Genomic DNA, 61438 nt, shown 5'->3' on the forward strand with positions numbered 1-61438 from the left:
TTTTGCATTTAAAAATACACACAGGAGAGAAACCTTATCTGTGCAAACAGTGTGGCAAAAGCTTCATCCAGAAGGATGATTTGAACAGACATACAAGGGTACACACAGGAGAGAAACCTTCTCTGTGCAAACAAGGATGTGGGAAAAGCTTCATCCAGAAGCACGACTTGACCATCCATACAAGGATACACACAGGAGAGAATCCCTATCAGTGCAAACAATGTGGCAAAATGTTTAACCAGAAGGGACACTTGACCATTCATTCAAGGATACATACAGGGGAGAGACCATATCAGTGCAAAAACTGTGGCAAAGCCTTCAACCAGAAGATAGAATTGACATTGCATATGAGAGCTCATACAGGAGAGAGACCATATATCTGTCCTGTATGCAAGAAAGGTTACATCACATTAAGCTATTTAAGACGTCTTAAGCTATTTAAGAAATCTTACCAGTGCAAAGAATGTTACAAATGCTTTGGTTATAAACATCGTCTAACATCACATATGAACACTCATACTAAAGGGCATAAATTATATTACTACACTGAGTGCAATAATAGCCTGAAATGAAAACAACCAATTAACATTTTGTCATTGCGAATTTCTTAATACGTCCAACTTCTGAATAATTATGTTCTGTTTTCTGGCAATTGACAACAGAACAAATTGAATAATGTGTGTTGAGGGGAAATCACCAGTCAGCATCAGATTGGTAAACTGAATCTAGCGCTCAGTTTCAGGGACCTACCCTCCAGGACACTGCTGGCTTCAGGAAGTCCTCACCACTGTATCTAGCACATAGCACACGCTTGGATTTCTAAACAACAGGAGTTCCTATTCAATTGTTTAACAATGACATACAGGATATCTTCTATCTGTACTGATGGTTGCATGTTAGCATATTGAAGTAGCCTATTACATTTTTGTTGACAATCTATATAATGCAGCAAATCATTTGTTTTAATAAAGTTTTTTTTTTCAATGGATGTCATAGTGAAACCTTATTTTTCTCTGTTGAACATGATTTTTGTGCTGGTTCATATCAGGAAGGTTTTAATACATCCTCAATTCCCTGCTTCTTACCCCAACCCTATCCTGAACCATTAGGCAGATGGGAAACTATCTGAGCCCATATTCATAAAGGTCAGATCACCACTGTAATTTAAAATGCAAAACTGATCCTAGATCAGCATTCCTACTCTAAGACACTCTGTGAATAGAACCCTGTGTTACTGGTTTGGGTCAACATTCACCTCCTCACAGTTGGTGTCTCCTGGGACATGATGATTTAAAGGTGCACCACAGACAGTACAGTATGAAGATGGGCATAAACTGCCCAAATAGAAATCCCTGATCACACTTCTAGGCGACGTTGGCTAGCTAAGCTCATGTGCAGAAACACGTCATCGGGTCGTCTCGTGCTGAATTACACATGCTGGCCGTCAAATAAAGGCACTCCTTCCATATAAAGTTGTTTTTGATGAAAATGAAAACGTGTCAGTTTGTCACAAGGAGAAACACTTTAGGTGACAGACAGTGACACATGCAATACTGCCTTGTACACTCTTGCCCGCATCTAGCTTATCTAAGGTGTAATTATTAGTCCAACAGTTGCAAACGAGAGTTTCTATTGGACAAATTCAGGTATGTTTATTTCTGTTTCATTCCATCTGCATCCGTTTTTCCATCTGCAAACGTTTTTCAACAGAATTGTCAGAATAAATACACCCCATGTCACGCTGAAACACAGTTCACTTTCATAGCAGCCACATTATATACCTTCTCGCATCTATGTGCTCTCCTTCTCTCACCTTTTCCCTTCGCTTGTGGATTTCAATGCACAACACATCCGCTGTATGTGACCAGGTGAAAAAACCTCTCCAAGCCAAACCATATCATAACCCGCTACACACAGCCTACATCGTTGTCACTATATTAGCTAAAGTAACATCATAGTCAATGTAGCTAATAGAAATAACAGGTTAGTAAACTCGCTACAATCATGCAGTAATGTTGCAGTGTACAGTCAGTAAACTGTTTAGCACTTACACCGGTGGGGCCCAGTGGTAATAAATGAGTCAAACCAAAAGCTTACCTTGACTTGGAAGAGCTCCAGTGTTGTGTTGGATAGTCATAGCCAGCTAGCTAACATAACATCCCTATGTTTGAGTAGGCATTTTCTAGCTAAGCAAGTGAAACAAAGGAAATGACAGTCTCCCTCTTGCTTCTCCTTCATTTTGGAAGAAATGTAATTGTTAAAAACTGTTCAACTATTGTCTTTCTCTCTCTTTGACTGAACTACTCACCACATATTATGCACTGCAGTGCTAGCTAGCTGTAGCTTATACTTTCAGTACTAGATTAATTATCTGATCCTTTGATTGGGTGGACAACATGTCAGTTCATCCTGCAAGAGCTCTGATAGGTTGGTGGACGTCCTCCGGAAGTTGTCATAATTACTGTATAAGTCTATGGAAGGGGGTGAGAACCATGAGCCTCCTCGGTTTTGTATTGAAGTCAATGTACCCAGAGGAGGACGGGAGCTAGCTGTCCTCCGGCTACACCATGGTGATACCATACAGAGTGCTGTTGAGGCTACTGTAGACCTTCAATGCAAAAGTGTCTTTTAATACATTATTTGGTGATGTGAATATATTTAGTATAGTTTCATCTAAAAAGGATCACTTTTTAATGTTTTACTATTTAAATTTGTATAAAATTCACTGAGGATGATGGTCCTCCCCTTCCTCCTCTGAGGAGCCTCCACTGGTCCATTGTTGTCCAAAGGTTGCTTCCAGCCGCTAAACTAGGTGTCCCGTCCTTCCAGGTTGTTGGCCAGAGGTAGGACTATATAGGTTTAAATAGTGGAATAGGGTGGTGGGGTTGTAATGAGTGTAGGGTTAGATGGTGCCGTATTTTACCCTTTTCATGTAAAGTATAAAGGATTTATACCCCAGTCTAGTTGGTGGCGGTAATGCAACATTTATTGGATGCCAACCGCCGTTAAACCTCATCGAAGAAGAAGAAGACGAAGAACGCTAAGCAGAATCCGAGAGGTTTCAACCAACATTTATTTGATAAAGCGAAAAGCTACTTTCATAACCATTGCTAATATGTCAAAACTACAGATGTTGAATGTGTTTGTCACTGAGCGTTTGTCGGCGGCTGCTGTGGAGATATTCGGAGCCGTGGAGAAGACCGTAGCAGAGTATCAGGAAGAAATCTGCCGTTCAGCGGAGGAGAACGAGCGTTTACGCAAACTGTTGGATTTGGTTAGCAAACCAGAGATAAAGTTACACAGAGCAGGTTCGTACAACATCCTGTTGTTGTAACGAGATTTGACTAATAGACTAGATTCATGTTTATTTTCGAATTTTTTATTTAATCATGGAGTCATTCGTGTGCAGGGTTGCCAGGTCTAGCTAACATTTATAGACAATGACTACTCAAAACCTGCCACAAGGCCTGAAAACTAGCCCCGATGGGGGGGGGGGGTAGCAGTAAAAAAGGATTTGCCACGTTTATCCAATAAACCCTTTTTCCATAACGTTATCGAGCGAATTAAGAAGGAATATTCACGTCACGACATAAGAATCCAAATTCGTTTTCCATGAAAATAATCATTATTCTGAGCTAACGTGATGTAATCGAGGAATTTTATCATGTCGCAAGAGGAAAGATAAATCGCCCTTATTAAACTCGCCAGATCATTTTCCATCAACGGATGTCGATTTAACTCGTTTGACTGCTATGATTGTAAATCAATCCCATTTGCTCATGTGTATAACTTTAGATAAATCCGACAGAAGAGTTTGAGTGATGAAAGTTGGACAGAGGATCACAATCTCTGCTGCAAGACACACTTGGACGAACTTCAGGCTATTTTCTGGCAGTTGTGTCCTTACGTACCAGCAGGGTTGGGTAGGTTACTTTCTAAATGTAATCCATTAGTTACTAGTTACCTTTCCCAAATGTAATCCGTAATTTAACTTTTGGATTATCCAAACTCAGTAACGCAATATGATTTAATTCCGTCATGTTCCCCTTAAGAGGCATTATAAGAAGACAAAAATGTTTGTTTACTTTATTTAACCTTTATTTAACTGTTGAGCCACATCTATTGCAGAATAAAACCATGTTAAAGTTTACATAGCTGGCCATATATGGATGTTACATTTGACTTTATAGGGTTGGTTATGTCGGCTTCTTCTAACCATTCACTTTCTACTACATATAAAAATACGATTAAATTATGTCTTTACATTAAAAACCAAAGTCTTTCAGAATTCAGTCATTCCAATAAATGCTATACACCTTGATCTTCAAGAATAGGACTTGGAAATATGGAAGGATATATTAGCCAAATTGTTTTACCTGAGTTTGACCCCAAAATTAAGGATTTATTAGCCAGCACTGTAATGAGTGTTTATGATTTTGTTGTCATAGAGGACTGATTGGGCTCATTGATTCGAGTGGGAAAATAAATGCAGCGCTCTTGGAATGGCATGTTTTGAGCACTAATGAAAAAATCAATTTGCTATAGGCCTATTGTTTACCTTTTTGTTGGTGACACGTTGATATCTTGATAATATGCAGCTATTTAAAGGGCAAATCCACAGATGAAACAAAAATAAAATGGTCGCCCCACCTCTGATTTGGTAAAAAGCTGAGGGATGGGCCTGGAGAAATTTAACCACTCTCAGATTTACAGTGTTTGTTTACATTTACAATATTTTAGAAACATTGGAGTAAAACAAGCTTATATTTTGGGTTCTCATGGAATGTGACAGTTGAACTAAGCTCATGAGGCATTTATAAGTTATATTCTTCAAGAATCAATGGATGTGTTATATACAGGACCAGTCAAAAACTTGACACACCTACTCATTCAAGGATTTTTATTTTTACTATTTTCTACATTGTAGAATAATAGTGAAGACATCAAAACTATGAAATAACATATGGAATCATGTAGTAACCAAAAAGGTGTTAAACAAATGAAAATATATTTTAATATTTTAGATTCTTCAAAGTAGCCACCCTTGCCTTGATGACAGCTTTGCATACGCTTAGCATTCTCTCAACCAGCTTCACCTGGAATGCTTTTCCAACAGTCTTGAAGGAGTTCCCACATATGCTAAGCACTTGTTGACTGCCTTTCCTTCACTCTGCGGTCCAACTCATCCCAAACCATCTCAATTGGGTTGAGGTCTGGTGATTGTGGAGGCCAGGTCATCTGATGCATCTGATGGTTACAACATGATTCCATATGTGTTATTTGATAGTTTTGATGTCTTCACTATAATTCTACAATTTAGAAAATAGTAAAAATAAAGAAAAGCCCTGGAATGAGGAGGTGTGTCCAAACTTTTGACTGGTACTGTATATATAATTTATAAATAAAAAAATGGAAGTAGCAACTACAGTTTGCCACTTTTAAGTCTATCAAAAGTGTGCAAGTTTGAGCATGTGTCCAGTAGTCCTATGGATTATTATTATTTTTATCAGCATGAATTTGACTGAGCAATAAAAGCCCCACTTGCATTCCATAGGCTGGGATTCGCACTATGCAGCTGTTGCAAGAGCACATTTTTGACTGGCTGTCCACTGGTTTCAAAAACAATGATTGATAGGCAGCTTAAATGTATTGAATTCAACCATTATTGGGTTCATATACACATTTAGAGTTGTGAAAAGCCACAACAACCACGATCCATAAGGCGCAGGTATCTAAAATTAGAGAGCAGCAGTGTGATTCACATCAATGTGGTATGTAGATATCAATAATAAGTGATATCTGTATGCAGTAGACTACACCACTGCTGTCATCCCAACCCCTTGTGCCAGACTACAAACCATTATAAAAGGCCTATTTGCGATATTGGATTGTCATTTCAATAGGCATAGGCTACTGACCAACATCTGGGTTTATGATTGTAATTAAACTTTGGCATGGTTTGGTTAGCTAGATGCAGGTAGCCTATAGCCCCTGATAGGCAAGATGTAAAGTGAACGATTTAGCAGCTTGCTTAGTTCAAATTGACAGACTCATTTATTCAACATATAGTAAGGCGATTTTGGGGTAAGAAGTGCTTGTTGCCCAATAGCCTGCTGGAATAGGCTACTAAGGATGGAGTCGTAATTTCAATCACTGAATAACATATGAATATGGATATGAAGTAATATGCTTGTCAACAACAGCCAGTGTTTATTTTATTTTTTTACCTGTAGCCTATTCTGACTGACTGTTAAGTCAATGTAATGCATTCTATAACAAAAGCTGATCCGCAATTGCGATAGAGCTGTGAGATCACAATTGATAACTTCCAATTGAATTAACTAAACATAAACATTTTTTATTGTGGACTTTTCCCGGAGAGGGAGTTCCATAACGGCCATTTCAAATGTCCACTCGCGCAGCGCTAGAAACTCAAGAACTGCTGCTCTGTCACACCTCCTTCCGGCCCTCCCTAACACTCATTCAGCAACAGCCTCTCTCACTGCATCATAGTCAGCAGCAACCGGTCACAGTAAAATATATATATATACATATTTTTTTATTTTTTTAAGAAATGCGATGGTGGCCGCAGTGCAGGCCAAAAACCTGCAACCCGCGAACAATTCACCAGTAAAATCGTTTTCCAAGTAGCCCAAATGTCGGGGAAAACCACGGGCATGGCAACCCTGCTCATGTGACACGTTGTGATATGTTAAAAGGAAGAGGCTGTACGAACACGCCTGGTTCACAAATTGATGACGTATGTTTCGCAGTTGAGATTCGAGTGGAGACCAATGGATTCGGTTCAGTCAGTCATCCTGGCGAGTTGTCAACAGCAGCATTGCGCTAGTTTAAAGGTGTAAAAGACAGTGAGGTTTATTTCGATGGGCGAGGGAGAAATAACTTGTGGTATTGGTCACCATCTGGATATCATCCTGATATGCCAATTAGCTAACGTATCGACAAACTCGATCCATTGGAATACTGCGTTACTTGATCTTATTTTAAAGAGCGCTCCGTTAGCCACGCCCCCAGGACATTGCTCGGCATGTTGCAGTGGGACACGTTTTAATAGGAAGAAACGCCTGTCAATTTAAAATGGGTCCGCCGTGGTTCTGTGTAGCCGTGTTATGCTTACATATCTGAGACCAGTGTATTGCAGGTAATTTCGTCTGATTTAAGTCAAATATATTTGAGTTTGTAACAGGGAAACAACGCTGAGTCCTATACAGTTTGAGGTTTTACTTATTAAAACGTGTCCCAGTCCAGTTTGCCTATCTCTGCCCTCTGGGCCGTGGTTTATGAAGGGCTCCTTGAAATAAGCTCACCTAACTGGATCCGTTGGAATACGGCTTTATCTCACTACACCGTTGTGGATGAACAGTGCAAAGTTACTGTAATTCCCACTGGGCAGAAGTTGCTTCACCGAACATTTGTATCACATGTCGCTGGCGGTAGCTACTTGGTCAATTTGTTCCAGCCCACTTGATTATATTTCAAGTAGGATAGCAACCTGCATGATAAATAATGTGTAATTTTGGTAGTCACCATGATGGAGTCTACTGCTCAACAGGGAGAGTTGCACCGCAACCCGGCAACAACAAAACGGGGCACAGTCTGTCCTTCAATCTTGATTGCCGAGCACTGCTGTCCTGCAGTAGGGAGAGGGAGGTAGCTAGATAGTCTAGCCAATATCAGGCCAGAGTGACAGCTAAAGCACATTTATTGTAGTGATTTTCACCGAAAATGTACAACTGTGGCAACGTCTACATAAAACAAATCAACAATGGAATGAAGTCCCAACTTCGGCAAACAAGTTTACAATTCTCGACAGGTTACGTGGGTACAGTAAGGATGTTGTTTGGTGACCCGTTACAAAATAGAACTAGCTAGCTGAGGAGGGCTGATTAGGACGACTGACTGAACCGAATCCGTTCATCCCTATTCAACTCTCTGCACGACAAACGTCATCAATTTTGGGCACCAGGCTTGTCCGTATAGCCTCTCCCATGCTAAAGAGCTTCGTCTCTTCCTCGGTCGTCACTAGATAACACAGCCACAAGTCTAAAATCCCTCCTATTTCTAAAATGTCTCTTCATAAAATGTGATTTTAAACTTAACCACACTGATTAGGCTTTATGCCTAATCTTAAGAAAAATATCAAAAAGCACATTTTAGCCAATTTTGACTTTGTGGCTGTGGAAACCCTTCCTTTCTGGCTATCCTCGGAACGAAACTCTGGTTCACCAACATTGCTTTGTATAAATCACGTGCTGGGGGAGCGGTTCTAAGGACATTCCTGACCCGTAAACGACTAATCAAAATCTGAAACTGACCCTTACCTTAACCCAAACCATTAACCTTAACATTGAACTTAAACTAATTTTAAACTCATTCTGAAATAAAATACATTTTTGCAGATCAGGAGTGCAGGAGTCAGGAGACTTTTCTGTGCTGTTTAGTATAGACTAGTCAACGAAATCGTCTTATTTTTGAGCACAGAGAGGGCTTCCAAACAACATTTCTGATACTTTATTAAAGCTGGAATATGCCATTTTCTGGCCAACTGACCAAATTCACATATAAATGTAGTTATAGATCTGTCATTCTCATTGAAAGCAAGTCTAAGAAGTGGTATATCTGTTCTATATGTGCTATGCACATTAATGATCTGCTTCCCATTCTTAAGTTTAGTTTTTTACACAAGCTTCAAACAACTGAAAATACAATATTTTTGGTTATGGAAAATATATTTCACAGCAGTTTAGATGGTACAATGATTTGCTACACTATACTTGCTTGTTTTGTCATTTAACTGAAATAAGGAAAACTATTAGAAATTTAGCAACCAAGAAATGACTGAGCGATTTCTGCATAGTGCACCTGTTTAAGATAGATTTTTTTCCCTCCAGACTTCCAGTTACTGCCTCCTGCCATTCACTCTGAGCAGCAGAACTGTAAGCAGGAGTGGAGCCCCAGTCTGGGGCAGGAGGACCCAGAACCCACACAGATTAAAGAGGAACAACAGGAGCACAGACTCAGTCAGGAGGACTCACCTCAGCACTCACATCTTTACCAAAACCAAACTGTGGATGATGGAGAGAGGGGTATTCTACCTATCATCATAACTGAAGAGATCAAAACAGAACCTGATGGAGAGGGCTACAGAGTAGCAGAACCAACCAGTGATCTGCCCCTTTCAGTTCATCCAGACTGCTCTGCTGCAGTGGAGAAACCATATCGGTGTCAACAATGTGACAAAAGCTTCACACGTAAGGGACACTTGACCATCCATTCAAAGATACACACAGGAGAGAAATCTTATCTGTGCAAACAATGTGACAAAAGCTTCATCCAGAAAGGTGACTTGGACAGACATACAAGGGTACACACAGGAGATAATCCATACCAGTGCAAACAATGTGGCAAAATGTTTAACCAGAAAGGAAGCTTGACCATCCATTCAAGGATACATACGGGGGAGAAACCTTATCAGTGCAAAGACTGTGACAAATCCTTCAACCAGAAGATGGAATTGATATTGCATATGAGAGTTCACACAGGGGAGAGACCATATAATTGTCCTGTATGCAAGAAAAGTTACATGGCATTAAGCTATTTAAGACTTCATCAGCGTGTTCACACAGGGGAGAAACCTTACCAGTGCAAAGAATGTGGCAAATGCTTTGGTTATAAAGGAAGCTTGAAGTCTCATATGAGCACTCACACAAAAACTTCAGCCTGAAGTGAGAACAACAAATGATTACTCACTTGAATTTCTTGTTACATCCAACTTGTAAATAATTTGTTAAGTTCTATTTTCTGGCATTTGACAACAAAACAAATGTAGTTATGTGAGAGGAGTGATAAAACATCAGTCAGTATCAGATTCGTAAGCTCATTTTTGCTCTCACTTTTTTTTGGATACCTACTGGCTAGGACAATGAGGGAATTTGACCATGCTGGCCCGGCTGAAAAGTGATTGCATCCTTTTTGAAACCAGGCTGCCTCACAGGCATGAGCCATTCCTCCCTCACCGCTTTTGCCTGGTCATATGACAGGCCATAGTCCGGTGCACCGCGGTTCAGCCTAATCAAACTCCTGCACTGCTGGCTTCAGGAAGTCGTCACAGCTGTGTCTAACAGAGCACACACTTGGATTCCTAAACAACAGGAGTTCATATTCAATTGTTTAACAATGACATACAGGATATTTGGGCCACTATCTTCTATCTGTACTTTTGTCTGCATGTTAGAATATTGAAGTAGCCTATTATGTCTTTGTTGACTATATAATGCAGCAAATATTTTGTATGTTTCATTTTTTTAAATTAAAAAATGGGGGGGTAGATCTGCTTTAATATTGCAGACAGATTGTGGCTTTCAATGTCATTGTCTGCATCATTTCCAATCCCCCATAAATGTTTTTGTGTTTTTTATATATATATTTTTTTTAATATATTTAATTTTATTATGTTCCTCTAACCCTACCATCCCTCCCCTAATTGTAGTAAACTAATGAACAACAACACTTAGGCTTCTACTTCCATCTTATATATACACTATATACATTTTACAGACACAGTATATTTTACAATAGTTATCTTTTGTTTGTTTTTAGTCCCTTCCTTCAGCTACCCTCAACCCCTCCCATATATCTCTGAACACCATCCAATGTTGATTTCTATTTGCCATATGTTTTCCAACTGTGCTGTTTCACATACGTTCTGAAACTCTACACATTTTACGGACACTGTTTATTTTTAGTCCCACCCTTCAACTCCACTCAACCCCTCCCATATATCTCTGAACATCATCCAGTTTTGATTTCTATTTGCCAGACCAAAGGACAGATTTCCACCTGTTTAATGTCCATTGCTCGTGTTACTTGTTCCAAGCAAGTCTCTTCTTCTTATTGGTGTCCTTTAGTAGTGGTTTCTTTGCAGAAATTCGACCATGAAGGCCTGATTCACGCAGTCTCCTCTGAACAGTTGATGTTGAGATGTGTCTGTTGCTTGAACTCTGAAGCATTTATTTGGGCTGCAATTTCTGAGGCTGGTAAACTCTAATGAACTTATCCTCCGCAGCAGAGTTAACTCTGGGTCTTCCTTTCCTGTGGCGGTCCTCATGAGAGCCAGTTTCATCATAGTGCTTGATGGTTTTTGTGACTGCACTTGAAACTTTAAAAGTTCTTGACATTTTCCGCATTGACTGACCTTCATTTCTTAAAGTAATGGACTGTCGTTTCTCTTTGCTTATTTGAGCTGTTCTTGCCATAATATGGATTTGGTATTTTACCAAATAGGGCTATCTTCTGTATACCACCCCCTACCTTGTCACAACACAACTGATTGTCTCAAACGCATTAAGAAGGAAGGAAATTCCACAAATGATCTAGGCACACCTGTTCATTGAAATGCATTCCAGGTGACTCCCTCATGAAGCTGGTTGAGAGAATGCCAAGATTGTGGAGGGGTGTCATCAAGGCAAAGGATGGCTACTTTGAAGAATCTCAAATATATTTTGATTTGTTTTACACTTTTTTGGTTACTACATGATTCCATATGTGTTATTTCATAGTTTGTCTTCACTATTATTCTACAATGTAGAAAATAATAAAAAAGGTGTGTCCAAATGTTTGACTGGTACTGTATATAACTGGTATATATAACATTCTATTGGTTGCAAGAATTTTGTATAATTAAAAATGAAAAACACTGTTTTGAATCCGCCATCATTTAGTATATCTGTTCATGTGCCATGGAATCAGTACATCAAAAATCTCTTCCCAACTATTTTGCAATCTATATGGCACAGCTGTCAATTTTTTTGTCCTTAACTGAAACTGGTATACTTTATCACAATTTTCTTTAACCAATTATGGTCTTTAATGCCGACAGACAAGTTCCTTTCTTCCTCCCCCTTCCACTTGCCTCTTCCATTTTTGTGGTAATGCTGCAATTAGTTGGTTGTAATTTTGGGTAGAGCAGACATTTCCATATATTTGTGTTGGCTGCATGTGTGACAACTCCACCAGTCCTGTCTATGATATCATTTACAAAGATTCTACAGTTGTAATTTTAAAAAATCTTTTTAATCTTTTTTTTTTTAACCAATTAGTATATTTGAGTTGAACTGTTATTTATTGTAAGATTTGTTCTGTCTTTTCTGGTGGATTAAACTGAAATTGCAACCAACTTTCTACAGCTTGTTTTAAAAGTAGAGATATTTTGGAGAATTACATTTTAAATAACCGAAAGTGAGAGGTTGAAATCTGAATAAAAGGGAAAAGGCCATTCTTGAACATGGGGTGAGACATTCTTACTAATCTGCTAGAGAACCAGTACGGATTTAAGTATAACTTTGTATGAAGCCTTTAGTGAGAGGTCTAATGCTTTAATATTGAATCATTTCTGCCCTCCGAGTTCATATTCATTATATAAATAGGCCCGTTTAATTTTGTCTGGTTTATCGTTCCAAATAAAATTGAATATTTTTTGCTCATATAATTGAAACAAGTCACTAGGTGTAGGCAAGGCCATACGTAAACTGGGACATGACTAAAGAGTTAATCACGGGACTTTTCCACAAATAGACAGGTATTTTCCTTTCCATGGTAGCAAGATCTTATCTATTTTTACTAACTTTCTATTAAAATGTATTGTAGTGAGAATTTCTTTCTTTCGGGATATGAAAACAGAGTATGTTCTCCAACCCTAACCACTCAGACCCTGCCCAAATGGTCATGCACCATTGCAATCGTCGCTCTCTCTATCCCACTCCAGATGACATCCTGCGACTTGTGAGGTCTGGCCACCTGAATCTGTCCGCTTGACACCATCTTCAGACCATCTCTGGAGACCTCCCATTCCTCACTTCCCTCATCAACTCATCCCTGACCACTGGCTGAGTCCCTTCTAACTGCAAAATGGTTTGAGTTGCTGACCTCCTCAAGAAACCAACACTCAACTCATCTGACGTCAAAAACTATAGACCTGTATCGCTTCTTTCTTTTCTTTCCATAACACTTGAGCGTGCGGTCTCTGATCAACTTTCTTGTTATCTCTCTCAGAATGATCTTTTTGACCCTAACCAGTCAGGCTTCAAGACGGGTCACTTAACCGAGACTGTGCTTCTCTGTCATGGAGGCTCTCCGCACTGCCAAAGCTGACTTTCTCTCCACTGCCTTCGACACAGTGAACCATCAGATCCTCCTCCCCACCCTCTCAGGGCTGGGTGTCTCAGGCGTCGCACACCCTTGGATTGCATCCTACCTGGCAGGCCGCTCTTACCAGGTGAGGTGGAGAGGATCTGTGTCTGCACCACGTACTCTCACTACTGGTGTCCACCAGGGCTCAGTTCTAGGCCCTCTCCTCTTCTCTCTATTGTTGTGGAAATTCTAACCAGAAAGAAAGACAGAGACTCCTCAAAACAACTTATTTTATTTTAAGATTTGCAATAATGGAGCAGGTGCAACAGTCAAGAGCCCAACAAACAACAGTTGGTTCTCAGCCTTTATAGGAAAATACAACCTCTTGTCTATGTGGCATTTTAGCAGGTGTGTGAGATCATGGTGGGAGCATAGTGTACAAACAAGTGATAATGCCAGTTTTGTTACTGCTTTCTGCTGATAGAATTGTCGCTGCTGCTCAAGCTAGCCTCTGTTCTCTTCATATCTCCACACAGCTGTGCCCTTGAAAGATGGGAAAAGAACAGGATGGACCAAAAAAACGGGTCACTCAGACGGCCCTTTTGTCTTTGGCCACGTGACTAAGTTACTCAGAAACAAGAGAGGAAAAACACTGGCTTCTTCTTACATGATAGAAATGGACAGTAGAAATGTACAGGTTTAAGGCGTATACAAATGATGTGCATAACAGAGTTTGTAATTTTGTCACTCTACACCAAATCGCTCGGTTCCATCATATCCTCACATGGTCTCTCCTATCAAAGCTATGCGGCTGACACTCAACTACTTTTCTCCTTACCCCCTTCTGACACCCAGCTGGCGACATGCATCTCTGCGTGCCTGGCAGATATCTCAACATGGATCTCGGCCCACCACCTCAAGCTCAACAAGATGAAACGTCTCTTCCTCCCGGAAGGCCTGCCCGATCAAAGACCTCTCCATCACAGTTGACAACTCCACAGTGTCACCCTCCCAGAGTGTAAAGAACCTTGGCGTGACCCTGGACAACACCCTGCTGTTCTCTGCAAACACCGAAGTAGTCACAGTCTCCTGCAGGTTCATGCTCTTCAACATCCGTAGAATACGACCCTACCTCACACAGGAAGCGGTGCAGGTCCTAATCCAGGAACTCGTCCTCTCCAGTCTGGACTACTATCACTTGCTACTGGCTGGGCTCCCCACTCATGCCATCAAACCCCTGAAATGATCCAGAACACTGCAGCCCCCCTGGTTTTCAACCTTCCCAAGTTCTCTCATGTCACCCCGCACCTCCTCACACTCCCCTGGCTTCCAATCGAAGTTCCCATCCACTACAAGACCATGGTGCTTACCTACGGAACAACAAGAGGAACTTCCCTTACCTACATTCAGGCTATGCTCAAACCCTACACCCCAACCCGAGCACTCTGTTCTGGCACCTCAGGTCTCTTGGCCCTTCCACCCCTACGGGAGGGCAGCTCCCACTCAGCCCAAGTTCTTCTCTGTCCTGGCACCCCAATGGCTTCTCCCTGAAGCTAGGACAGCAGAGTCCCTGCCCATCTTCCAAAAACATCTGAAAACTTTCAAACAGTATCTTAAATAATCCTCCTCCTCACCTCAAGGTTTTTGGTGTCCATTACAGGAAAGCCCCACACAAACCTCTACCATAGATTTTTTAACTAACCTGTTCTTGGCGATAATTTCTTAGTTCTCGATTCCATTTGTAGGTGGTTCTACAAAAACAAGAAAACTCAGAAAGATATTAAATCCATGTTTTGTACCCTGCTCCAGAGTTCCTCTGTGGAGATGGGAAAATCTTCAGGAAGAACAACCATCTCTGCCGCACTCCACCAATCATGCCTTTATGTAGCCGAACAGAAGCCACTCCTCTGTAAAAGACACATGACAGCCCGCTTGGAGTTTGCCAAAAGGCACCTAAAGGACTCGGACCATGAGAAACAAGATTCTCTGGTCTGACGAAACCAATATTGAACTCTTTGGCCTGAATGCCAAGCGTCACGTCTGTAGGAAACCTGGCACCATCCCTAAGGTGAAGAATGGTGGTGACAGCATCATGCTGTGGGGATGTTTTTCAGCGATGATCTGCAGAGAAGAATTGGAGAAACTCCCTAAATACAGGTGTGCTAAGCTTCAGACCCAAGATAACTCAGGGCTGTAATCGCTGCCAAAGGTGCTTCAGCAAAGTACTGAATAATGGGTCTGAATAGTTATGTAAATGTGATATTTCAAAAATATTTACAAACCTGTTTTTGCTTTGTCATTATGGGCTATTGTGTATATATTGAGGGGGGACTATTTAATCCATTTTAGAATAAGGCTGTAACGTAACAAAATGTGGAACAAGTCAAGGGGTCTGAATACTTTCCGTATTCCGTACAAGTTTTGCTCAGAGCAGCCAACTAAAGTAATGTAGTCAACGTAAGTTCAATCACAAAGGCTGGTCTGAGTGCATTTCCTGTTTCATTCAGTAGTACAGCACAATTCACAGTTGCATTTCATCATGGGCACAGTGGGAATTTATATCTGTGATGTTTAAAGGATGTCTGCTGAGATGAAGGAATTATCTGGAAAAATTACTATTTGCCAGAATAGGTGAAGTATTGCAATGAGCTATACAACTACTTCTGATTCTAATTCTCAATAGAGAGGTCACAACATTCATTATGCTATTATATGCTCGTTTTTTTTTACTTGTAAGGAGGGTAAAGTGCATTGTACACGTAACTACAGTTGGTGGTTATCTATACAGAAGAAAATCTAAATGCAACATGTAAAGTGTTGGTCCCATGTTTCATGAGCTGAAATTAAAGATCATTGAAAGGTTATTTCCCTCAAATGTTGTGCACAAATTTGTTTACATCCCTGTTCGTGAGCATTTCTCCTTTCCCAAGATAATCCATCCACCTGACAGGTGTAGCATATAAAGAAGCTGATTAAACAGCATGATCATTACACAGGTGCACCTTGTGCTGGGGAAAATAAAAGGCCACTAAAATGTGCAGTTTGTCACACAATGCCACAGATGTCTTAAGTTGAGAGAGCGTGCAATTGGCATGTTGACTACAGGAATGTCCACCAGAGCTGTTGCCAGAGAATTCAATGTTAATTTCTCTACCATAAGCCAACTCCAACGTCTATTTAGAGAATTTGGCAGTACATGCAACCAGCCTCACAATCGCAGAACATGTGAAACCACTCCAGCCAAGGACATCCACATCCAGCTTCTTCACCTGTGGGATCATCTGAGACCCGCCACCCCTACATTATTCATTTCATATGTATACGTATATACTGTACTCTATATCATCTACTGCATCTTTATGTAATACATGTATCACTAGCCACTTTAAACTATGCCACTTTGTTTACATACTCATCTCATATGTATATACTGTACTCGATACCATCTACTGCATCTTGCCTATGCCGCTCTGTACCATCACTCATTCATATATCTTTATGTACATATTCTTTATCCCTTCACACTTGTGTGTATAAGGTAGTAGTTTTGGAATTGTTAGTTAGATTACTCGTTGGTTATTACTGCATTGTCGGAACTAGAAGCACAAGCATTTCGCTACACTCACATTAAGATCTGCTAACCATGTGTATGTGACAAATACATTTGATTTGATGAACCTGAGGAGTATTTCTGTCTGTAATAAAGCCCTTTTGTGGGGAAAAACTCATTCTGATTTGCTGGGCCTGGTGATGCCAAGAGTGTGGAAAGCTGTCATCAAGGCACAGTGTGGCTACTTTGAATAATTTCAAATATAAAATATATTTTCATTTGTTTAAAACTTTTTTGGTTACTACATGATTCCATGTCTTCACTATTATTCTACAATGTAGAAAATAGTAAAAATAAAGAAAAACCCTTGAATGAGTAGGTGTGTCCAAACTTTTGACTGGTACTATATATATATATATATATATATATATATATATATATATATTCACTCCACAAAATGAAACACTAATTAGCTACTAATGTGGCTTTCATAAAGAACTACAATTCCCTTTGTCCAGGTAATGGGTTGGATCCTATAACTGTTTTTCCATTAAATGCTCCAAAACAGCAGGTGGCGCTAATGTACTGCAGTATTTTTTTTCTACCGACCAGCTTTTGTGAAAGGAGAACACTATCAATTTTTATTTTTTTTAAATAGAAATTGTTGTTCAAAGGTCACTAAACAGATTCTTAGAGAAAGGTTTCAGCCAATATTCCTTTGATAAAACGAACAGCTACACTTTCATAACCATTTCCAATATGTCGAAACTACAGTTGAATGTTTTCGTCACCGAGCGTTTATCCGCGGCTGCTGTGGAGATATTCGGGGTCGTAGAGAAGATTATTACGGAGTATCAGGAAGAAATCTGCCGTTCAGCAGAGGAGATCGAGCGTCTACGGAGGCTGTTGGACATGGCTACCATACCAGAGAGAATCTCACACGTAGCAGGTTTGTAATGAAATACAGTTGTACGAGATTTTATTTGTAGACCAATAGACAAGATTAATGTGGCACATTGTGATATGCCAAAGGGGAGGTGAAGGGTGTAGCTTCATCCCAATATGGCGACTAGATTAAGGGCGAGTATAATGAAGTGGGTACGTCAAAAGCGCTCTGCTATGGGTTAGGTTGTTATTGGTGCTTTTTATTTTTCTTCGTGTTCTTACCATGCTGCTCAACTACTTTACATGGAGCTACTGTACCGCAAGAGTTTGGATTTCTGTTTTCAAGCTAGAGGATGAGTCTGAGCATTGGTGGAAAAAGTACTAAATTATCATGCATGAGTAAAAGTAAATATACCATAATAGAAAAGGACTCAGATAAAAGTGAAAATCCTAGTAAAATATATTGAGTAAAAGTAAAAGTATTTGATTTTAAATATACTAAACACTAGAACCACTGGGCCTCGAGGGACCTCCTTTTATGCAAATGAGCAGTCACTGACTGCAAAATTCTAACAGTGTAATTAATACATTTCATATGCTATCACTGAAATAATCATTTGATTGTGTTCATGGTGGTGTTTGGTAACATTGGAAAATATGTGTTCCCTGATTCCAAGTAACAAAATAGCATTTTCATTAGTTGATGTAGGCTATATGTAAAAACACAAATTCCACTGTTAAATCAATGTTATTTGTGGAGTGCCTTTGTTACAACTATGAAACATAAACTATATGGTATGCATTGGAACATGGTAACAGCTTATTTATTTTTTACAAAATACTAGGGCTGAGTGATATGGTCAAAATATCCTATCACAGTATTTTTCTAAATGTTGACAGTATTTGACGGTACTTTATGTTTTTGACTAATAAAAGTTAGACATTTGCTTTATGAGTAGTGCTTGACCCTGGGGTGGCAACACATCCATTCTAACTTATTTCAATGGGTCTTACTCATTCTAATTGTTTTCTACTGTTCAATTAAACTTCAACTCAAAATAATTTCCTGCACTCATTTGAGATTATTTCCACACTGTCACGTAGGGCTGCACGATATGGGCAAAAAAAAGTGAGGTATCCTAGTGGTTTGAGCGTTGGATTAGTAACAAATGTTGCAAGATCGAATCCCAGAGTTGACAAAGTAAAAAAAATCTGTTGTTCTGCCCCTGAACAAGGCAGTTAACCCACTGTTCCTAGGCCGTCATTGAAAATAAGAATTTGTTCTTAACTGACTTGCCTAGTTAAATAAATGCCAAATAAAAATAATAAACTTGCGATTTAGATCAACACTTGGGTGAACTGTTGGAATCATGGAAAAAGGATTATTCTAATTCTATAGCTAGAAGATAATAGTGGACACTTTGAATACAATGTTTGACATGACACAAACAAAAATACCAGGGAGGAGTTAGTGGCAGGGTAGGAACCAAAGTGATGGTCAGTGTTTCCTTGGGTACCCTATAATCTCTCTCTTAGCTACTTCATGTAGCTAACATATTTAAGCTTTGCCTATTCCTCTTTGATTTAGAAGATACTGTTGCACAAACAACATGCTGGTTTAGGCCTACACCATCACTGGTATCAGGCTGTATAGCTAGTTAAGTTTGCTCCGACTCAGTACATTTATTAGCTAACTAGCCAGCCAGATAACTAGCGATTGGCAGCTAACACAACTTAGCCACAACGTGCTAAGAAAAGACAAACTAGCAGTTTGTAGATGTAAGAAACACAAACTAATTGTGTAATTATAGAACGTTTGTGGATTTATATTAAGAAGAAAAGTTGAAACAGCATCGTAGTTATCAACAATGTTGCATGTGCTGCATTGAACATGCAGACTGAATGCAAGTGTCCAGTGGTCGAGCAACAACAAATGCACTCCTTGAGTGAAAGGGGGTGGGGCTAGATCTGTGTGGAAACCGGCATGAGAGAGCGGTGACTAAAGTAGGGGAGTAAACTATAAAAGTGGACATTACACACAGCGTATCACATTTAACAAACCAAACATTCAAATACCGTTCTAGAAGGTAAAGTAAAAACCCAAACCGGTCCGTGCATCAGTACCGGTATATAGTAATAAACGGTATACCGCCCAGCCCTACCACTGTCCAGTAAACAACTAACCAAAATCTAACACTGACCCTTACCTTAACCAAATTTGAATTAATTCTGAAATTAAATATTTTTGTAGGTCAGGAGTGTCAGTATAGCCTTTTCCGTGCTGTAGTGTAGACTAGTCAACAAAAATAGTTTTATTTGAGTGCAGAGAGGTCTTCCAAACAAAATTACAGGCATTGTATTAAGAAGACAATATTGACTGAATGTTTTTTTTACCTCCAGACTTCCAGGTACTGTCTCCTGCCGTTCCCCCTGAGCAGCAGGAGTGGAGCCCCAGTCTAGAGCAGGAGGACCCAGAACCCACACACATTAAAGAGGAACAACAGGAGCACAGACTCAGTCAGGAGGACCCACCTCAGCCCTCACATCTTTACCAAAACCAAACTGTGGATGATGGAGAGAGGAGCGCTCTACCTATCATCATAACTGAAGAGATCAAAACAGAACCTGATGGAGAGGACTACAGAGTAGCAGAACCAACCAGTGATCAGCCCCTTTCAGTTCATCCAGACTGCTCTGCTGCAGTGGAGAAGCCATATCAGTGTAAACAATGTGGCAACAGCTTCACACGTAAGGGACACTTGACCATTCATTCAAGGACACACACAGGAGAGAACCCCTATCAGTGCAAACAATGTGGCAAAAGGTTTAACCAGAAGAGCAACTTGACCATCCATACAAGGGTACACACAGGAGAGAATCCCTATCAGTGCAAACAATGTGGCAAAATGTTTAACCAGAAGGGACACTTGACCGTTCATTCAAGGATACATACAGGGGAGAGACCATATCAGTGTAAAGACTGTGACAAAGCCTTCAACCAGAAGATAGAATTGACATTGCATATGAGAGCTCATACAGGAGAGAGACCATATATCTGTCCTGTATGCAAGAAAGGTTACATCGCATTAAGCTATTTAAGACTTCATCAGCGTGTTCACACAGGGGAGAAACCTTACCAGTGCAAATAATGTGACAAATGCTTTGGTATTAAAGGAAGCTTGAAGTCTCATATGAGCACTCACACAAAAGCTTCAGCCTGAAGTGAGAACAACAAATGATTAATCACATGTGAATTTCTTGTTACATCCAACTTGTAAATAATTATTATATTTCCTGCCACTTGACAACAAAACAAATGTAGTTATGTGTTAAAGGTTTTGTTTTTTCAATGTATGTTTTCAGGTTGGACACACCGATTTGTGTCACCTCGTTAGTCAGTATGTGTTACACCTGTGCTGGCCCTTGTGCTATTTAAGAGTGGCTGGCCCAGTGCTTCAGTTGCCTTGAAATGTGGACGTTCGGTCAACACCTTTTTAGTTGGCTCTCCCTATTTCATTTATAGAAAAATTCTCATTTGTCTTATCTTCCCTGTATTTGTTTTGCTCAAATTTTTGGTTTGCTTCCTGTCTTAAGTTTGGTGTGGGTTTTTCTTGTGTTGGCCTCTTCTTGGGCAAATTTAGTGGGTGCTCATGGTGGGTGTCATTTACGTTCCAGTTGTTGTGACTAGTCAACTTTCAGTGGATTCCCCAACGAGTGTCTTTCAGAACCCCTCGTAAAACCCTGCCTGTTTCGTTTGTCAGTGACTTTTTGTTACTTCCCCCTTCTGTTTGAGCAACGTTATGTGGTTTTGTAGCTGAGGAAAGTAACAATGTGCGTGTGGAGTGTAAAGCATCATTCAGTATCCGATTTGTAAGCTCATTTTGGTGCAAATTTTTTTGGGATGCCTATTCGCCGTTACAATGAGGGAATTTGATTATGTTGGCCCGGGTGGGCGGAGTTTGCACCAGGTGAAAAGTGATTGCACCAGTTTGAGACCATGATGCCTCACGGGCGTGAGCCAATCACATGACAGGCCATAGCCCAGTGCACCACAGTTCAGCCTAATCAAACTCCCTCACTGCTGTATCTAGCACAAAGCACACATTTGGATTTCTGAACAAGTTCTTATTCAATTGTTTAACAATAACATACAGGATATTTGGGCCACTATCTTCTATCTGTACTGACGTTAGAATATTGAAGTAGCCTATTACGTCTTTGACAATCTAAATAATGCAGCAAATAATTTGTTGTAAAAGGACTTTTCTTTTTAAATGGATGTCATTCATATTAGAGGATGTATTAAACCTGCCTATCAGCTCTATTTCCTGCCTCCTACCCCAACCCTATCCTGACCCATTAGGCAGATGGGAATGTATCTGGGCCCGTTTTCATAAAGCATTTTGGAAGAGTGCTAATCTAGGATCAGATCACTCCTGTCCATTCATTATAATTGAAAAAGCTAAACTTATCCTAGATCAGCACTCCTACTTTGAAACGCTTTGAGAACACAACCCCTGACCCTGTGTTACTGTTTAAGGGCAACATTGACCTCCTCCCAGTTGGTGCACCAAAGACATTACAGTATGAAGATGGGTAGAAACTGCTTCTCCAGTAGAAATCCCGATCACACTTGTAGGCAATGCAATGGCGACACTGGCTAGCTAAGTGAATGTCCAGAAACATCATTGGGTCTTACGGTCGCCCCCGCCCCGAACTGCACATGTGCAGGTCGTCAAATCAAAGGCACTCTTTTGTAATAAAGTTGTTTTTGACAAATGAAAACATGTCAGTTTGTTACGTTCACAAGGGTGGAGTATTAGCATTTTCAATTACTTATTACAATGACTCAAATCTAGTTTGTGACTTTTAGATTTAGAGAAAATGAAAAACAGAAAATGCTCTACAGGAATGATGGAGTCCATCCGAATCATCTTGGCTCCTGGACTCTGTCCACGCATTTCAAGGATGCGTTGAGACAATGACTTGTCGATGACCCAAGCCCAGCTCAGTTAATCCCTACCATTTTGTTGCGGATGGTTGTGAAAGAGCCTGGAATCGAACCAGGGTCTGTAGTGATGCCTCTAGCACTGAGATGCAATGCCTTAGACTGCTGTGCCACTCAGGAGCCCAGGTGGTTTAATTAGAAGGTACTAAAAGACAAGGCAAAGGCATGAAAAAAAGTGGCGTTTTGTCTGGTTGGAACCCATATTGAAACAGGTCAAAACTTGGTCCAGGTAATGTGGCTCAAAGATCTCGTATTTTAACATAAAATATTTTGTAATATACTGACTGACAACGGTTTTCCATGAAATGCTCCAATACGACAGGTGGCGCTATTGTAATGAAGTCTTTTTTCACCGACCAACTTTAGTGAAACGACAACAAGGTCGCTATCAGCCGGTACGCAGAATCAGAGAGAGAGAGGTTTCAAACAACATTTATTTGATAAAACGAACAGCTAGACTTTCATAACCATTGCCAATATGTCCAAACTACAGTTGTTGAATGTATTCGTCACCGAGCGTTTATCAGCAGCTGCTGTGGAGATATTCGTGGTCGTGGAGAAGATTATAGCGGAGTATCAGGAAGAAATCTGCCGTTCAGCTGAGGCGAATGAGCGTCTACGGAGGCTGTTGGACATGGTTAGCAAACCAGAAATAACGTTACACAGAGGTTTGTAGCGTAAGGCAGTTGTTGTAACGAGATTTGACATATAGACTAGGTGCATGTGGCACGTTGTGTTATGCCGAAGGAGATAAGCTATACGGACATGCCTTGTGCCCAAATTGATGACGTATGTCGAGTGGAGACGAATGGATTCGGTTCAGTCAGTCGTCCTGGTGAGACTAGTTGATGATGGCTAGTTGTCAACGACCGCATTTATTTCGATGGGCAAGGGAGAAATAACTTGTATTATTGGTCACAATTCTAGATATCAACGTGACCTGCCAATTAGCTAAGGTAACGAATTAAAAACTCGATCCATTGGAATACTGCGTTACAAATGCTTATTTCAAAGAGCGCTCCGTAAGCCACGTACCAGTGTTTGAAAACTAGGTATGTTGCACTGGAAAACATTTGAATATGGAAAAAAAGCCATACATTTGGGTCCGCCATGGTTCAGTGTAGCTTAGTAATGCTAAAATATTTGAGACCAGTGTGTTGCAGTTAATTTCGTCTTTAACATAAGTTAAATATCTTTGACTACTAAATGGAATATACAGTGCATTCGGAAAGCATTCAAACCCCTTCCACATTTTGTTACATTACAGCCTTATTCTAAAATGGATACAATTTAATTTTATCCCCATAAATCTACACACAATACCCCATAATGACACAGCGAAAACAGGTTATACATGTTACATTTACATAAGTATTTAGACCCTTTGGTATTAGACTCGAAATTGAGTTCAGGTGCATCCTGTTTCCATTGATCATCCTTGAGATCTTTCAACAACTTGATTGGAGTCCACCTTTGTTAAATTCAATTGATTGGACATGATTTGGAAAGGCTGTCTACCTGTCTACATAAGGTCCCACAGTTGACAGTGCATGTCAGAGCAAAAACCAAGCCATGGGGTCAAAGGAATTGTCTGTAGAGCTCTGAGACAGGATTGTGTCGAAGCACAGATCTGGGGATGGGTACCAAAACATTTCTGCAGCATTTTAAGGTCCCCTAGAACACAGTGACCTCCATCATTCTTAAATGGAAGAAGTTTTGAACCACCAAGTCTCTTCCTAGAGCTAGCCACCTGGCTAAACTGAGCAATCAGGGGAGAAGAGCCTTGGTCAGGGAGGTGACCAAGAACCCGATGATCACTCTGACAGAGCTCCAGAATTCCTCTGTGGAGATGGGAGAATCTTCCAGAAGGACAACTATTCCCTGCAGCACTCCACCAATCAGGGCTTTATGGTAGAGTGGCCAGACGGAAGCCACTCCTCGGTAAAAAGCACATGACAGCGCACTTGGAGTTTGCCAAAAGGCACCTAAAGGATTCTCTTTGGCCTGAATGCCAAGTGTTACATCTGGAGGAAACCTGGCACCATCCCTACGGTGAAGCATGGTGGTGGCAGCATCATACTGTGGGGATGTTTTTTCAGCGACAGGAAGACTAGTCAGGATTGAGGGAAGATGAACGGAGCAAAGTACAGAGAGATCCTTGATGAAAACCTGCTCCAGAGCGCTCAGGACCTCAGGCTGGGGCAAAGGTTCACCTTCCAACAGGACAACGACCCTAAGCACACAGCCAAGATAATGCAGGAATGGCTTTGGGACAAGTCTCTGAATGTCCTTGAGTGGTCTGGCCAGAGCCCGGACTTGAACATCTCTGGAGACCTGAAAATAGCTGTGCAGCGAAGCTCCCCATCCAACCTGACAGATCTTGAGAGGATCTGTAGAGAAGAATGGGAGAAACTCCCCAAATACAGGTGTGCCAAGTTTCTAGCTTCATACCCAACAAGACTCAAGGCGGTATTCGCTGCCAAAAGCGCCTCAACAAAGTACTGAGTAAAGGGTCTGAATACTTATGTAAATGTGATATTTCCTTTTTTTTTGGTCATAATGGGGTATTTTGTGTAGATTGATGAGGGGGAAAAAACAATTGAATCGATCTTAGAATAAGGATGTAACGTAACAATGTGGAAAAAGTCAAGGGGTCTGAATACTTTCTGAATGCACTGTACTGTACCAATGTTTACCACCTGAATTATTGGGATCATCTGGTTACCACCAGTGTTTGGAATACATTGAGCTCGTTGACAAAAACCGACCATGGGAGGCCTTTTCACACGGGGATGTATTTGTCAAAGGTCCCGATGAGGTTCTATTGGAAAAAGGTTGATAGCAGTGAATGTCATAATGATTTACTGTTACAGTATTTCTAAGTAGCAGACATATCAGACAGGGAAACTAAGAGCATTCAGATGTTTCTGCCTGACTGGCACTCTTTACCTGAGTTAACATGTTCTTGTGATCACAACAAAACTACTTATTTCACTGAACTTGAGATTTAAATAAATAAAACTACTTATTTCACTAAACTTGAGATTTAAATAAATAAACTACTTATTTTACTAAACTAGAGATTTAAATAAATTGTGATTCTTTAAAAAGATGGGCCTGACTGACATGGACTGTTTCCTCACCTTATTCTCCTTATGGTTATCCGTGGTTGTTGGTTACTCAGATAAAAACGGAATGAATCTGAACAATCTCACAAGTTCCTACTTTGGCAGACAAGTTTCAAATTCATCACATTAAATCATCTCAGTCAGATCACGTGAAGGGGAAGGAGTTCCCATAGTTTGTTTAGCGACCCTTTACGAAAACATAAGAGAGCTAGTTACAATGATTGACTGAACAGAATCCGTGTCTCCACTCAACTCTTGCTGCGCGACATGCATCATCAATTTTGTGCACCAGGCGTGTCCGTATAGCCTCTCCCATGCCAAAGAGCTTTGTCTCTTCCTCTGTCGTTAGTTACCACAGCCACAAAGCCATAAATTCCGCCTATTTCAAAAATGTATCTTAAAATGTTAAACCTAACCTTAACGACACCTTAAATTAAGATCAATAATTAAAATGTTCGTTTTCACAATTTAGCCAATTTTGACTTTGTGGCTGTGGTAACTAGTGGAAACCCTCTTCCTCTCTGGCTATGCACACCCTTGAACGCAACTCCTGGTTCGCCAACATTGCTTTGTTAAGTCACGTGCTGGGGTACCGGGTATAAGGCACTCCTGTCCTGTAACCAAAATCTAAAACGGACCCTTACCTTAATTCTAACCATAAACTTAATGTAATTTGAACAAATTCTGAAGTTAAATATATTTTTTGTAGGTCAAGGAGTGTCAGTATAGCCTTTTCCGTGCTGTAGTGTAGACTAGTCAACAAACTAGTTTGAGCACAGAGGTCTTCCTAACAAAATGACAGATATATTAAGTCTATATTGATTGAATATATTTTTTCCCCTCCAGACTTCCAGGTACTGTCTCCTGCCGTTCCCCCTGAGCAGCAGGAGTGGAGCCCCAGTCTAGAGCAGGAGGACCCAGAACCCACACACATTAAAGAACAACAGGAGCTCAGACTCAGTCAGGAGGACTCACCTCAGCACTCACATCTTTACCAAAACCAAACTGTGGATTATGGAGAGAGGAGCACTCTACCTATCATCATAACTGAAGAGATCAAAACAGAACCTGATGAAGAGGGCTACAGAGTAGCAGAACCAACCAGTGATCAGCCCCTTTCAGTTCATCCAGACTACTCTGCTGCAGTGGAGAAGCCATATCAGTGTAAACAATGTGGCAACAGCTTCACATGTAAGGGACACTTGACCATCCATTCAAGAACACACATAGGAGTGAAATCTTATCTGTGCAAACAATGTGGCAAAAGCTTCATCCAGAAAGGTGACTTGGACAGACATACAAGGGTACACACAGGAGATAATCCATACCAGTGCAAACAATGTGGCAAAAGGTTTAGCCAGAAGGGAAGCTTGACAGTCCATTCAAGGATACATACAGGGGAGAGACCATATCAGTGCAAAGACTGTGGCAAAGCATTCAACCAGAAGATAGAATTGACATTGCATATGAGAGCTCATACAGGAGAGAGACCATATATCTGTCCTGTATGCAAGAAAGGTTACATCGCATTAAGCTATTTAAGACGTCATCAGCGTGTTCACACAGGGGAGAAACCTTACCAGTGCAAAGAATGTTACAAATGCTTTGGGTATAAACATCGTCTAACATCACATATGAGCACTCATACTAAAGGGCATAAATGATATTACTACACTGAGTGCAATAATAGCCTGAAATTAATCTGAAATGAAAACAACAAATTAACATTTTGTCATTGTGAATTTCTTAATACGTCCAACTTGAATAATTATGTTCTGTTTTCTGGCAATTGACAACAGAACAAACTGAGTAATGTGTGTTGAGGGGAAATCACCAGTTAGCATCAGATTGGTAAACTGAATCTAGCTCTCAGTTTCAGGGACCTACCCTCCAGGACACTGCTGGCTTCAGGAAGTCCTCACAGCTGTATCTAGCAGAGAACACACTCCTGTTCTCCGTATACACAAATAACAACTGTATGCAAAAACAGTGACCTCACCTTCAAATACTTGTATGCGGATGACATGGCTCTGGTTGCTTGCCTGGATGGCAAATCCAGCTCAAGTTTCTCCCAGTTAATTGATGACCTCGTGACATGTTCTGACAATATCTTCAATGACGTCCATTTCACCAAGACTAAAGAACAATGCCTTGGTGGTAAGATGCGGAATAATGCAAGCGAACACACACTGACCATGGTGTAAAGATCCCTGATCGAGAGTGTTCTCACCTCCACCTGGTATGGGAATTGGGATCCTCTCGTTCAGGGACAGGAGTAAACTGGCAAAAGTTGTCAGTCAGGTCAGCAAAATAGTCAGCAGCAAAACAGACCACAACTGCAAGAACTGTACACACAGAACATTACAAGGAAAGCACTCCAGGTCTTCAACGACCACACCCGCCCACTGCATTATCCTTCCAAATGCTGCCGTCTGGTTGGAGATGAAAGGTGCCACTCGCACGGAAGAATGGCTGGAGAAATCCCCTCCTCAGTGGCAATTCTAAATAAGATGAACTGACATGTAAATGCTTCATGTAATGTGTATGTTTTCATCAATTTAATGTAAGCCAGAGCGCCAAAGACACTTTCCCATTCTGTGCAAACTTAATGGACCAAAACGTTTTCTAATCTCATCTTTCTAAACAACAGGAGTTCTTGTTCAATTGTTTAACAATGACATACGGGACGTTTGGGCCACTATCACATCTGTACTGACAGCTGCATGTTAGAATATTGATGTAGCCTATCACATCTGTTTTGACGTAATCCAGGAAACAAACTACTTCCAGTGTAACCCGCTAGAGTCCATTGACACATCGGTGTGTCAATCTAAGTAACATAATAAAAAAATCTGTCAGTTTAAGCTAGAGATGTTTTTTTTGTTGCATTGGATGCTTCTCAATCCGCCTATGTTGCACTTCTGCATTGGTGGCTAACGGTGGCAGAGCTAGAGCGATGTTTGTCAGACCATGTGACCTCGGTCTTCTCACAAAAATGTCTATCAGTGTAAACAATGTGGCAACAGCTTCACATGTAAGGGACACTTGACATTCCATTCAAAGATACACATACGGGAGAGACCATGTCAGTGCAAAGACTGAGAAAGCCTTCAACCAGAAGATAGAATTGACATTGCATATGAAAGTTCATACAGGAGAGAGACCATATACAGTGGGGCAAAAAAGTATTTAGTCAGCCACCAATTGTGCAAGTTCTCCCACTTAAAAAGATGAGAGGCCTGTAATTTTCATCATAGGTACACTTCAACTATGACAGACAAAATGAGAAGAAGAAAAATCCAGAAAATCACATTGTAGGATTTTTAATGAATTTATTTGCAAATTATGGTGGAAATTAAGTATTTGGTCACCTACAAACAAGCAAGATTTCTGTCTCTCACAGGCCTGTAACTTCTTCTTTAAGAGGCTCCTCTGTCCTCCACTCGTTGCCTGTATTAATGGCACCTGTTTGAACTTGTTATCAGTATAAAAGACACCTGTCCACAACCTCAAACAGTCACACTCCAAACTCCACTATGGCCAAGACCAAAGAGCTGTCAAAGGACACCAGAAACAAAATTGTAGACCTGCACCAGGCTGGGAAGTCTGAATCTACAATAGGTAAGCAGCTTGGTTTGAAGAAATCAACTGTGGGAGCAATTATTAGGAAATAGAAGACATACAAGACCACTGATAATCTCCCTCGATCTGGGGTTCCACGCAAGATCTCACCCCGTGGGGTCAAAATGATCACAAGAACGGTGTGCAAAAATCCCCAAACCACACGGGGGGACCTAGTGAATGACCTGCAGAGAGCTGGGACCAAAGTAACAAAGCCTACCATCAGTAACACACTACGCCGCCAGGGACTCAAATCCTGCAGTGCCAGACGTGTCCCCTTGCTTAAGCCAGTACATGTCCAGGCCCGTCTGAAGTTTGCTAGAGAGCATTTGGATGATCCAGAAGAAGATTGGGAGAATGTCATATGGTCAGATGAAACCAAAATATAACTTTTTGGTAAAAACTCAACTTGTCGTGTTTGGAGGACAAAGAATGCTGAGTTGCATCCAAAGAACACCATACCTACTGTGAAGCATGGGGGTGGAAACATCATGCTTTGTGGCTGTTTTTCTGCAAAGGGACCAGGACGACTGATCCGTCTAAAGGAAAGAATGAATGGGGCCATGCATCGTGAGATTTTGAGTGAAAACCTCCTTCCATCAGCAAGGGCATTGAAGATGAAACGTGGTTGGGTCTTTCAGCATGACAATGATCCCAAACACACCGCCCGGGCAACGAAGGAGTGGCTTCGTAAGAAGCATTGGCTAGGCCACTCCAGGACCTTGAAGTCTCCAGATCTCAACCCCATAGAAAATCTTTGGAGGGAGTTGAAAGTCTGTTTTGCCCAGCAACAGCCCCAAAACATCACTGCTCTAGAGGAGATCTGCATGGAGGAATGGGCCAAAATACCAGCAACAGTGTGTGAAAACCTTGTGAAGACTTACAGAAAGCATTTGACCTCTGTCATTGCCAACAAAGGGTATATAACAAAGTATTGAGATAAACTTTTATTATTGACCAAATACTTATTTTCCACCATAATTTGCAAATAAATTCATTAAAAATCCTACAATATGATTTTCTGGATTTTTTTCTTCTCATTTTGTCCGTCATAGTTGAAGTGTACCTATGAAAATACAGGCCTCATCTTTTTAAGTGGGAGAACTTGCACAATTGGTGGCTGACTAAATACTTTTTTTGCCCCACTGTATAGTAGCTGTCCTGTATGCAGGAAAAGTTACATCGCATTAAGGTACACTACATGACCAAAAGTATGTGGACACATGCTCATCGAACATCTCATTCCAAAATCATGGGCATTCATTTGGAATTGGTCCCCCCTTGCTGTTATAAAAGCCTCAACTCTTCTAGGAAGGCTTTCCACTAGATGTTGGAACATTGCTGTGGGGACTTGCTTCCATTCAGCCACAAGCATTAGTGTGGTCGGGCACTGATGTTGGGCGATTAAGCTGGCTCACAGTCGACATTCGGATTCATCCCAAAGGTGCTCGATGGGGTTGATGTCTGGGCTCTGTGCAGAACAGTCAAGTTCTTCCACACCAATCTTGACAAACCATTTATGTATGGATCTCACTTCATGCACAGGGGCATTGTCATGCTGAAACAGGAAAGGGCCCTCCCCAAACTGTTGCCACAAATTTGGAAGCACAGAATCATCTAGAATGTCATTGTATGCTGTAGCGTTAAGATTTCCCTTCACTGGAACTAAGGGACCTAGCCCGAATCATGAAATACAGCCCCAGACCATTATACCTCCACAAAACTTTACAGTTGGCACTATACATTGGGGCAGGCAGCGTTCTCCTGGCATCCGCCAAACCCAGATTTGTCCATCAGACTTCCAAATGGTGAAGTGTGATTCATCACTCCAGAGAACACATTTCCACTGGTCCAAACTCCAACGGCGGCGAGCTTTACACCACTCCAGCTGAAGCTTGGCATTGCGAATGGTGATCTTAGGCTTGTGTGCGACTGCTCGGCCATGGAAACCCATTTCATGAAGCTTTAGAGGCAGTTTGGAACTTGGTAGTGAGTGTTGCAACCGAGGACAGACTATTTGTATGCGTTACGCGCTTCAGCACTCGGCGGTCCCGTTCTGTGAGCTTGTGTGGCCTACCACTTGGCGTCCGAGTCTTTGTTGCTCCTATATGTTTCCACTTCACAATAGCAGCACTTTCAATAGACCGGGGCAGCTCTAGCAGGGCCAATTTTTTTGTTGTTGAAAGGTGGCATCCTGAGCTCTTCAGTAAGGTCATTCTACTGCCAATGTGTGTCTATGGAGATTGCATGGCTTTGTGCTCAATTTTATACATCTGTCAGCAATGGGTGTGGCTGAAACAGCCAAATCCACTCATTTGAAGGGGTGTCCACATACACTATATATACACATGAGTATCTAAGATGTCATCAGCGTGTTTCACAGGGGAGATCTCTTACCAGTGCAAATCATGTGGCAAATACTTTAGTTTGAAAGGAAACTTGAAGTCTCATATGATCACTCTCAAAAGGGTTTTTACATAAAAGCTTAACCTGAAGTCAATCTGAAGTTAAAACAATACATTCATACTTTGTCATTGTGAATTTCTTGACACATCCAACTTGTGAATACGTTTTATATGTTTTCTGGCAATTGATAACAGAACAAATTGTGTAATTTGTGGAGAAGGAAAGGCATTAGTCTATCAGATCTGTAAACTGAATCTAGCTCTGACTCAGGGACCTACCCTCCAGGACACTGCTGGCTACAGGAAGTCCTCACGGCTGTCTACAACAGAGCACACACGCCTGTTCTCCGTATAGATGACATGCTCTAGTTGCTTGCCTGGAGGGCAAATCCAGCTCAAATTTACACCCGTTCATTGACGGCCTCCGGACGTGGTTTGACGTGCTCCAAGACATCAGGTGGCGCTAATGTAATGCAGTCTTACACCGTCAGCGGTTGATGAATAGAAAACACAGCACATTGTTGTTTACAAAGGTATCTACTAAGTAGCGTAAACCCGCTAGGCTGACGCAGACAGACGTTTCAACATTTATTTGATAAAACAAACAGCTAGACTTTTATTGCCCTCGCCAATATGTCCAAACTACAGTTGCTGAATGTGTTCGTTACCGAGCGTTTGTCGGCTGCTGCTGTGGAGATATTCGGGGCCGTAGAGAAGACTATAGCAGAGTATCGGGAAGAAATCTTCCGTTCAGCAGAGGAGAACGAGCGTCTACGGAGGGAGATGGACATGATTATCAAATCAGAGATACAGTTATACAGAACAGGTCTGTAGCGAGTTAACGTTCGAGTTATAACATTTTACTTGTAGAATAATGATGAGACCATTTATGTGGCACGTTGTGCAATTCTCACCCTGACCGCAACTCTGGGGAGTAATCATTAGTGCAAACAGATGCAAAATAAGATTTTCTATTAAACAAATTCAGGTAGACCCCCCCGTTTCGTTTGCTTCCGTCTTAGAAACGTTTTGCAACAGAATTAATGAATACACCCCTGGTTTGCCAACGTTGCTTCTTTGAATCACGTGCTGTAGTGTAGACCAGGGTTGCGTTCAGTACGACAGAAAGGGGTGCAACGTTGAATTTAACGGAAGCGGAACGACTATTTGAAAAAGTTGTGATTATGGTGGCCCAGAAGGCAGTTACCATGTGGTGATGGACGACTTTTTGCGATTTCAGACTCTATTAACCTGCCCGGGTTGAACGGCTAGTCCGGGCTGGTGAGGGAGGTACGCCCTACTCAAATCGAATTGTAATCTGCGCTGCTCGGCATATTGTAAAAAATGGAGCATGGCGCATCATTCAGGAACATTCAACATCTCTTCTCCATAAAATATACAGTACCAGTCAAAAGTTTGGAGACACCTACGCATTTAAGGGTTTTTCTTTATTTTTTTACTATTTTCTACATTGTAGAATAATAGTAAAGACATCAAACTATGAAATTACACACATGGAATCATGTAGTAACCAAAAAAGTGTTAAACAAATAAAAAATATATATTTTATATTTGACATTCTTCAAAGAGGCCTCCCTTTGCCTTGATGACAGCTTTGAAGAATCTAAAATATATTTTGATTTGTTTAACACTTTTTTTGGTTACTACATGATTCCATATGTGTTATTTCATAGTATTGCACCTGGCTCACGACCAGGAGGCAGCCCGGTTCTAAAACAAATGCAGTCAACGCTCAAATCAAATCAAATCAAATTTTATTGGTCACATACACATGGTTAGCAGATGTTAATGCGAGTGTAGCGAAATGCTTGTGCTTCTAGTTCCAACAATGCAGTAATAACGAGCAAGTAATCTAACTAACAATTCAAAAAAAAACTACTGTCATACACAGTGTAAGGGGATAAAGAATATGTACATAAGGATATATGAATGAGTGATGGTACAGAGCAGCATAGGCAAGATACAGTAGATGATATCGAGTACAGTATATACATATGAGATAAGTATGTAAACCAAGTGGCATAGTTAAAGTGGCTAGTGATACATGTATTACATAAGGATGCAGTCGATGATATAGAGTACAGTATCAACGTATGCATATGAGATGAACAATGTAGGGTAAGTAACATTATATAAGGTAGCATTGTTTAAAGTGGCTAGTGATATATTTACATCATTTCCCATCGATTCCCATGATTAAAGTGGCTGGAGTAGAGTCAGTGTCATTGACAGTGTGTTGGCAGTAGCCACTCAATGTTAGTGGTGGCTGTTTAACAGTCTGATGGCCTTGAGATAGAAGCTGTTTTTCAGTCTCTCGGTCCCAGCTTTGATGCACCTGTACTGACCTCGCCTTCTGGATGGCAGCGGGGTGAACAGGCAGTGGCTCGGGTGGTTGATGTCCTTGATGATCTTTATGGCCTTCCTGTAGCATCGGGTGGTGTAGGTGTCCTGGAGGGCAGGTAGTTTGCCCCGGTGATGCGTTGTGCAGACCTCACTACCCTCTGGAGAGCCTTACGGTTGAGGGCGGTGCAGTTGCCATACCAGGCGGTGATACAGCCCGCCAGGATGCTCTCGATTGTGCATCTGTAGAAGTTTGTGAGTGCTTTTGGTGACAAGCCGAATTTCTTCAGCCTCCTGAGGTTGAAGAGGCGCTGCTGCGCCTTCCTCACGATGCTGTCTGTGTGAGTGGACCAATTCAGTTTGTCTGTGATGTGTATGCCGAGGAACTTAAAACTTGCTACCCTCTCCACTACTGTTCCATCGATGTGGATGGGGGTGTTCCCTCTGCTGTTTCCTGAAGTCCACAATCATCTCCTTAGTTTTGTTGACGTTGAGTGTGAGGTTATTTTCCTGACACCACACTCGAGGGCCCTCACCTCCTCCCTGTAGGCCGTCTCGTCGTTGTTGGTAATCAAGCCTACCACTGTTGTGTCGTCCGCAAACTTGATGATTGAGTTGGAGGCGTGCATGGCCACGCAGTCGTGGGTGAACAGGGAGTACAGGAGAGGGCTCAGAACGCACCCTTGTGGGGCCCCAGTGTTGAGGATCAGCGGGGAGGAGATGTTGTTGCCTACCCTCACCACCTGGGGGCGGCCCGTCAGGAAGTCCAGTACCCAGTTGCACAGGGCGGGGTCGAGACCCAGGGTCTCGAGCTTGATGACGAGCTTGGAGGGTACTATGGTGTTGAATGCCGAGCTGTAGTCGATGAACAGCATTCTCACATAGGTATTCCTCTTGTCCAGATGGGTTAGGGCAGTGTGCAGTGTGGTTGAGATTGCATCGTCTGTGGACCTATTTGGGCGGTAAGCAAATTGGAGTGGGTCAAGGGTGTCAGGTAGGGTGGAGATGATATGGTCCTTGACTAGTCTCTCAAAGCACTTCATGATGACGGATGTGAGTGCTACGGGCGGTAGTCGTTTAGCTCAGTTACCTTAGCTTTCTTGGGAACAGGAACAATGGTGGCCCTCTTGAAGCATGTGGGAACAGCAGACTGGTATAGGGATTGATTGAATATGTCCGTAAACACACCGGCCAGCTGGTCCGCGCATGCTCTGAGGGCGCGGCTGGGGATGCCGTCTGGGCCTGCAGCCTTGCGAGGGTTAACACGTTTAAATGTCTTACTCACTTCGGCTGCAGTGAAGGAGAGACCGCATGTTTCCGTTGCAGGCCGTGTCAGTGGCACTGTATTGTCCTCAAAGCGGGCAAAAAGTTATTTAGTCTGCCTGGGAGCAAGACATCCTGGTCCGTGACTGGGCTGGGTTTCTTCCTGTAGTCCGTGATTGACTGTAGACCCTGCCACATACCTCTTGTGTCTGAGCCGTTGAATTGAGATTCTACTTTGTCTCTGTACTGGCGCTTAGCTTGTTTGATAGCCTTGCGGAGGGAATAGCTGCACTGTTTGTATTCAGTCATGTTACCAGACACCTTGCCCTGATTAAAAGCAGTGGTTCGTGCCTTCAGTTTCACACGAATGCTGCCATCAATCCACGGTTTCTGGTTAGGGAATGTTTTAATCGTTGCTATGGGAACGACATCTTCAACGCACGTTCTAATGAACTCGCACACCGTATCAGCGTATTCGTCAATGTTGTTGTCTGACGCAATACGAAACATCTCCCAGTCCACGTGATGGAAGCAGTCTTGGAGTGTGGAGTCAGCTTGGTCGGACCAGCGTTGGACAGACCTCAGCGTGGGAGCTTCTTGTTTTAGTTTCTGTCTGTAGGCAGGGATCAACAAAATGGAGTCGTGGTCAGCTTTTCCGAAAGGGGGCGGGGCAGGGCCTTATATGCGTCGCGGAAGTTAGAGTAACAATGATCCAGGGTCTTTCCACCCCTGGTTGCGCAATCGATATGCTGATAAAATTTAGGGAGTCTTGTTTTCAGATTAGCCTTGTTAAAATCCCCAGCTACAATGAATGCAGCCTCCGGATAAATCGTTTCCAGTTTGCAGAGAGTTAAATAAAGTTCGTTCAGAGCCATCGATGTGTCTGCTTGGGGGGATATATACGGCTGTGATTATAATCAAAGAGAATTCTCTTGGTAGATAATGCGGTCTACATTTGATTGTGAGGAATTCTAAATCAGGTGAACAGAAGGATTTGAGTTCCTGTATGTTTCTTTCATCACACCATGTCACGTTGGCCATAAGACATACGCCCCCGCCCGTCTTCTTACCAGAAAGATGTTTGTTTCTGTCGGCGCGATGCGTGGAGAAACCCGCTGGCTGCACCGCTTCGGATTGCGTCTCTCCAGTTAGCCATGTTTCCGTGAAGCAAAGAACGTTACAGTCTCTGATGTCCCTCTGGAATGCTACCCTTGCTCGGATTTCATCAACCTTGTTGTCAAGAGACTGGACATTGGCAAGAAGAATGCTAGGGAGTGGTGCACGATGTGCCCGTCTCCGGAGTCTGACCAGAAGACCGATTGTTTCCCTCTTTTTCTGAGTCGGTTTTTTTTTTTTTTTTTTGGTCGCTGCATGTGATCCACTCGGTTACACTGGTTGTAAGGCAGAACACAGGATCCGCATCGCGAAAAACATATTCTTGGTCGTACTGATGGTGACTTGACGCTGATCTTATATTCAGTAGTTCTTCTCGGCTGTATGTAAAGAAACCTAAGATGACCTGGGGTACTAGTGTAAGAAATAACACGTAAAAAAACAAAAAACTGCATAGTATCCTAGGAACGCGAAGCGAGGCGGCCATCTCTGTCGGCGCCGGAGGTACAAACGTAAAAACGCTAACCCGGTACACCAGGAGCATGCATCGAATCCCCTCAAGTTCACACCCATGTATCATGTAATACCGCCTAGTGACCAGGGAGGGGTGTGTTATTTTAAGTTTTTATGTACTGAATGCAACCCAGGCAGATGAACTGCCACAGGCGCTTTAAAAACTAGCACAGACCTCAAACAAAGTAGTTTTTCTACAGATTTGGGAAAAACTCAAATTTGAGCTTCTCATATCGCCCCAAATTTACTCCAATTACTGTGTGTGGGGAGAATCAGTAATATTCAGTCAGATCCTATGGCTGTCTCATAGTCACCAATGTGATATCAGCTGAACATACAGTTTATCTTTTGCATTGAAGTGTGTATCAAATCAAACTTTATTTGTCACACACCGAATACAACAAGTGTAGACCTTACCATGAAATGCTTACAAGCCCTTAACCAAAGGTGCAGTTCAAGAAGAGTTAAGAACATATTTCCCAAATCAACTAAAGTAAAACAATAATAAAAAGTAACACAATAAAATAACAATAGCGAGGCTATATACAGGGGGTACCGGTAACGAGTCAGTGTGCGGGGGTACAGGTTAGTCGAGGTCATTTGTACATGTGTGTAGGGATAAAGTGACTGCATAAATGGCTACCACTCAGAGTAGACACTGTTTTAGAATTTGTGGGCAGTGCACCATAGGTTTGAGAAAAAGTCACCGCAAAACAGGCCCGATTCAATTCAAACGATCTGTTTATAGGTCCACAGCAATTTGCAATTGTTGTGTTTTTGTCTGTCCGATTCGGTCAGATCCTATGGCTCTTTCATAGTCAGCTGGATCTGGGGCCTCATTTATAAACCGCGGGTACGTGTAAAATATACCCCAAAACGTGTGCATCAGTTTCCACATAAAAGTTGGCATTAATAAAAACTGAAGTTGATGTGAAAATGTGCTCACATTCCCGCAAACTTTAGACCATGCACACCCACAGTTTCTAGTGGTTGAAGTATTGCATTGCAAGTAGATTAGTATTTTGTGCAAATGGGGCATATGATGGACGGCTTATTCATAACAAACAGGTTAATATCAAGATGCAATAATTTACCATTAGTGAGGAGAGAAAGTATCATTTGTTATTCTTTGCATTTTAAAATAATTAGAAATAGGTATATGTCCTAGGCTATTATTTATTTAATTGCATAATAAATTCCTCTCCTTTTTGCAATGGTTTCATACTCACGAGGTAGCCTACAGCAGTGATACCTTTCGTTCCGTCTTTAGTTTAATGGGACCCACTTCACAGCAGTCAATAGATAAGCTACAGTATTTTGCAGTATGCCATCTGATCTGGAGCGCAGGTTATTAAGGTGTAGGTTACTTCTATAGTTTACGTCTGAATACTCTAATTTAACATTTCTTCAGTAGACAATTTGATTTATACACAACTTTTCATTACCATTGTAGAATACATTTTTCACATTTTCTGGGCATGCTGGGTTCATATTCCCGAAGTAGCCGTAGCCTATATAGAACAAATTACCATGCGCGTCTCTCATTTAATTGGGCCTATTAGATACGCTATTATTTCAAATATTTTGCTCTATACATCAGAAAGGAAGTGTGGTTTATAACCAAGTAGAATTTAACAGGTGAACAGACAGTTGATATTGTGCATTGAGGTGTATGGATACCACTGTAAGTAGACACTGTAATTCGCGGGCAGTGCAGCATAGGTTCGAGATAAAGTTAATGCAAAACAGGCCCTATTAAATTCAAACGATCTGTTTACAGGTCCACCGCCATTTGCAATTGCTGTCTTTCCTAAACTGTATGTCTGTCAGCCTAGGCCTACAGCAAGTTTAACATTGTGCCATCTTCTCCAAAGACATTTGATCAAGTTCACTATTTCTATTTCCTTTAGAAACATGCCTCGACCTAATTCTAATACTTTAAAAGTATACAGCAGGGTGTTATTCTGACCATAAAGGGTGAACGATAGGCGTTTTTCAGGCGGAGTTTTAATGCTCGTTCATGAGTGCAGTTTCAGGACGGGTCTGATTTTATAACTGTAAACATGCGTGTGTATGGCCTGCGGCAAGTTGATCAATCTCAATATTTTTGTATGTGCGCGAACTTTTCAGAAATGGCGCACGCAACGTTATAAATGAGGCTAGTCTACTTACGCGCCAACCAGATAATATGAGCCTATGAGGTGTCTCGGTTTCTATACCTTCTCTGGTATAGATGCTGCGTTTATAACCAAGTGGGAAAGTGTTAATTACCAGTTGTAAAGTCGTAAATACGAGTTGGATGCATCCACATGCTTTGAACTCGTTGAGAAATGCAGATTGGCCAATGGCAAACAAGCTGCTTCAACCATAAACTAAAAGTACAGTTATCATGCTCACAAACAAATTGTGTTCAAAAAACATATTCATAGATTGCTTTTTATAAATAATGTTTTGTTGCATTTACTGGCCAAAAATGCCATTCCCGAGATAATTATCTTAATGTGTGACGTCAGGTTTAGCATGTGGGATAAGTCAGAGTTTGGGATGATAGATGAGTTTCCCACTAGTATTTACCAGTTGAAGGGATGTTTTTCCCTGTTGTATGTGGTAAATAGCATCTTCCCATTTGGTTATGAACAAAGCAAGACCAGTCTTCTAAAGTGGGATTTTAGGGCAGACAGTGTCAGTCATCCAAAATGCACTCAGAACCCTACTGGGGACCTGACAGGACGGAACTGCTCCAGCCATTACTCTGTGTAGCCCCTCGTCCATGACATCCTTCAATCCCAAGAGGTGTTCAGCTGCAGATATGATATCAATCAATCTTGAGTTCTTATCCACTCCGGCAGTGCAGTTTATAACCATAGAGATAAATGCATAAGTCCACCTTTTTCAAGGCGAGGGTATCTGGACCCTGCACCTGGCGAACGGCACCCACAGGACTAGACTACGGTGTATCCACCATGGCAACCGACCCACTAGCACTTTCTTTCACTCTTTTGGCTGCATCGGCATAAGAGACACTGGACAGCTCTTATCCTGGAAATCTCTGCCTCCTTCACCCTTAGAGGGAATTCAGGGAGCTCATGTTCATGTTTCCCACCAGTGTAGACTAGACAATAAATCATGTTGTTTTTTGCACAGACAGGCCTACCAAGTAAAAGTATAGATTTTGTATTAAGTCAATATTGATTGAATATATATGTTTCCCTCCAGACTTCCAGCAACTCACTCCCTCTGTTCCCCCTGAGCAGCAGAAGTGTGAGCAGGAGTGGAGCCCCAGTCTGGGGCAGGAGGACCCAGAACCCACACAGATTAAAGAGGAACAACAGGAGCTCAGGCTCAGTCAGGAGGACCCACCTCAGCCCTCACATCTTTACCAAAACCAAACTGTGGATGATGGAGAGAGGAGCGCTCTACCTATCATCATAACTGAAGACATCAAAACAGAACCTGATGGAGAGGACTACAGAGTAGCAGAACCAACCAGTGATCAGCCCCTCTCAGTTCATCCAGACTGCTCTGCTACACTGGAAAAACCATATTGGTGTAAACAATGTGGCAAAAGCTTTACACGTAAGGGAAACTTGACCTTGCATTTAAAGATACACACAGGAGAGAAACCATTTCTGTGCAAACAATGTGGCAAAAGGTTTAACCAGAAGAGCAACTTGACCATCCACACAAGGGTACACACAGGAGAGAATCCCTATCAGTGCAAACAATGTGGCAAAAGGTTTAACCATAAGAGCAACTTGACCAGCCATACAAGGATACACACAGGAGAGAATCTGTATCAATGGAAAGCTATTTAAGACTTCATCAGTGTGTTCACACGGGAGAAATCTGACCAGTGCAAATAATGTGGCAAAAGCTTTGGTTATAAACAGCCATACATCACATATGAGCACTCACATTAAAGGGCATACATTATATTACTGCAGTGAGTACAGCAAAGCTTCAGCCTGAAGGGAAAGTGAAAACAACATGATACTTTGTGTCATTGTGGATTTCTTCTCACATCCAACTTGTAAATTAATGTTATGTTCTGTTTTCTGGCACTTGACAACAAAACAAATTGACTTGTGAAAATCAGTATGAAAATCATCAGTCAGTATTAGACTTCTTAGCTGAAACTAGCTCTCAATTTCAGAGACCTACAGTGCATTCGGAAAGTATTCAGACCCCTTGACTTTTTCAATTTTGTTATGTTACAGCCTTATTCTAAAATTGATTAAATAGGTTTTTTTCTCTCATCAATCTACACACAATACCCCATAATGACAAAGCAAAAACAGTTTTTTAGAAATTTTAGCAAATGGATCTCTCTGTACTTTGCTCTGTTCAGCTTTGCCTCGATCCTGACTAGTCTCCTGGTCCCTGCAACTGAAAAACATCCCCACAGCATTATGCTGCCACCACCTCTCCTTGGTGCCAGGTTTCCTCCAGATGCGACGCTTGGCATTCTGGTCAAAGATTTCAATCTGGGTTTCATCAGACCAGAGAATCTTGTTTCTCATGGTCTGAGAGTCTTTTAGGTGCCTTTTGGCAAACTCCAAGCAGGCTGTCATGTGCCTTTTGCTGAGGAGTGGCTTCCGTCTGGCCACTCTACCATAAAAGCCTGATTGGTGGAGTGCTGCAGAGATGTTTGTCCTTCTGGAAGGTTCTCCCATCTCCACAGAGTGACTCTGGAGCTCTGTCAGAGTGACCATCAGGTTCTCGGTCTCCTCCCCCGATTGTTCAGTTTGGCTGGGCGGCCAGCTCTAGGAAGAGTTTGATGGAGAATGCTGGAGGCTACTGTGTTGTTGAGGACCTTCAATGGAGCAGAAATGTTTTGCTACCCATCCCCAGATCTGTGCTTTGACACAATCCTGTCTCAGAGCTCTACAGACAATTCCTTCAACCTCATGGCTTGGTTTTTGCTTTGACATGCACTGTCAACTGTGGGACCTTATAAAGACAGGTGTGTGCCTTTCCAAATCTTGTCCTGTCAATTGAATTGTAGAAGTTGTAGAAACATCAAGGATGATCAATGGAAACAGGATGCACCTGATATCAATTCCCAGTCTCATAGCAAAGGGTCTGAATACTTATGCTATTTTTAATACATTTGCAAACATTTTCTATACTGTTTTCGCTTTGTCATTATGGGGTATTGTGTGTAGATTGCTGAGAATTTTTTATTTAATTTAATCAATTTTAGAATAAGGCTGCAATGTAACAATGTGGAAAAAAGTGAAGGAGGACACTGCTGGCTTCAGGAAGCCCTCACCGTATCATTTGAGAAAAAATGTCTCTATGTATTTGTGTTTTTTGTTTTTAATGCTTTGGTTGTTTTGTGCAAAGAGGGGAAAAAATGAAATGAATTACAAATAAAGAAACATTTTTCCTTTCTTTGTCTACAACTAAAGAAAAAGGAAGCCCTCACCACTGTATCTAGCACAGAGCGCACATTTGGATTTCTAAACAATAGGAGTTCTTATTCAATTGTTTAACAATGACATACAAGATATTTGGGCCTCTATCTTCTATCTGTACCAACTAGAGGTCGACCGATTATGATTTTTCAACGCCGATACCGATTATAGGAGGCTCAAAAAAGCTGCTACCGATTAATCGGGCGATTTGTTTGTTTTTTTAATTGATTTGTAATAATGACAATTACAACAATACTGAATGAACACTTATTTTAACTTAATATAATACATCAATAAAATCAATTTAGCCTCAAGTAAATAATTAAACATGTTCAATTTGGTTTAAATAATGCAAAAACAAAGTGTTGGAGAAGAAAGTAAAAGTTCAATATGTGCTATGTAAGAAAGCTAACATTTCAGTTCCTTGCTCAGAACATGAGAACATATGAAAGCTGGTGGTTCCTTTTGACATGAGTCTTCAATATTCCCAGGTAAGAAGTTTTAGGTTGTAGTTATTATAGGAATTATAGGACTATTTCCCTCTATACCATTTGTATTTCATTAACCTTTGACTATTGGATGTTCTTATAGGCACTTTAGTATTGCCAGTGTAACAGTATAGCTTCCGTCCCTCTCCTTGCTCCTCCCTGTGCTCGAACCAGCAACACAACGACAACAGCCACCATCGAAGCAGCGTTACCCATGCAGAGCAAGGGGAATAACTACTAGAAGGCTCAGAGCGAGTGACGTTTGAAACACTATTAGCGAGCGCTAACTAGCTAGCCATTTCACTTCTGTTACACCAGCCTCATCTCGGGAGTTGATAGGCATGAAGTCATAAACAGCACAATGCTTGATGCACAACGAAGAGCTGCTGGCAAAACGCACAAAAGTGCTGTTTGAATGAATGTTTACGCGCCTGCTTCTGCCTACCACCGCTCAGTCAGATACTTAGATATTTGTATGCTTGTATCCTCAGTCAGATTATATGCAACGCAGGACATGCTAGATAATATCTAGTAATATCATCAACCATGTGTAGTTAACTAGTGATTATGATTGATTGTTTTTTATAAGATAAGTTTAATGCTAGCTAGCAACTTACCTTGGCTTACTGCATTCGCGTAACAGGTCTCCTTGTGGAGTGCAACGAGAGAGCGGCAGGTCTATATTGCATTGGACTAGTTAACTGTAAGGTTGCAAGATTGGATCCCCCGAGCTGACAAGGTGAAAATCTATCGTTCTGCCCCTGAACAAGGCAGTTAACCCACCGTTCCTAGGCCGTCATTGAAAATAAGAATGTGTCCTTAACTGACTTGCCTAGTTAAATAAATGTAGAAAAATATATATATAAAAAAAAAATTTAATCGGCAAATCGGCGCCCAAAAATACAGATTTCCGATTGTTATGAAAACTTAAAATCGGCCCTAATTAATCGGCCATTCTGATTAATCAGTCGACCTCTAGTACCAACGGCTGCATGTTAGAATATTGAATTAGCCTATCACATCTGTGTTGACAGTTAATAATGCAGCAAATAATTTGTTTTAATAAAGTAGTTTTTTCAATGGATGTCATAGTGAAACGCTATTTTTCTCTGTTGAACATGATTTCTGTGATGGTTCATATTAGGCAGGTTTAATACATCCTCTATCAGCTCTATTTCTTGCCTCTTACCCCCAACCCTATCCTGAACCGTTTTTATAAAGCGCCTGAGATGAGGGCCGATCTAGGATCAGTTCGCCCCTGCCCATTCATTATAATTTACATAAAGCATCTCAAATGAGTGCTGATCTAGGATCAGATTGCCCCTCTACATTCATTATAATTGAAGAAGCAAAACTAGATCAGCACTCCCACTCAGACGCTTTGGATCCGATTTAGAAAACTATGCCTTTTTTACGCCCCGCTCAGTAGTTGGTATTCAGACTTACCATATGAAGGTGCATAATGGGCTTTGCAGGTGTGATTCTTTTGTGTGCGCTGAATAAATGTAATTCAACCACTGAAAACCACTGGCCAACAGATGTTCTCATTGAGTTTTAATTCAGAAAGGTTTTCAGGTCATTTATCTTAAGCCGTGATCCCTTTAAATACAGTGTCCCTTCAATTAGAATTTAGTCGACAGACTAGAATAAATTTAGAGAACGAGTTCAGAAACGGTTCAGAAAATAGGGATGAATGAAAGAAAGCCATATAAATTATATATTTTAAAAAATCCATATCCCTATTTTCTGAACCCGTTCTCTCGATGTATTCTAGTCTGTCGACAAAATTCGAAATATTGCGACATGGGTTTGGTTCAAACTGTTACGGCTCAGTCTGTGCCCCAGCTCCATAACGATTGAATTAGCCTACATCCATTTTTTTGGTAACACTTTACTTGTCAGAATATGTCATAACAGCTGACATAACTTGTCATAACCTGTCCATAATATCGTCATAACACTGCCATGACACACATTTACACATGTTGTGACACATTGCGTTATTTTATGGCTGACATAAGAGTGTCAATCTACATTTATTCAAATGTGTTTTTTCGCTGCCAAGAATTGTCCTTTAGTTTGAAAGTTTTCCAAGAGTGCACAAAGCTGTCATCAAGGCAAAGAGTGGCTATTTGAAGAATCTCAAATATAAAATATATTTTGATTTGTTTAATACTTTTTTGGTTACTACATAATTCCATATGTGTTATTCCATGTTTTTGATGTCTTCACTATTATTCTACAATGTCGAAAATAGTCCAAATAAAGAAAAACCCTTGAATGAGTAGGTGTTCTGAAACTTTTGATCGGTAGTGTACACACATTACATTTTAAATAAATAGTAATCAGACATCTCCGGTATACATTATGTAGTTATGTAGAAATCTTACTTTGTGCATCTTGTCTTTGGTGTCATAAACAATCCTTGCTTCCTGCCTGTGCTTGGTAAGGATAAGAGGGGGGCGTTATGACCTCCTCCTTTAGACTAGTTAAGATACGAGACAGTGCCAAACACATGCCAGAACCAACCCTATGAACTATGCCTATGTAACGTGCCTGTAACCAGTCTATAAGGGAACTAAACGGGACTGCCCCGTTAGAGCTTCTGACAGACGTTCACTATGGTTCATTAAGTTTGTTGGAACCTCTCCAGTGCACTGACAAAAAACAATGATTAATTTGAGATTGACTTCGGGTGTCCCTATGTAAGAATTTACATGACATAGTGTTTTCAGTAATAACCATTACAGATCATGGACTGAGAGCTCTACTCTCAGTCCATCCCACTTATCTCCATAGACCACCCTCTTTTGATTTCCAAGTGTCGTTTTTCAACTGTGCTGTGATGTTTTACAATAATTTTGCATAGTATACACAGATTGTGAGCTAAAGATTAAGACCTTTCCTGTGAGTGTTATGTGCTTGATTGATTGACTATGGCATTCCAAATCACCCAATATTGCTATTTGTCAGATTAATTTTAAATGGATGTTAATTGTTCAGACATTCCTGAGCATGTGACCAGAAACAAGCTACATTGGGGCGATACCAGAAAAATCAATGGAGGCTTCTCAGAGGAGGAAGGGGAGGACCATCCTCTTCATTGAATTTCATAAATAAATAAGAAACATTAAAAAAGTTATTCTTTATAGATAAAACTATACTAAATATTATTTATTTGTGTTGTTCCAAATGTCTGAATAAAAATGACAGTTAGTGCAGAATGGTGCTTTTTTTGTTGTTGGGGCAGCTATTTTGCGATCTGTATTGTGCAGCTGACAACATTCTTGTCCTCAAATGAAACTGGTAAATTTAGTCTATTTATGCCAATCTTTTTCACCAAATTTTGGTCTTTAAGATATTGCTGACAAACATGTTCCCTACTTTCTCCCCCTTCCACTTGCCTCCTGTAACGATTGTCCTCTTCTTCTGACGAGTAGTAAGAGAGATCGGACCAATTTGCAGCGTGGTAATTGTCCATTTTAATAAGTCAAACTGAACACTACAACATACAAAATAACAAAGTGAAACAAACAAAACGGTCCCGTGTGGTAACAAACACTAACACGGAAAATAATCACCCACGAAACACAATAGAAAACAGGCTACCTAAATATGGTTCTCAATCAGGGACAACGATTGACAGCTGCCTCTGATTGAGAACCATACCAGGCCAAACACAGAAATAGCAAACCATAGACAACCCACCCAACTCACGCCCTGACCATACTAAAACAAAGACATAATAAAAGAACTAAGGTCAGAACGTGACACCTCCTCCATTTTTGCAGTAATGCTGCAATCAGTCGATTGTAACTTTGGATTAAGCAAACATTCCCATCTTTTTTTTATATTTGCATGTGTGACATAACTCCACCATTCCTATTCATAATATCATTAATAAATATAAAACAAGAAAAAAAAGTTCCATAAAGATTTGTTATATTTTTTATTAATCAGTATATTTGAGTTGAACCATAATATTTGTTGTAATATTTCTTCTATCTTTTCTGGAGGATAAAACTGAAATTGTAACCAGCTGTGTATAACTTGTTTAAAACCTCAAAGGATGTAAAGACCCCTGTTTAGGGGACCTGCGTGGTTCTGGTACTGGTTCCGACCAACATTTTCACTTACAAATCCATCTGTGGACACTGTAGATCAAAATGGCTTGCATTAGGCGATAGCCCTGGTTCCCACGGACCCAGGATGAATAGGAATGGTGGAGTTATATTGTCTGAGCCTGTGTGACGTAGGATGTGAACATGGAAACTCCTTGAAGCTGGAATGTCCCTCCTACCATATCATTTTCACAGCTGACTGTCCATCAACTCCTGGCTGAACCCTACACCACATCCACTGACAAAGCACATGCCTGCAATCATTACAGTGGTGGCTCATCACTGTAGCACTGTAGCACTGTATCACTGTAGCACTGTAGCACTGTATCACTGTAGCACTGTATCACTGTAGCACTGTAGCACTGTAGCACTGTATCACTGTAGCACTGTATCACTGTAGCACTGTATCACTGTAGCACTGTAGCACTGTAGCACTGTAGCACTGTAGCAGCACTGTATCACTGTAGCACTGTAGCATCACTGTAGCACTGTATCACTGTAGCACTGTATCACTGTAGCACACTGTATCACTGTAGCACTGTATCACTGTAGCACTGTATCACTGTAGCACTGTATCACTGTAGCACTGTAGCACTGTAGCACTGTAGCACAGCACTGTATCACTGTAGCACTGTAGCACTGTATCACTGTAGCACTGTATCACTGTAGCACTGTATCACTGTAGCACTGTAGCACTGTAGCACTGTAGCACTGTAGCACTGTAGCACTGTAGCACTGTATCACTGTAGCACATTCAGAGATCGATTTATAGCCATTGATCTAAAATTATTCATATATTTTAAACATAAAAATGTTTGTTTGTCATAGACTGACAAGATTCATAGGAAATGATAGGCAAGCTCCTAACTAGTTCAGGAAGCCAAGCTATAGCTCTGTGTGCCATTCACAGCGATGAGGGCAAACGTGTTGATCAAGAGAAACCTTTAGAAAATATACACATTTTCTCTAACACTAGACACACAAATATGTATTTTACAGTTAGAACGAAGGTGAAATCTTATAGTTTGATTATACTATATTTAGAAAGCACACTGTAAGTCATCTCAAGCCTTATTCATAATGTTTTGTTGAATAGGAAATGCATCATATCAAATATGTCATATTTGTATCATATTTGTCCTCTTTACTTGAGCTTGTGTCCTTAAAAGTGACTACACCTCAGAAATATATAACTATTTTTACCAGAATGGGGAGATTGAACCTTTCTTGGAGTATGCAGGATGACTATTTATAGTCTGTGGCCCTCTCAGGATAAATAATTACTTTGGGGGATTATGTAGATTACATTTAGTTGCATTTAACTGAAAGGGCGATACTTTGAACAAAGTTTCCTTTTCAATTAATCGAAAATGAGAAGTTGTAATCTGTATAAACGCAAAAAGGTAATTTTGAACAAAGGTTAAAGCTTTTAGTGAGAGGTTTAATGCTTTAATATTTAAAGGCATAGCCGCGGGAAGTAGCGGTGCTGTAGGTGCTGCAGCACCCTCTGACAATCACAATTTTAAAAATTATTAATATAAAAATATAAAAAATGTATACAGCATTTATTTTGTTTCACCAAATTAGTGCACTAGGCCTTTATTACTCCTGTATGAGCGGAGAGGAGCAAAATATTGGTCAGCAGAGCGGGGAGAAATGCAGAATCTTCCAGCGGCCATGTTTCATTATTTCAGTCGCCCAAACTCATATTCATTATATAAATAGGCACCTTTAATTAGCAATATTTTTGACTCATATGATTTAAAAACAACATGTCATCTGGAGTAGGCTGCGCCATAAATGAGTCCGTAAAATGGAGATTGGACTCGAGTTAATCAATGTGATTTGTCCATAAATATACAGGTATACCTCTCCATGGTTGCAGAATCTTGTCTATTTTTGCTAACTTTCAATTAAACTTTATTGTGGTAAATTAATTGATATCTTTAAGGATATGAATATCAAGTATGTCTACTTCACCAACAGGCCATTTTATAGGTAAACTACAAGGTAATGTAAAAATGTGTATTTTAACATAAGGTACACTTATCATAATTGGGTTTAAGTCCAAATAGGATAGAAAATGGATCAATATATTCAATGATACTGTGTAGGGATCCAGATTTGCGGATTTAAGAGGTCATTTTAGTCATTGGCATACATTGACACTTTTGTTTTCAAGCCCTGGATATCTGACCCCCAGAATTGGGGCCTTTGTGAATACAACCCCTGGCCCTAACCCTGTGTTACTGGTTAGGGTCAACTTTGACCTCCTCCCAACTGATGTCTCCTGGGACATGGTGGTTTAAATAGAAGGCACTAAGAGACAATGCAAAGGCATGAAAAAGAGTCTCGTTGTTACAGAATATACTGACTGACAACAGTTAGAAATCTAAACTAGCAATTCAGAGTAGTCTGATAGAGACGAAGAAGAAGATATTTTAGCTCAATTTGGTGTTGGGGGTAGGATCTAGTAACTGGTTTTCCATTAAATGCTCCAAGACAGCAGGTGGCACTATTGTAATGCAGTCTGTTTTTCACCGATCGCGTTGTGTAAATAGCACACAGTCAATCGTTGTTTACATATGTTGTAGATTAGATCTGCTAGGCCAAATCAGACAGAGAAGTTTCAAAATGTCTTTGATCGCCAATATGTAAAAACTACAGTTGTTAAATGTGTTCGTCGCCGAGCGTTTGTCGGCGGCTGCTGTGTAGATATTCGGGGCTGTAGAGAAGACCATTGCAGAGTTTCAGGAACTAATCTCCTGTTCAGCAGAGGAGAACGAGGGTCTACGGAGGCTTTTGGCCATGGTTATCAAACCAGAGATAAAGTTACACAGAGTTGGTGTGTATAGCGAGCTACAGTTGTGATACGAGATTTGTATATTTAACGTCATTAGACTAGATAATTCAGGTGGCACGTTGTGATATGCGCACACTCATCCCAATATTAAACCTTTGATCAATTATTTAATTAACTAATAAAACGAGGTTTAAATTGCCAGCAGATGCGACCTGTTTGCTTACAGCTGCACTAGGGTCTGACAGTTTTCCTGCATAGATTAAGACCCGGTGGAGGGATGACAATTCGGGGGGAGTACATTTTTCGAGACATATCTCACGCCGGCTCCGTAGGAAGCCTGTCCAACCCTACTGCAGCTGTAAACAAGTGGGTTGGATATGCTGGTTGAGGTCTGGAGGGTATTCCATAACGACTGCATTAGAGAACTCATGGTCCAATGACTGTACCTGTAGTAGACCCACGTGTCCCGAGTCTGAAGCTATCTACATTCTAGTCCTGATTAGAGCCATTTGTCCCTCGTCTGAAGCTATCTACATTCTAGTCCTGATTAGAGCCATTTGTCCCTCGTCTGAAGCTATCTACACTCTAGTCCCGATTAGCTAAACACATTTACAGTGCATTCTGAAAGTATTCAGACCCCTTGACCTTTTCCACATGTTGTTATGTTTTTGCCTTATTCTAAAAAAAATATTTAAAAATAAGTCCTCATCGATCTACACACAATACCCCATAATGATAAAGCGAAAAACATTGGCGTCCATATTAGATTTTGATTTGAGGAGGGAAGTAGCATATAAAAACTGGATTTAATAGTTCTTTGTTCATTGGTCAGCGACGCAAACGGCGATTCTGTTTCTGCAATTTCTGTTATTCAATACGTTTCAAGGGCCTTTATTAGTAAAGGCCAAAATCAATATTTTATCAAATAATTGTATTTTTTTTATACCTAAAGGGGTTCTAAAATTAAAAATCAAATCGCTAATTGATCCATATAGTGTGACCATCTTAAAACAATTCCATATGACAGTTTAGCAAATTTCACTCTTGAACTTATTTAGCCTTGCCGTAACAAAGAGGTTGAATACTAATTGACTCAAGACATTTCAGCTTTTCATTTTTATTTAGGTTGTACATTTTTCTCAAAACATAATTCCACTTTGACATTATGGGGTATTGTGTAGACCAATGACACAATCTCAATTTAATCTATTATAAATTCAGGCTGTAACACAACAAAATCTGTCAAAGAGCATGAATATTTTCTGAAGGCACTGTAGCTTTGGACTTGGGACACATGCTGATAGTGGTCATTGGACCATGAGTTATCTCGATTGCAGTCACTATGAAATGCCCAAAGACCTTGTCACTAATTCATGAAATAATGAATGACAAGTCTAATATTGGGATAGCGCACCCTGAACATAACTTTAGTTGGCCAACATTGCTCTGTTGAATCTTGCTGTAGCTAGTGTAGACGACCATTCAACAAATCATCTTGTTTTTAAGCACAAAGAGGCCTTCAAACAAAATCACTATTTTTAGTCATTCAAAATATTGATTGAATATATATGTTTCCCTCCAGACTTCCAGCTACTCACTCCAGCCGTTTCCCCTGAGCAGCAGAACCGTGAGCAGTCTGGGGCAGGAGGGCCCAGAACCCACACAGATTAAAGAGGAACAACAGGAGCTCAGGCTCAGTCAGGAGGACCCACCTCAGCCCTCACATCTTTACCAAAACCAAACTGTGGATGATGGAGAGAGGAGCACTCTACCTATCATCATAACTGAAGAGATCAAAACAGAACCTGATGGAGAGGGATACAGAGTAGCAGAACCAACCAGTGATCAGCCCCACTCAGTTCATCCAGACTGCTCTGCTGCAGTGGAGAAACTATATCAGTGGCAACAGCTTCACACGTAAGGGACACTTGACCATCCATTCAAGGATACACACAGGAGAGAAATCTTATCTGTGCAAACAATGTGGCAAAAGCTTCATCCAGAAAGGTGACTTGGACAGACATACAAGGATGGACACAGGGGAGAGATCTTTTCAGTGTGAAGACAGTGGCAAAGCTTTCAACCAGAAGATAGAATTGACATTGCCTATGAAAGTTCATAGAGGACAGAGAACATACAGCTGTCCTGAATGCAGGAAACGTTACATGGCATTAAGCCATTTAAGACGTCATCAGAGTGTTCACACAGGGGAGAAACTTCATCAGCGCAAAGAATGTGACAAATGCTTTAGTTATAAAGGAAGCTTGAAGTTGCATATGAGCACTCACACAAAAGGGATACATAATATTACTGCAAAGAGTGCAGCAAGTGAATCTGAAGTGAAAACAACAAATTATACTTTGTCATTGTGGATTTCTTGTTACATCCAACTTTAAATTAATGTTCTATTTTCTGGCACTAGACAAAAAAACGAATTGAGTTGTGTGTGTGGAGGGGGAAGCATCACTCAGTGTCAGCTTTTTAAGAGGAATCTAGCGCTCAGTTTCAGGGACCTACCCTCCAGGACACTGCTGGCTTCAGGAAGTCCTCACCACTGTATCTAGCACAGAGCACACACTTGGATTTCTAAACAACAGGAGTTCCTATTCAATTGTTTAACAATGACATACAGGATATTTGGGCCACTATCTTCTATCTGTACTTTTGTCTGCATGTTAGAATATTGAAGTAGCCCATCACATCTGTATTGACTCAATACAGCAAATAAACTTTGTTTTAATAAAGTTGTTTTTTTTCAATGGATGTCATTGTGAAACCCTATTTTTCTCTGTTGAACATGATTTTTGTGCTGGTTCATATCAGGAAGGTTTAATACATCCTCTATCAGCTCTATTCCCTGCCTCTTACCCCCAACCCTATCCTGGAACAGCATTCCTACACTCTCAGACGCTTTGTCCATACAGGCCCTGTGGCAATTTTACCTCCTGACTGGTGTCTCCTGGGACATGGCTGAAAGTAAATCTGTGCCTTTGTTTAATTATTGGGTCACAAAGACCTTTGTTGGGTAAAGGTCAGGCTGTAAAGGACTTTGGGAACCATTACCTTATACTGACAGTGGCTTCCTGTGAACACTGTGAGTGTTTAAATGTCAGTGTCAGTGTGATATTTGACAGGCCACATTCCTAAGGAACACCAGCGTCATGGAGAATCCTCAACATTCCAACTGACCTGACCGCGCCCTCCACAACTGTGTCTCCTTCCCCCATCCCCGAGCCTGACCTCAGAGGGCCCTGAGGTACAGTTTTGTGAGAATCAGGCCCAGCTTTAACTGAGTGTTTGGGTGCATCTCAGTAGTCATAAGTCTGACCCCTCCCTTTTTCCACTCCTTTGACTCCTCCTTTTTCCACTCCTTTGACTCCTCCTTTTTCCACTCCTTTGCAATTCTTCTGCAGGTCGTTGTTTTGTGAGCGAATGGTTCTCCATTAACTAAAGTAATTGGAGTAAAAAATCAGGTAGATGATAGCTATAATGATACTTTTTGCCTGTGCATACTGCTCTCTACTTGCAGGGCTCTCAACACATTTTGGGGTTGTGGTTATTCCTCCTGTGGTAGTGACTGTCAGAAATTCCACTACAATGGCAAACTTGAACTGCTGCTGACCTGACACCAAGACGACTGTCTCATCATCTCTAATAACACTTGGCAAAATAATGTTGTAGAGATTTATTCGGATAGATATTACTAGATCCACAAAAATCGATAATTTACGTCTAGCATGTTTACTTTTACCCAAATATTTGCCTGTAGAATTAGGGGGACAGTGTCGCTGGCGCCCGTCTTACAAAGACAATAAAGAATCAACCACAAAGTTGACGAATCATGAAATATAATGAAAATATTTCTGAAGATAACAAACGGGTAATCCCACTTCTAAACTAATCTCTTCGACCAGCTGTGGAGTGGTTTGATTTGGCCCTATTTGGTCAATGCCTCCTAATAATCTCCAGTCATTTATCAATCAATAAGAACTGAATTTGAACTAGTACTTGCCGCTTAACATTTGTCTGGGTGACTATTGTCAGAACTGGTAGTTTCCTCTGTTCCCTGTGTTTCCATGGCAGATCTGGGTCTGTGTTTGTTATCATAGGCTGTGATAATCGCTCCTCAGGCTCCCACCAGTACAAACTAAATGAAGGCCTCTGAAAGGAAGGCCAACCCGAAATGAAGTCAAACTAAATGAAGGACTCTGAAAGGAAGGCCAACCCGAAATGAAGTCCAACTGAAAGGAAGGCCTCTGAAAGGAAGGCCAACCCGAAATGAAGTCAAACTAAATGAAGGACTCTGAAAGGAAGGCCAACCCGAAATGAAGTCCAACTGAAAGGAAGGCCTCTGAAAGGAAGGCCAACCCAAAATGAAGTCAAACTAAATGAAGGCCTCTGAAAGGAAGGCCAACCCGAAATGAAGTCCAACTGAAAGGAAGGCCTCTGAAAGGAAGGCCAACCCAAAATGAAGTCAAACTAAATGAAGGCCTCTGAAAGGAAGGCCAACCCGAAATGAAAAGGAAGCCTCTGAAAGGAAGGCAACCCAAAATGAAGTCAAAAGGAAGGCCTCTGAAAGGAAGGCCAACCCGAAATGAAGTCAAACTAAATGAAGGCCTCTGAAAGGAAGGCCAACCCGAAATGAAGTCCAACTGAAAGGAAGGCCTCTGACAGTTGTGGCCAGAAACATTGTTTTAAATTAGATTCATGTAAGCCGGCATTGTTCGTGTGCCAATGGTGGAAATGTCAGATTAATTTCAGAGAGAAATGGGTCAAGAAAACAGAGAGAGGAGCTGGAGGATATAGGACTCTTTTATTACTAGTTTTCAGAGTGGAAATATGTAGGAGAAAATTCCCTGAGGTCTATCATCTAGTTTTCAAAGGGGCCAGAGACCGTAATAGATGACATAGGCCTGCTAGCAGAAAACAATAGACCCTAGATATGATCACTAGGAGGGTAAATACAAATATAGCTAGCAGACGTGATACACATTACAAAGGAATAACATGTAGACCTATCTGAAACACTACAGACAAAAGTACTACAATTGTTGCATACAACAAACATAATCAAAAGTTGCCATAAAAAGTCTTAATCCTGATGAGAATGACCCTTTGTGGATGCATTGAAACACGATCTTGATGACAATTCAATGTCCCAGTTTTATCTGACAGTCTTTCAGCATCAATGGCAATTGAGGCATACTGTCAGTAGAACAATGGTCAATTGGTCGATTCAGGGTACTCTGACTATGATGGAGGGTATCCACAGCTTTTTCAGGCCATTCTTGGGCAGCTATAAAGAGAGACGTGAGCCATTAGATTATGGCTATCAGGATAGCGATCGCTGCCACGGGACAAACAGAGTGGATACCAGAGGACAGACTGTATGTGATCGTATCTGATCACATCTCTATGAACCCACTCTAAACCAGAACCAGAACAGAGCTCGAACCGAAGTCATTCAGCTCACATCTCTGGCCCAGTCCCCAAGTCCAAAAACTTCACTCTGTATATTATCTGTACAGACGATGTATTACCTTTACAGCGCTGACACAGCAGAGGAATCTTTCCAGAAACAGATGTGTGTGTGAGAGAGAGAGAGAGAGAGAGAGAGAGAGAAAGAGAGAGAGAGAGAGAGAGTTTGTCTCCTGTTGGACTGAAGGGACGGAATCTACACACTTCATAAATATTTATCTCACACATCAGTCTCTCATTTATTGGCAATAAATATCTCCTGCCTCTGACGTCTGCAGCTCATACAGGCTACGGAGGGCAGGAAGGCACATCCAGTGATAGGAGTAACTGTAGATGTATTCTAACCATGTCTGTTACATTGGTTTGGAAGAGAGAATATGACAATGAGAATATAGTACTTAATGTAATTGGATGGAGCCAACTTTTTGCATTTGTAATATTCAGACAATTGTAGTTCTCAGTTTTCAGCCATGTTTTATGTGACCCTGTGTTGCTAGTTGCTGCAGGTGAAGAGGAGAGGTGATGTCCTCAGGACCTTGCATAGTGAACAGACACACGCCTCTCTGCCTTTTTCTGTCTGGAACATTGGCTCATTCGGGAAGCTGATTAAATCGATGGGACGAGGGTTGGGCCAACCACTGGAGGGAGAAATGCTGTGCTGGGATGAACATGGAGAGAGGGAAGAGGAGATGAAGGAAGACAAACACAGAAAGAGGTGGAGGGACGGACGAGGAATTATAGGGCTGTTTGCAGAAGGGAAAGAGGCATGGACAGAAAGAGTGTGGGGAGTTGAGGGAGAGAGGGATAGGCAGAGTGAGAGAGAAAGATAGGAATGTAGTGTTAGTGATTGTAGTTGTCGGCTCTGAGGGCTCTTCGCCACATGTTTTGGCTGTGCAGGGAGACCAGACGTTCCTTTCTAATGGAACCCTACAGAGCACAGGCGAAAAGCCACTCAAATCCTCTATCTAATGAAATGACATAATGTGTCTGTGTGCCTGAAAAAGAGGGGATGTCAAGAGAAGTTAGGAGGGATGTTACTTTTTCTCTTTTAAATTTCAAACATATTTTTTAATTGAGGACTAATTAGGTTCCAGGAAACCGGCCCTCAAGATTAAAGGAGAAAGTTGAAGTTTCAGAGAGACAATAATGAGGGTATGTTGTACTTTCTCTGAGTGCTGTCTGCCCAACAGCCCAAGGCATTTCATTATCACCCTCATTCATCTAATCATCGGATTTTCTGAACCACTTTAAATGGGGCTATGATTGTGATTGGTTTGGGGAGCACTCACTGCCCTGGTTCTTCTCACTTTAGCCCAGTTTGTGCTCCACTTCTGTCTGATGCTGCAGTGAAATGGATTTTATTACATTCTTTCTTTTTTTGAAACTGAGTTCCAAGTTCTACAAAGTTTTGGGTCCCATTTCTTATCTCCTACTCTTATTATGACAGTGGGCACAGCGCCCTCTTGTCTATTACACTGACCACCTGTTAATGAATGTCTATCATGTCTAGTTCCTGCTGATCATGATAATAAGAATAGTGTTTTTTACAAGTCTAACAAGTCTAAACTTCAAAGCTCACCTCAAGTCTTGGAGGAATACAACAAGCACATACGATTTTTTTTTGTTATGAAGCTTGTAACATAGTCCCCACTCTCATTGAAATGTTACCTGGTCCTTTTTCCCTGAGATATTTCCCTTAAAAAGAACTAACTCTTCTCTACCAGACACGGTCTGCAGTAGGACCCAGGGGCCACCGAGGCGCCGACTCCACAGGGCTCACGAGCTCGTGTGTAAAGAATTGACACAGCCAATTTGTTTCAGTGTGTGGAGAGCCTAAGTGAGGTGCGTGCTTAGAGGACCTATAAATTGTGAAGATGTGCATGGCTTAGACAGTTCGTTTTCAACACCAGACAACTGAACTCTCATTTTCAACCACGACGGGCATAATACCGTATACAGATCCTGTGCGTAGTTTATACGACTTTGGTTGGACTGCAAGGTGTCGACAGGAGAATCTACCTTTCTTTCGCACATGCACAGCGACGCATGGGTGGAATGCTTCTAACGAATAAGGACTTTTATGGAGTTTCTTTCTTTACTTCGTCTTTGGATAGCTTTGGGACAGTAGAGCGCGGTTGCAGCTCCCCTTTTCCCGCGGAACTCTACCTGGATGGAAACCATGTCACCACAGCAACAGAACGAGCTGAGCCGCAGGACGTCACTCACCGGCGAGTCCAAGACCAGCACGCAACATGAACACAAGAGGGTAAATTAACGTGATAGGCCAAATCATGTGTTTTTACGCACTCATTCCCGATTAATGTGTGTGATTTGTTATGCGTTTCAAAACAGTGAAAATACTTTTTTTGGTAAAGTAGCTTATTGCAATTGTGTTGTTGCGCGCTCTGTGCCCCGTAGCGCACTGACTCACACGGGGATTGCCGGTGCTATGTTCGGACTCGGTGTTCGCAGGAGGAGGGAGTAAATCGCCGTTAAACCGAACCCCCGGTTGTAGATACTAATCTGAATATCCATAGACAGATCCAGGAATTAGGCCCATGCAACTCAGTTATTTTCTGAAAACAGCACTACTTGTTGCATATCCATGCGTATATGTGAATTGGTGACATTTCAAAAGCGTTTCAATGCTCTGAAACCATAGATCTTATGCAGTATATCAAATATGACATCTTCGTTTCAAACCTTAGGCTTTTATCATATAGCCAACTGTAGGTTATTATAGGACAATGATCAACAGTTGGAATGTATAGATTCCCCCTCCGCAGTCTTCTGAATCAGTAGTTGTGGTGTTTGTGTAAAAGCTGTGGGTGTTCTGTAGCCGGGTATTCCAGTCTCTGGCACCACTATAGTGTCTGGCTGCGTGGGGACTGGCAGCCTTTTGCAGTAGGCTTTACCCACTGCTCTGCTTTGTGTGGAAATAGCAGCTATAAGCAAGCCTGCCATTAATACAGTGACTGCTTCAGTAATTTGTAGTTATTAAAACTGTTTAAGTTATCTATCCAGTCACAAGACCTACTGTGCATTCAGAAAGTATTCAGACCCCTTGACTTTTTCCACGTTTTGTTACGTTACAGCTTTATTCTAAAATGTATTAAATCGTTTTTTCCCCTCATCAATCTACACACAATACCCCATAATGACAAACCAAAAACAGGTTTTTAGAAATGTTTGCAAATGTATAAAAAATATAAACCGGAGATATGACCTTTACATAAGTATTCAGACCCTTCACTCAGTAGTTTGATGAAGCCCCTTTGGCAGTGATTACATCCTCCAGTCTTCTTGGGTATGACGCTACAAGCTTGGCACACCTGTATTTGGGGACTTTCTCCCATTCTTCTCTGGAGATCCTGTCAAGCTCTGTCAGGTTGGATGGGGAGTGTCGCTGCACAGATATTTTCAGGTCTCTCCAGAGATGCTAGATTGGGTTCAAGTCCGGGCTCTGGCTGGCCACTCAAGGACATTCAGAGACTTGTCCCGAAGCAACTCTTGCGTTGTCTTGGCTGTGTGCTTAGGGTCGTTGTCCTGTTGGAATGTGAACCAGCCAGCTCTAGAAAGAGTCTTGGTGGTTCCCAACTTCTCCCATTTAAGAATGATGGAGGCCACTGTGTTCTTGGGGACCTTCAAAGCTGCAGAAATGTTTTGGTACCCTTCCCCAGATCTGAGCCTCAACACAATCCTGTCTCAGCTCTACGGACAATTCCTTCGACCTCATGGCTTGGTTTTTGCTCTGACATGCACTGTCAACTGTGGGACCTTATATTAACAGGTGTGTGCCTTTACAAATCATGTCCAATCAATTGAATTTACCACAGTTGGACTCTAATCAAGTTGTAGAAACATCTTAAGGATGATCAATGGAAACAGGATGCATCTGAGCTCAATTTCGAGTCTCCTATCAAAGGGTCTGAATACTTATGTAAATAAGGTATTTCTGTTTTTGCAAAAAATTCTAAAACTTGTTTTCTCTTTGTCATTATGGGGTATTGTGTTTAGATGAGGAGGGAAAAAATAATTTCATCAATTTAGAACAAGGCTGTAACATAATGTGGAAAAGGTCAAGGGGTCTGAATACTTTCCACTGTATATTACAGTGTCATAATAACTGTCATTACTAATGTAGTATAGATGCCTTCCTTATAACCAGTAGTGACAGCCGATGTCATCACAGGATAGGTCCTAACTGTTTAGGTCAGCAGATTTGGCTGCTGACCAGCAGGCTAGATAACCCCGATGGGCTTAACATAAATAATTGGTCTGTTGAGGAAACATGATTATGCCTAAAGTCATGACACAAATCATTATCTGTACAGTTCAGAATAACATGTTATTTAGCTGTTTACTTTGAGATAGAACAGGCAATGCTTTACATTGTTGCCCATGTGCCATGTATTAACTTAATAACCAACTACTCTGGTAACCGGGGTTGGGGAGTAACAGATTACATGTAATCCCTTACATGTAACGGATTACAACAAAACGGTAACTGTAATCCGTTAACAGCAAAAATATTGTAATCAGATACTTTTGAAAAAGTAGATGATTACTTTTAAATTCAGGATTTTTGCAAAACAAATCTTGGACTCTTCTGTTTTCTCAATGACACTCAAATCAGTATTGAAAAAAGGCGCAAATGTTGAGTTTGTTCCACCTGAGCGAGACTGACCGTAAATCAGAGACCACTAGGATGACACACCACATGTGTTTGATGAATCACATGAAAAGAGCAGGAATAGGTTTTTGTAGGCTACAGTCCAATCTATGTCTTCCAATGGTGCAACTGCTGTCGGCATCCAAAGATTATCCAATTTGAATAAACGCTTGGAGGTAAGGATGACAGCAGTGGTGTAGTCTACTGCATACAGATATCACTTATTATTGATATCTACATACCACATTGATGTGAATCACACTGCTGCTCTCTCATTTAGCTATTTACACTTTACGTGTTGTGGATGTCTGTTCACAAATCTAAATGTGTATTTGAACCCGATAATGGTTGAATTAAAGAAGTTTAAGCTGCCTATCAATCATTGTTTTTGAAACCAGTGGACAGCCAGTCAAAAATGTGCTCTTGCAACAGCTGCATAGTGCGAATCCCAGCCTATGGAATGCAAGTGGGGCTTTTATTGCTCAGTCAAATTCATGCTGATAAAAAAAAATCCATAGGCCTACTGGACACATGCTCAAAGTTGCACACTTTTGATAGACTTAAAGGGGCAATCTGTAGTTGCTACATCCATTTTTGACTTATTTGTACATTAATATATATAATGTAATCTTTTTATTATTATATGTAGTAGAAAGCGATGGGTTAGAAGAAGCCGACATAACCAACCCATACAGTCAAATGTAACATCCATATATGGCCAGCTATGTAAACTTTAACATGGTTTTATCCTGCAATAATTACCTGTAGATTTAACAGAGGAATAACATCTGATTTACGTATTCACTTTATATTTTCTACCTTTAAAATAAGATCATCCACCCTCCAATCCAATTTGGACTCCCAATTAATGAATGACACGTGTTGTCCCTCAAAAGGAAAGTCTCTCCAGAGCGCCCTACAGTCTACACCTACAGTACATTACAGGAGACATCCCTCACTGAGAAAGAACCCCAGTCCTCTCCTGTCAGAGGGGACACCTCAGCCCTGTTATATAATTGAAACCTCCATTGTAAATTTCACTTCCCTCAAACTGTCTGTTTGGAGGCCATTCTAGCAGTGACTGCTGACACCAAAGTCGATGGCGAGTTATCGCATACATCTAGTGTAAATGTTATCTCTTTACCTCGGACTTGTGCAATGTTTAGGCTGCACCACAGTACGCTTTTTAACCAATGTTTAGGCTGCACCACAATACGCTTTTAACCAATGTTTAGGCTGCACCACAGTACGCTTTAACCGTTGTTTATATGCTGTATGTGTCTGTCCAGCCAGCCAGCTGCTGCTGTGTACTGTAAATAAGGTAAAACCCATTAGAGAACATAAGTCAGAGTTGAAGACATATTTGGGCTGTTGGATCATAGTCTCTGCTGTGTCTGGCATGTCTGTACAGCTCTCTCTCTCTGTTTCCCTCCATCTCCACCCCTATCGTACCTCTACCTCTC

General features: G+C 41.1%; 4 protein-coding genes across 6 annotated transcripts; all 4 read left to right on the forward strand.

Moving 5' to 3' along the window:
• Nucleotides 1-2891: 2891 nt before the first annotated feature.
• LOC112266343 (zinc finger protein 239) lies at nucleotides 2892-10447 on the forward strand. The gene is made up of 2 exons (XM_024443731.2): nucleotides 2892-3308; nucleotides 8913-10447. Exons 1-2 carry the CDS (start codon nucleotides 2993-2995, stop codon nucleotides 9743-9745), a joined length of 1149 nt encoding a protein of 382 aa, XP_024299499.1. The 5' UTR covers nucleotides 2892-2992; the 3' UTR covers nucleotides 9746-10447.
• Nucleotides 10448-17309: 6862 nt separating this feature from the next.
• LOC112266345 (zinc finger protein 239) lies at nucleotides 17310-21514 on the forward strand. The gene is made up of 2 exons (XM_024443733.2): nucleotides 17310-17648; nucleotides 19985-21514. Exons 1-2 carry the CDS (start codon nucleotides 17459-17461, stop codon nucleotides 20731-20733), a joined length of 939 nt encoding a protein of 312 aa, XP_024299501.1. The 5' UTR covers nucleotides 17310-17458; the 3' UTR covers nucleotides 20734-21514.
• A 1444-nt stretch (nucleotides 21515-22958) lies between these two features.
• On the forward strand, nucleotides 22959-28574 carry LOC112266344 (zinc finger protein 664-like). The gene is made up of 2 exons (XM_024443732.2): nucleotides 22959-23260; nucleotides 26567-28574. Exons 1-2 carry the CDS (start codon nucleotides 23071-23073, stop codon nucleotides 27382-27384), a joined length of 1008 nt encoding a protein of 335 aa, XP_024299500.1. The 5' UTR covers nucleotides 22959-23070; the 3' UTR covers nucleotides 27385-28574.
• Nucleotides 28575-32063: 3489 nt separating this feature from the next.
• On the forward strand, nucleotides 32064-52579 carry LOC121839221 (zinc finger protein 569-like). Of its 3 annotated transcripts, none has more exons than XR_006078751.1 (2): nucleotides 32064-32572; nucleotides 51408-52579. XR_006078751.1 is itself a non-coding variant. In XM_042296751.1 (2 exons), the coding sequence occupies exons 1-2, from the start codon at nucleotides 32380-32382 to the stop codon at nucleotides 40809-40811; spliced, it is 792 nt and encodes a 263-aa protein (XP_042152685.1). In that variant the 5' UTR covers nucleotides 32195-32379; the 3' UTR covers nucleotides 40812-41258. The 3 variants fall into 3 exon arrangements, 1 of the variants encoding a protein (XP_042152685.1); XM_042296751.1 differs by lacking the exon at nucleotides 51408-52579 and adding an exon at nucleotides 40213-41258 and having other exon boundaries at nucleotides 32195-32572; XR_006078750.1 differs by lacking the exon at nucleotides 32064-32572 and adding an exon at nucleotides 49575-49867.
• Nucleotides 52580-61438: the final 8859 nt, after the last annotated feature.

This window comes from Oncorhynchus tshawytscha, linkage group LG14 (assembly GCF_018296145.1).
Source record: "Oncorhynchus tshawytscha isolate Ot180627B linkage group LG14, Otsh_v2.0, whole genome shotgun sequence".
NCBI classification, from domain to species: Eukaryota; Metazoa; Chordata; class Actinopteri; order Salmoniformes; family Salmonidae; genus Oncorhynchus; species Oncorhynchus tshawytscha.

Excerpts from the sequence above, each read along its gene's own strand:
- LOC112266343 (XM_024443731.2), top strand. The coding sequence starts at position 2,993 with ATGCCAACCGCCGTTAAACCTCATCGAAGAAGAAGAAGACGAAGAACG. Across the intron at positions 3,309-8,912 it reads GATAAAGTTACACAGAGCAG|ACTTCCAGTTACTGCCTCCT; the intron begins GTTCGTACAACA and ends TTTTCCCTCCAG.
- LOC112266344 (XM_024443732.2), top strand. The coding sequence starts at position 23,071 with ATGTCCAAACTACAGTTGTTGAATGTATTCGTCACCGAGCGTTTATCA. Across the intron at positions 23,261-26,566 it reads AGAAATAACGTTACACAGAG|ACTTCCAGGTACTGTCTCCT; the intron begins GTTTGTAGCGTA and ends TTTCCCCTCCAG.
- LOC121839221 (XM_042296751.1), top strand. The coding sequence starts at position 32,380 with ATGTCCAAACTACAGTTGCTGAATGTGTTCGTTACCGAGCGTTTGTCG. Across the intron at positions 32,573-40,212 it reads GATACAGTTATACAGAACAG|ACTTCCAGCAACTCACTCCC; the intron begins GTCTGTAGCGAG and ends GTTTCCCTCCAG.
- LOC112266345 (XM_024443733.2), top strand. The coding sequence starts at position 17,459 with ATGTCGAAACTACAGTTGAATGTTTTCGTCACCGAGCGTTTATCCGCG. Across the intron at positions 17,649-19,984 it reads GAGAATCTCACACGTAGCAG|ACTTCCAGGTACTGTCTCCT; the intron begins GTTTGTAATGAA and ends TTTTACCTCCAG.